This window comes from Cupressus sempervirens, chromosome 6 (assembly GCF_028749045.1).
Source record: "Cupressus sempervirens isolate cs-2001-9-10 chromosome 6, ASM2874904v1, whole genome shotgun sequence".
NCBI classification, from domain to species: Eukaryota; Viridiplantae; Streptophyta; class Pinopsida; order Cupressales; family Cupressaceae; genus Cupressus; species Cupressus sempervirens.
Window position 1 is genome coordinate 43773148 of NC_143123.1, and position 72089 is coordinate 43845236.

Consider the following 72089-nt stretch of genomic DNA (forward strand, 5'->3'; position numbering starts at 1 on the left):
TGTGTGTGAGCAAGCTTTGATGTGATAGGTCAATGATGAGTGTAAGAGGTGTGAGAAGCATGGTCTCTCACACACCTACCTCTCACCAACCCTAACATGACAGACTCGGATCTTCAGGACACACCACCAACTCTTGATATCTGTAAGTCTAATGAGGCAGCAATGGCACTCTTTGGCCTTAAGAATCTTCAAGATTATGAACATGAGATCCAATATAATGAGGAAGCCTACTTTGGTAGCCAAGTTAGCTCTCTTAGTCACAAAAGTGAAAAAGAAAATAAAAATGGAAAAATAAAAGAAACATCCTCTAGTGAAAACTCTTCTACGACACTTTTGGATGAAGAAAAAGATAAAATAAAGGACACATCTTCTGGTGAAAACCTCTTAGAGGTGCTAGAAGAGGGAGATATTGACTGCCATTTAGATCTTTACCACTATAAAAGTCATCTATTTTGAATGAGGACACAATTCCAGTCAACTTGGGTATAGAGGATAATCCACAAATCACCTACATTGCAGCCACCCTAAGTCCTGAAGAGCAAAAGGCAATGACTAAATTCTTGAGAAAGGGTAAGCTCAATTTTGCATGGACCTATATTGATATGCCTAGTTTAGACACAAATTTTGTTGTACATCACTTGATAGTTGTACATCATTTGATAGTAGATCCCACAATTAAACTAGTAAAGAAAAAGTTGTGCAAGATGCATCCTAAGGTAGCACTTTTAGTCAAAGCAGAATTGCAGAAAATGTTAGAAGCAAAGTTCATCTACCCTATTGACTATCTTGAGTGGGTCTCCAACATTGTTCATGTAGGAAAGCATTTGGGGGCATCCATGTTTGTTCAAATTTTTGAGATTTAAATCTTGCATGTCCTAAGGATGATTTTCCTTTTCCTAACATAGACATCATAGTGGATTTGACTGCTGGACATGAGATGTTGTCTTTGATGGATGGTTTCTCTGGTTATAATCAAATCAAAATTGCAGAAGAAGATCAACATAAAATGGAATTTACCACCCCATGGGGAACCTTTTGTTATCAAGTCATGCCTTTTGGCTTCAAAAATGCTAGCGCCACTTATCAATGCGCAATGACTACCATATTTCATGATCTTCTACATGTCATAATGGAGGACTATGTTGATGACATCCTAGGAAAATCAAAGACATGTGAGTCCCACATTAATGTACTCACCACCATTTTTGAGAGATTGGATAAATATAAAGTGTGCCTAAATCCTAAGAAATGTGTTTTTGGGGTCAAATCTGGCAAGTTCTTAGGCTACATTGTGTCAAGAAGAGGTATTCAGGTAGATCATACTAAAGTAAAAGCCATCATGGACATGCCTCCACCTACCACATTGAAACAACTTCATAGTCTTCAAGGAAAGTTATAGTCCATCAGACGATTTGTGGCCCAACTAGCAAATAAGGTTCATCCACTTCAACATTTTCTTCACGAGGACACAAAGTTTCAGTGGGATTGTCTATGTCAAAAAGCATTTGAACAAATTAAGGCATACTTGGCTAATCCTCTAGTTCTAGTTCCTCCAACTGCAAGATGACCATTGATCCTATACATTTCAGCCACTTTAGTTTCCTTAGGTGCTCTTTTGGCACAACTAGATGACAAGGGAACATGAGCAAGCTATATACTATCTCAGTCAAACACTAGTTGGTTATGATTAGAACTATACTACTATTGAGAGAGCTTGTTTGGTAGTAGTCTTTTTCACACAGAAGCTATGCCATTATATGCTTAATCATACTACACATCTCATTGCCAAGATAGACCACCTCAAATATTTTCTATCAAAATCCTCCCTCATAGGTCAAGCTACAAAATGGGTCTTGATTTTGAGTGAGTTTGACATTGTTTATAAAGAACACAAGGCCATTAAGGGACAAGTAATTATAGATCAAATTGCTGAAGCTCCTCTTCCAGGAGACAATCCCATAGTAGCAGATTTTCCAAATGAAGGATCATTATGACTAGTATGACTATTACCCCCACTACACCATGGAAACTATTTTTGATGGATCATTCACACAAAATGGATTGGGAGCAGGAGTTTTGTTTGTGACACTGCAAGGAGATCTCATTCCTATGTCTTATAAGATATCATTCCCTTGCACAAACAATATAGGTGAGTATGAAGGATTAGTCACAGGGTTGCGTCAAGCTATCAGATGGAATATCAAAAGCCTTCTTTTCTTTGGAGACTCACAATTAGTCATTAAACAAGTTACAGATGAATACCATACAAAGGATGAGAAGTTGTTACCATACTACAAGATAGTGGAGGATCTTAAACAACATTTCATAGAACTCATTTTTTAGCAAATCCCATGGGCTAATAAAAAAGCAGTAGATGCCATGGCTACTATTGCCTCCATGATTGCCATGCCAGAATATAGTCCTAAATGTGAGTTTCTTGTTGAAAATCTTTTCACTCCTACTTATGAGCAAACTGATTCAGAGTTGGTGTGTGAGATTGTCGATCTTGAGTCTCCATGGTATGCTAACATCTTTGCCTATTTACATCACAAAACCATTCCCATAACCCTCACCCCAAATCAGACCAAAACCTTCATCCGTCACACAACTCGATATACCATCCTAGGTGACACACTTTTCTGAAAACATTTTGATGGAACCCTCCTCTGATGTCTCAATTTAGATGAAGCCAAAATAGTGTTAGAAGAGGTCCACCAAGGGATTTGTGGTGCCCACTCTAGTGGCCTTACGTTAGCAAAAAAGCTTTTTAGGACATGATATTATTAGCCCACTATGGAAGCAAATGCACATCATTTTGTGAAGAGATGTGTTCCTTGTCAACAGCATGGTGATTTGATACATGCTCCCGCCCAAGACCTCCAACCCACCATCAGTCCATGGCCCTTTTTCTGTTGGGGATTCGATCTTGTTGGTCAAGTATACCCAAATTCCTCAAATGACCACAAGTATATTATTGCCACCATTGAATACTTCACAAAGTGGGTCGAGGCTATTCCATTAACCTACACAACCAGAAAAAATATTTTGAAGTTCATCTTGAACTACATTATTTTTTGTTTCGATATACCTCAAGCTATTATGAATGATAATGGAACCCCTTTCAAAAATCAAGAAGTTGCCACATTGTGTAGGAAATTCAGAATTACCCAACATTTTTCCACCAAATACTACCCCTAAGGCAATGGCCAAGCTAAAGCTACTAATAAAACCATTTTGAAAATCCTAAAGAAAACCATTGACGCAGCTGGCTGTGATTGGCACCTCCATCTTGCTCCCGTCCTTTGGGCCTACCGTACCTTTATTTGTACCCCCATAGGATCCACTCCATTTTCCCTTTTTTATGGTTTTGAGGCTGTCTTACCCATCAAAATTGAGCTCCCTTCCCTCAAAATCTATCTCAAGAATTTGATGTCTGAAGAAGAATATAGAGTTTCTCACTTGCAAGAGATTCAACTTCTTGATAAGAGACACCTCAATGCCCTAAATCACCTTCATGTGTATCAAAATCACCTACAACTTCAATATCATAAGAAAGTCAAGCCACGAGAGTTTGAGGTGGGTGACTTAGTTCTGCAGCATAACATGAGGAATCTCTAGAACTGTGAAAAGAAAGGAAAATTTGAGGCTTATTAGCTAGGTCCATCTATCATTACAGCCAAATATGGTTCTAGGGCATATCAGATTGCTACTGCAGAGGGAGATCCACTCCCTAAGCCTGTAAATATCTAGCATCTCAAGCGGTTCTATGCTTGAGCCTTGTAGTTCCTGTACAGTGTTTATATAGTCTCGCAAAAATCCAAAAAAAATATAAAAAACATAAAAAATCCAAAAAAAATCATAAAATGTTCCTAAAAAAAGCCTAAAAAGAAGAAAAAGTTCCTAAAAAAAGCATTTTGATCCATTATCTATAAGGCTTGTTTCCCTTCAGTCCATTCCACCATTCCATTTCCATTGTGCAAAGTCTTATCTAGCTTTTTTGCTTTTCATGCATCTAATAAAAGACCTCTTGTCTGTGACGCTTCATTTCACCTCCATCTTTTGAAAGACCTCTAGTCTGCGAGGCAATTTTCCATTGAGTGTTTGTTCCAATCCCATCACACTAAGCTTTTTCACAATAGTGACCACACAGGATTTGAACAAAATCACCATTTGCGACTTAACGATTTGAGAAACTTGTTCTCTTCATAGCATTTGCCAAAAAAAATAAACAATTTATGATACTTGATGTCACACAAAACAAACTATCATAGGATGAATCCTTCCTATAGGTGGCATTACGAAATTCACTTCTAGACCTAAGGTTTTTTGCAGGAACTGTGGACTGAATGACTACTTGGTCATGAGGTCTCTTTTTGGTTGATTTCATTTTGTGTGTTAGTGGAAGCCTTTATGGTGTTCTTTGATCTTCCATATTTTGGTACCTAAATAGCTTTCATTGACTACACGTGTTCTTTGTGGTATGATCTATTTTTGAGGCTTTAGTACCTATGTGTCAGTTTCATATTATGTTAATGCATTGCAAAATGGGGGCAACGGGTTAGTACACATTCCACCAAAGATCCCTAAAAAGAATTTGGGTGTACCTAGACCTCTCTAGTGCATGTATGACATTTGGTCCATCATGACTATGTAAACTACACCTATTGTTCTAAAGTCTTTAATCTACACAAAAGAGTCATGTTATTTATGCTTTTATAGCATATAATGCATAATCTCATTTGCAAAATCAAATTAAGGTGTGCTCTCTCATATAAACACAACTGAATGTCTTGATATCATTTAGTATAGGGTTTTATGTAGTCATTCTTGAGACAAGGGTTTTGTTTATTTCCCCTCCCTCCTATGCTACGCTACTTGATTTCTATGAGTGACAAGTTTTGACAAATCATTATTCATTAGGTTCATTCATTTTACATTTTCATTTTAGGTTGCATTCATTAGTTTTTGTTAGGCATTTTGTTTTAGATAGTTTGCATCATTAATTCATTTAATGTTAACACATGCATCTAGAGGCATAAACATCATAAAACATCTCATAATCACCAGCAAACCTGCATCATCTACATGTTAGGCATCATATACATATACATATACATCATAGGAAACATCACATCATAGACATCTTGCATCACAAGCGTCATTATCCACATCATAAATATCATATGCATCACATAATCCATATACACATAGGGCCATCGAATCATCTCATGTATATATCAAAAAAATAATGTATGTATAGTCTGTATACAAAATTATGTAGTATCATGTCATACAAATGCATGATCAAAAACTCGCTACATCTGCACATATCTGTCAAAAAATGATCACTATAAAAAATCAAGCTGCTGGCTATGAGGGCCCAACCCCCCCTGTATCCCCCCTTGGGAGGTCTCTATTGTCCTGCAGATTGCTCTGATTTGGCTTTGTCCCCTAAGATCCATGAGCTGGCACCCCTCTCAAAATTTGGTTGTTGTTGCTTGGCAGGCACGACCTCATGATATAGCAAACTATAATAGGTTGCCTCTCATATGGCCCGTGCCTCTACTTGGCTGGCTGAGATGGCCTCCTACATGACTGTGATGGCTGCCCCAAGCTATAGTATCTATCTCGCTATGTCCCTCTGCCAGCTCCTCAGCATTTGCGTGGACCACCATACCTGCAAACTCCTTGGCATCTACCTGTGCCTGTAGGGCCACTAAGGCCTCCTGTGCACTGTCTCTTCTAGCCCTCTGTACCTACAACTCTACCTGTATGGTTTCCATGGCCTTCTCTAGGTTGTCCACCCGTGCCTACTACACTTGTGCCACCCCTTGTAACCAGGCTACCACTACACGGAGGCTATCCTACTTAGCCCTCACATGTCTAGGTCCTCTGTTGGCCACTGTCTCTATTCACCTACTGGCACCTATACCTATACCTATACCTATGGCTCATGTCCTAGTACCTATACTGGTGCCTCTGCTAGTACCTATGCTGGTACTAGCCCTGGCCCTCTCCTCACTCTGGCTCTATGCCCTTGCAGTCCCTCTTGTGCCCCTTGTGCCAAAGGTGGCATCATAGCCGCCTATCCCCCATCCCCTACACCATCTCCATCCCCCTGTGCCTACTCTGCCGATGAAGGTGCCCCAGGCACTGTGAGCCTAACTTGCTAGTGTGCTGCCCACCACTATGCTTATGCCACTATCATGCCTACATCCCTGCGATCCTGCCTATGTAGCCAGGGCACTAGATGCATTGGTAACCATGAGCTCCGTGCTAATTATAGCATAGTCCCGTGACCACAGAGTTTGATGTACTCCTGTGATATCACAGGGTACAAAAACCTGTTTGGAATAGTATCCTACACTCTCCCAAATTGTTGCCATACCCTTTAAGGCATATAATGCATCACCACGTGAACAGAGCATCTGATGATCCAACATTCAATCTATGTAAAATGTAGATATATCTGATCCTTTGAGTCATCCTCTCCACCTACCACCAAAGCTATCCCCCACTGCTCTACCCCATCATATGGAGTCCAATCAAACATAATGATCTCATCCAAACACTGGCACCAAAATCCCATCAACTCTGTGGAGGTGTACTGGATGGGAGGCCGGTATCTGTAGGAAAATAGCTTGTCAAGATGTTTGGTCTCCTGCCTAGTAATCGACTGCGTGACTCCAGTGTGCTCCCTTGACTAAACTATCAGTAGCGTCAGTCCCGATCCCACGGTTTGCTATGTCTGATATGCACACATGTGTAAATCATGGTATAGCTTTGCTAGGATAGTCTAACCCCAGCAGTAGACCTCCCCATCATCTTGTAGAAGGATGCTCAACACCCACGACTAGCCGATAGGCCAACCATGCCCAGCATGGTCTAGTAGTATCCTCCATATCAGTGAGGCTAGATATACCACTAGCCTCAGTAGTCTCTACTCCAAGGCTCCTCTCCATGATAGCCATGATCTTTGCATAGGAAGCCTCTACCGCTGTCTACCAAAGCACTCCCTCAAGAATGGATCTGATCCCTCTATTACGTACTCTAGATATGTACCCCAGATCATAACTCGTAAGATACCTCACACATCCAATAGTGTGACTGTAGCCTCTCTTGTAAGTAGGTGGAAAATCCCTGTGGGCATGTGCCATCGCTCAATGAGCGTCAATAGCTATTCTGAGTGTGCTCTCAGGTTAGGCCACTTGTGCATGTGCTCTAGTCCACATAGTCACACATGCCCCTAGTCTACGTCCATAAGTCTCTACTATATCGTCATGGTTGGCGGGTAGTACTCCCTACAGCTAAATATCACCATGTCCTTTTGCAGCATAGACATGCAAAGAATTAGTCCTTTTTGCCCATGTCATCCATAGAATGGGGCCTCTTCCCTTGTCTTTTGCTAGTTTGTCCCAATTGGCTAAGTTTTTAATCGATGCAGACGCCAATATGTGAAGACCTAATCGGCGTAGATGCCGATCTGCGAAGACACTTATCAGCGCAGATGTCGATCAATGTAGATGACATGTCCTTTGTCATCTATAGAGATGACAACCCATAGATCGTCATCTCTGCTACCCTTATCCTACCTTTTCCATTTACAAAGATGATAGATTGAACCCTGTCATCTCCACAGAGCCCCTTTCCCTTTTTTGGCGTCTGCGTAGATGACAGGATCGATCCTATTGTCTCCACAGACACTGTAGTCATCACTTTGTCATCTGCATAGACCATAGGGTGAAGACTGTTGTCTCCACCCTGACTGCATTTTCATTTCATTTATTGCAAAATAAATGACCCTAGCCTAGTCTAACCTACCAAATAATGAAGTGGATCAGATAACTTACCGATGGGTCCATCTCAACTAACCATTGGTACTCTCGAACGCACTCACCAAGTTGAAAATGATCGATGGGGTCCATGTTTTCTCTGGATGCTCTACTCTCGAAGTGTGAAAATGACCTTCTTTGAGCCCCCTAGAGGCTTATATAGGCCCCCCGAGGACCCCATTTGAGCCCATGTCTTCCCTAAGCCATGTTCGTCCCATGTTTTCCTGCAAGTCATGCAATGTCTTCATTTATTCCCTTTTTCTTCTATTTTTCCTTCTTCTAAAGACCTTTTTCACAAAAATTGCCCAAAATTTATTTTTTGTGCTATTTTCGCGAGGGGGCACCCTCCTCCTCTGTCGTTGCCATAGGACTCCTACCCTCTCTGGGGCAACCTTTTTTTTTTCTTTGATATGATGACGTCTTGACATCACATGAAAGAGGGGCAAAATGTAGACGCTTAAAATCATCCCAAAAGACTATATTAATTTATTTAATATTTCCTGTGGCATTATAATTAATTATTTATTAATTTATTATATTTGACATATTCTTCTACCTATTTAATTAAATGTATTTAATTAAGTAGGTTCATTTTCCTAAAGTATTTAAATTTAATTTAAATACTTCTAACCTTAATGTGTTAAATTTATTTAACACATGATTCTCCATAATCCCCTTTTTAAATAAATCTTATTTATTTAAACCCCCACATCTCATTAATTCCTCTAAACCTATGATTAAATTAAATCTTATTTAATTTAATCTTAAGCCTGGCCTTAAACCTAGCTTGCACCCATAATTTTCATCCTTCTAAGCCTATTCTTCATTTTAATCCCACTTAAATATCCTGATCATCTTGCTAAACCCTTCTTAAGCCTAAGCGTGTGCTCACACATGTGTGAGACAACTCCCTCTTGCAAGTTTTATCCTCCACTCCTCTCTTCAAGTTTGCTCACACATGTGTGAGCAAATTTTGAATGTTGACCACTTACATGGCTTGCTTATGTGTCTCCTTGTGGCACTATGTGATGCCACCTCACCCAGGGTCTCCCTCAAACCTATAAATAGAGCCCTTGTCTCAAGCATTTTCATCTCCCACAATTGCATTGTTATCATGTCATTTTGAGTTTTGAGTTTTCATGCTAGAGTTTTCATAGTGATTTCTAGGTTGCATACTAACCTTTGGTAGCTGGTTTTAGTTTTCTTTTGCATTATTAGTCTAGTTTGCTTATGCATTTTCATCTCCATTGCACTTGCATGTTAGCTTATTTTGCACATTAGTTTAGTTTCTTTTGTTGCATTTCACATCCCCGTTCTTGAATGCCTTTGAACATGGCTTTCTCCATAGCCATTGTTTTAGGTATTCTCCATTTCATATAGCTTAGGTTTCATAGTTTCAATATCACTCACATTTGCACTTCCACATTCAAGAGATTCAAACTTTAGTTGTGTTTGGGAGAGCACACCAAAAATTCCTCCAATCTTAACACACCAACAAGGCCTCTTATGGGTGCCTTTATTGAGTTGTTTGAGGTTGCTTGAGGATTTGGTTTGTTGGCTGCTATGAGTTGTAAAACTCAAGCAAGCATTAGTTAAGTTTTTTTTGTTTTGATGAGTATTTGTTACATGTTTGATTTAAAACTAATGTTTTCTTGTTGATTCATGCTCCCTATAGATAATTTCTATTAGCATATAGGTACTATCCAAAAAGAACCTCACAAATGAAAAATAATGTTATAGTAGAATTAATGAGCTATAACCAAAGGAAGATGCAACTTCCTAAAGCATGCTTTTATGGAAATAACTAAATGAAGTTCACTACTTCCTATAAGATGTAACATTTGTATAAATGAGGTTGCAATCTCACAACAAGAGATATTGGTTGACAAACACTGCAACTCTTTTACATTAATATGTCCATTATTTTTGCTTACTACCTCTAGCACTCTTTCTTGCACCTATGAATTTTTCTCCCTTTGGAAAACTACCTCTAGAACTATTATTTTTTGTACTTTTATACATCATTTTTTTTGCAATAAGTTTGATTTTGTGTGTGTGTGTGTGTGTGTGTGTGTGTGTAAGAAGAAGAGGACATTACAAATATTATTCTTGATATCACTTTTCCTTTATTTGATGCTCCTAGTAGAGATTAATCCTCAAAGGAGGCCCATATTCCCAATTCTAAGTATATCTTAGAAAATGAGGATAGTATTGATCTCCATATTTCTCTCCTTTGTAGTGGTGACCCAATGAAAAATCAATAGGCCACTCAAGTTAATGTTGTCCATTTTCATTATCAACCTTTGGTGGCTAGCAAGATTAGGATAAGTGTCAAAGGTTACCTTCAAATATTATTCCTCTCAAATTTCTAATAAATATCTTGTCACCATTAAGGGTTGTCTTCTAATAAGTATCAAAGGGAAACCTAGTGATCCTTTATATTATCATGCAATGCCTCACACCTATCATACAAGAAATAATCCTCATTCTATTACTTCTCTCCCACATTCTCAACTCATTCTTCCTTCTCCAGCTCATCTTCCCCAAAATCTTGGAAATGACTATGATGTGGTGGAGTACTTGCCTAATACCCCTACAAATATTTCTCTCTGGGAGTTTCTTCAAAAAATTCCTACATATCATGAAGCCTTGAAAAGAGCTTTAATCACTCTTCTAACTACAACTCCTAATAAAGATAATATCTAATGGCTAAATTTTTAATGGATGAATGTTACCCCTAATCAACCTCAAATTGTGTTTATCCAAGAGTCTTAACTCTGAAATAAAGTCAAGATTGCTATAATTCTCTTATGGTAGTTGCCCTTGTCAATGGTAATCTCATTTGTTGGAACTTTATAGATAATGAGTTTGGGTTTAATGTTTATAGTATGGACTCAAAGTGATAAGGTCAATATTTCAACTATTTGACCTAATAATGTTCATATACATGGATTTGATAAAATTTCTAAGAAAACCTTAGGAATCATAACTTTACCTAATAAAGTAGGTCCATTTATTTTGGATACACCTATTCATGTGATGCACAAACCTCTTAATTACATTCTTCTTCTGGGTAGACCTTGGCTATATAATATGGATGTTATTCCTTCCACTCTTCACAAAAATATTAAGTTTATCCATAAGAATTATATATACACTCTTCAAGCAAATGATAACCCAAATAGTTGTTTGAAAGTTGAATCAAACAATACTCTTGTGTATATTGAGGAAAAAAAAGCTCAAGAATCTAATGATGATCCTCCTTCTTCTAGTTCTCTCTGATATGATGATCGTGGATCCTTAGATTTAATGCCAACTTTTATTGGAGATTATAAGGCTTTTGACCTTGAATTTATGCAATCTAAATCTAAAAAAAATAAAATCAAAACAACTCCTATTTCTAAACAACTTAGTAACAATGTTTTTGTTGCTTCTACTCCTAATGATTTTTTCAAGCCTAATTGTGATGTTATAGTGACCAAGGAAGTTTCACTATCTCCTTCTTATTTGACTTTTTGTTATGGTCTTGGTTAACATTTATTAGAAAAATATGGATTCATTGGGAATGGATGAGGTAAACAAGATCAAGGAATTCAAGTTCCCTTGGGAAATGGGGGGAATGCACATTATTATGGACTAGGATTCAATCCTTATAAGAAACCACAAACAATTAATAACATTTTCAATGATAATCTGAAGGATGTGTGCAATAATTTTTTTAATCTCATTATTTCTACACATCCTCTCCTTCATCATCTAACATATCATCTTCTATTAACCAAGAAATGTTTTTTTATTAAACTTATTCATGCTAAGGTGATTACTCTAGAGACCTAAAAAAGAAACATGATAAAAAACTTATTTATCTTCCTTTTTTTCCTATACCATCACTATCATGACCAATATACTAGTAATTTTCAAGATTTTCATCTCAAAATTAAAGAACTAACTAACAATGCATTTATTCGCATATATTCTTGCAATGAGTTCTATTGCAATCCCGATTTCTGAAAATAACATCCAAGTCCCTATTATGTTGCTCGACACCATATAACATTGTTAGCATATCCCTTGGGACCTCCTTGCAATGCATGGTCCACTTTTTGAGTAGCCTAATATTTCCTTTTTTTATTTGTTCCTATAATTGGGGGGCAAGGGCATCACATTCATCTTTCTCATGCTCTTTTGGATCCTCTTTTTCCTTGGTTAAGTGTTATTTTCTTATCATCTAACATCCATTCTTGCTTCAACATGATATTTTACATCAAGGATGTACACATACTTGATTATAACCATACATTCATTATTTCTAATTGTGTTTCTATGGTAGATAAACCATTTCCTTGTATCATAAAACAATATGTTATCCTTCACAGGGATCATTTTTACTTCTTGCATGTTTGCAACACTATTCCTAGCTGTAACCTGTATCTTGTTTTATTTTATCTCAAAGAAGATCACTGTTATCATTTTTTTATATCTTTAGCTTCCATAAGATCATATGTTGCTAAAAAAAAATTCTTCACCTCTCTTTTGTGATATCAAATTATTTTAATTCCTTTGCAAATACTTGCCTTTGCTAAAACATATGTTGTCTTCTTCTTAGGTTTCACTTCTTGATTGTTCAAATATTCTCTAAGATGTTATCCTATTCTTCATTGAACAAATCATCAAATAAAATACCTCTTAAATTCCAACATATTTCTCTTTTCTACAACATCCTTGATCTTGTTCTCAACCTCTTCCTTCATGCTAAATTATAGCTTATTGTTGCAATCTTTCCTCTTTCCTTTACAACTACACATAACTTCATTTTAAAATGCATCTTTTTTTAGAAAATAATAGGAATCCACCATGCCCATATTTTCCTCTTCTCTTCTCTTTTCCATTGTTAATTTGGTGTCCCTCAAATCACTCATTATATCCCTCTTTTCATTCATGTACATCATTTCTCTCTTCACAAGGACTAAAATTCCTAAGTTTTTACCCTCAAGTAACCCCAATCTCACACTATTTTTTATTCTAACATACAATTCCAACATGCACGAAAAATCACATTCTATCCTCTACATAGTAAAGGTTTCTAAAAGTCACACATTTTACTTCCTCTACCCTCTATCTCTTGGTGGTTGAACAATATGTTCTTGCTACCCAACGTCAATCCCATTGGAGGTCAAAAATATTCTCTGATATACATTTCATCCAATCCAAGGTCTTGGTGTAGATTTACTTGAATATTTAACGATTTATAGACATTCAAGAATACTATCTTTGATAATTTTTGATGCAAGGGACTCCCCTATCACACTCAAAATACATATGCTCTTTTACACCAAATGAGGGTTACTCCACCCAAGATTCACACTTAGTATAAAATACAAATTGGAAGAATATAAATAATTAATTTTCTATTATTTTAATATAGAGAAACACATATATTAAAAATTTGCAATGCACAACCTCATGTTATTTACCAATATTGCAAGAAAAAATACAACTCAATACTCAAATGAAGGAGAATTTATCTCAACTTCAAATTATCACTCCATTTTAAATCATCCACACCACTCTAGATGATCCACTCAACCTTGGGTAAACTCTTAATGATCCACTCAAGTTTAGATCAATTCTTAATGATCCACTCAAGAAATACTATCATTGAATTTAGCATTATAAATGTGTGTGTGAGAGAGAGAGAGAGGTCTCTTCTTGGAAAAAATAATTCCCATTAAACATAGGGCATTAATATTTAAATTTTCAACCTCCTATGTTGTCTTGGGTATATTCCTAGTCACATGGAGACACATATATTCTTGCATTCATTTTTAATGACCCAACCATAGTAGAAAAATGGAAATGTAACAATCTTCTCAATAGACACAAGCTTTTCCTACACCCATAGATAATTTTGCATCAAGTATCTTTTAACTCATTCATGTGATCTCATTTAAATGACATTATTTAAATTATTAAGTGATAATATTGTATTAAATCAATCTAAGAGTTTAAGTTAGACTACATCTTGATTGAACTATGTCTTATTATTTTTCTTATTAGAGGATATTAGACTAGGAAAATACCAAAATCAAAGAGTAGATTTGAGAGAATTTTCTTCATTAGTCATGCAAACCAAATCCTCATTCATAAACTTCTCATTACAAATATCCTTAATCATGTCATGTCAAAATGAGACTTGTTCTAAAATCAAGATAAAAATATCCAAATTAGAGGACAAACTATTTTAAAATTTCACCCAAGGAGTACCTCATTATTAGCATAAGGTAAATGGGAATATTTATAATCTATTTTTCTAGTACTTATTTGTACCTTTCTTGTTATCCAATACCTAACTGTAGTATTAATAGGTTTCTAGCAATTGTGCTATACTAGTAAGAAATCCTCATAAATAATCTATCATACCCATCCATTCAATTTAAAGAATAAGGTAACTAAAGAGAATATCATCTTATCAATGTTAATGTTTATATAAAATCTACCGAATAATATATATTTTCTAGATTTAGTGATCAACTCATCAACAACAATGAGTTATTCAAGATCACTACCAATACTAGAATAAAACTCATGTCAGCTTACTATTAATGGTCATCTCAATAACTCTGCTAGATTTAGAACTCTAAATAAATTTAAACATTCATTCTTCAAGTCTGGATTCAATTTTCACCTTTTGAAAATATATACCAAAATTATATAAAAAATATGAATAGCAAATAGAATCTAAACACAGTCTTCATGAAAAAAACTTACGCAAGATCTTGAAACTTACATTATCAATTCCTGAACTCTTTTATAAGACCAAATCATCATTGTACAAACTAGTCAAATTGAAGACTAAAGTAAAATCATTTTAAAACATTCATTCTCCAAACCAAATCCCAATTTTCAATTCTTAAAGAATAGATTGAACACCTAGAACTTATAAATACCCAATCTAGAATCTAACTAAAATCTTTATGAAAAAGAAAAACTAAAAACCAATTTTGAACATTATTTTCTCAAACTCCCTAGCTACTCATTAAGCTACTGATGAAGGCCAATTAGTTTGTGTAAAACAATCAAATTTACAATATTAAGACAAACCAACTCTCATGAACTCCTTACCTCCTCATTTTAAGCAAACCAGTTAAACTGGAGATCAAATAACCCAACAACATGAAACCAAAAGAAATCCCATCCAAACTCATGAAAACTGACTCATATTTACCATCTTAGAAACTTCATATCTCTAGAAACAGCAAGGTTGTCACAAAATGATCACAACCACACTCACATTTCTCCTCGTTTTAATAAGTATTGGATTGACCAAGCAATCGACATCACATGCATCACCCTTCCATCATTTTAACCTATCTAATAAAATTCTAGTGAAAATGCAAGATGACACACACATAAGGACGACATGCAAGCTCCTTCAGAGTTCACATGCTCACTGAATTACTTGTAAAATTCTCCCAAATTCTCTCAGCTTAGACAATCTATTTGTCTTTAGGCTTGACCTCATGCAACTTTTAAGATATATATAAATTATCCTCTTAAACAACAGAACAATATACAATATTGGGAGTGTTTTTATTAAACATTTTGCAGGGCATTAGTCATCAACATATCTTATCAATGGCCCCTCACTTGGGCAATCATGGCGTATGTTTTTCTTTGACTGACTTATCACATTCCTACAAATAATCTTTGTAGCTTACCTAAGATTTGGTTTATTAGTGTGCTTGCTGTTTTCCTCAAGCAAGAATATTCCTTCACAATTACAGTCCATTCACATATAGTCGAATGCTACATATCAAAAGATGAGAATTATGACGAACAACACTCCAAACCTCAGGGTGGTTTGGAATATTAGCTTCTAATAAAATTTGCATTCAAATCAAGCATGCCTTCAGTTGATAATGAGATGAGGATGATGTTTTAATTGTTTATTGCCTTTTGAAAACATGGAGTGAAGATTTTTTTGGTTCAATCCAAGTATAAAAGTACATGTATTGATGTTGATTTGAGTGTAGAAAATAATTAAAATATAAAATCAATTTTAAATTATGATTAAATATTATGTGTTGTTGTTATGGTGAGTATAGAATAAAATTGTATATGTAATAAGTACAATTTTTTCAAAGTTGGTAATAATATAAGTTTTGACGTTTACATACTATAATATATATGTTGTGAAAGTCTATTTCATCTTTTTTTTCTTTTTTAAGATGGTAACATTACACTGGCAAATTCAAAAACTATTCCTAACATTCTTAATTAGTTGATACATTAATTTAATTATAATCTTGACTCAACTAAATCTTTTATAAAGAAGAATACTTGTTACTTTCTTAGTGTTCAATTCAAGTATAGAAATATGTGTATTGTCAAGTGGACAACAAATTATCTAGAAAAGTTTTAAAATAATCAAAAAATATAAATTTAAGTTTAAACATTAATTTAATAGTTATTATTTTTATATATGTGGAAGTGTGTATGTATAGTATACTTTTTCAAAGCAAGTAATAATATTTTTTTGAGTGTTCATATTATATCATACATATAGTGTGGATGTCTTTTTCACCTTTCTTTCTTTTTGAGATTGTTTACATTATATACTCGCAAATTCAACAAATGTTCCTAACATTCTCTATTAGTTGATACAATAATTTAATTATAATCTCAACTCAACTAAATCTTTTATAGAAATGGATGATTGTTACTTATGTGTGTTCAATCCAAGTATAAAAATGCATGTATTGGCAAGTGGACTTATTTAGGTTGACTATATGATTATAAAATATGATTTAATAGTTATATTTTGTTAATAGGATGATAACAAACTTTGTGTGTGAGTAAACCCTATTTTTCAAAGTTAGTAATAGCATAATATTCTATGTGAACATAAGATTGTACATATGTTGCAAACACCCTTTCCACATCTCTTTTATTTCTTAGGATGGTTACAAATTACACACTCACAAAAAATATTCCTACCACTCTTTGCTAATTAATACATTAATTTAAGTCTAATCTCTATTCAATTAAACCTTCTATAGAAAGAATTCTTTTTATTTTTCTGTAAACAATCAAACTTGAAAGTCATACTAATGAAGGGTACTCACCAAGTATTAACAAAAATACATACAATAGAATAAAGAAATAACAACAAATTGCAAAAATAGGAAAGTGGCTTCTTATTATCTCTACAAAAATGAAATTACAATATTTAGAAATATTGCATGTAAAGTCACATGGGCATTTTGCTTTACAATATTCTTCAAGCCAAAGACACTGTACACTCATAGAATTGAGCTAAAAAACCCTCTAGGCCTTCATTATATATAGATGGTTTTGCACCACCTAAGAAAGTTCTAGAGATTTTAACCCTCAACTTTGAGGCTGACCAAACCTAATAATTATTATTTATATTAATTTTATTAATATTACATTAGAGTAGGCCCAATACAACTTCAAAACTGAAAATATATCTTGAAGGAATTTCATTTTCTTTGATTTCAAGTAGTGTGACTTTTAGAGACCAAAACTCATCGTAAGTTGCTCGCATCGACTATTATGACCCTATTTCATAAATGCTACAAAATTCTCTATAGTGCCTAACTTTTGCAAACTCCAATTAGACAAACTTGGTTTTTTGATATGAAACTATAATCTTTGGTGGACCACATAGCCTCACCATTTCTCTTAAAAATAAGTTTACCACAAAAAAAAAAATCATTAGCCTTCATGTGCCCAATTGGTTTGTTGACGATAAATAAACAATTGAAAACTTACAATCACTCCCTCATTGAAAAAATCTTTGCAACTTGGCTCTAACCTCCACTCACGGTGAATACTATATTGGATGAACCATCCCCTCTAGATCTAAAACACTATTGTCTAGATATTTTTCTTATCACTTCTTCTAAGGGGGACTCCCTTTCTCTAGTGACACCCCTGACTCCAACACTCATTTGACTTCTGACGGTTTTCCAAATGCCCAAACCTAAAATGGAAAGGTGTGTTAGTGAGGTAGTTGGAAACTCATGTACCACCTACAAAATTTCCAAAGGTTTAATATGGGAATAATGGACTAGAGATCCTTCTTCTAGACTATGTGGTTGATAATATCTCTTAGGGTTTCTCTTTGAGCCTAGTGGGAAAGTTCATGTCTTTTAGGCTGACTAATGAGATGGTTATGAAATAAAAACTCAAAGTCTCGGTAGAGTTGGATTTTAAGGAAGATACCCTATTTTTGTTTAAATTTATGGTTTAAGAATACCAAAGGCATGTTTTCATGGGAACACGGAGTTATAGAAAGCACTATTTGCCCTGGACAAGAAAGCTATGTTTTTCACCCTAATATTGATCTCAATATGATGGCCCAATCTAGGTTAGACTTCTTGGGCTTCCCTTCAAATACTAGGATGAGAAGATCTTTAGATGGATAGGGGATTCATTTGGACATTTCATTAAGATGGATGCAATTACCCTCCACAAATCTTGGGTTGGTTTTGCTAGATTTAGTGTCAATGTGGCTATTAATAACCCCATCCCTAACAATATTATCTATGAGAATGTAGACTTATATAGTTAGAAGTGCAAGAAGTATGGTAATGTCATAACATACTATAAACCCATTTCTTGTGAGGAAGAAAATATGAAAGAGAATATTTCCTCACCTGGGGCAATTGTTTCAGGAGAGAATGTCCTAGGTTGTTCCTCTAGAGAGGCTCTAGTTTTGCCCACAATCTTTAAGACTATGAATGAGGCTAGAGATCATACTAATGTTCTAAATGGATATCCTTTTATGGATAATATTGAGAATTTAGTTTCTCCCCCATAGATGTCTGAGAGAGTAGAAGAAAGAAAAGGAAGGATGGAAGAGGGGCAGACCCCTTTAGATATTAGGGTAGGAGTTTCAGCCTCTAAGACCCCTATGGATGAATTCAAGGCTTCAAAAGTGGGAGTCTTGGACTCTAATACCCAATGGTTGTTTCTAAGGTTTAGATGATACTATTTCCTTCTGCACTTTGCATATTGGTTTGGCAAATATGGGGAGTCTACCATTGATGCAACCCATTGGATCAAGTGTATGGTATATTAATGGTCTCTTTACCTTGTTGTGACCAAACTAACATGTCTATTTCTACTCCTTGACTTTTTTTGTGGATGATGAGGGATGGAAGGCTCTCAAAAAGGAAACTCAAGGACCACCAAAGGCCGATGTGGGATCAAAGACTAGGATTGACAAATCACTGTCAAGAGTGGCAAGAATGAAGGTGACTTCTTTTGAGATAACTAGAAAGAATCAATGAGCCTTGTAGGGTATCCAAAAAGTTAAAAAATTAATTTTATCACATGGAATATGAGGGGCCTCAATAGTTCTCATAAATAGTTTTCTTTGAAGCAGATAATTTTTTATCAAAAGGTTGATATTATCCTTATACAAGAGGTTAAGATGACTAAGAATTTTTTTATAGAATGGCAGGATATATATGGCATGGTGCTAAGTACGCATAAAGCAAAGCAGAGGGTGCCTTAAGAGGGATTGAAATTATGTGGAATCCTAAGAAGCTTAATGGGGAGGAGATTCATATCCACCCTCACTTTTGGTAGTAGTTTTTGCTGACAAGGTATGTGATTGGGTTTTGTTCAACTTGTACGCTCCTAATACTTGTGGGGGGATTATAGACTTGGGAGGAGGCTTATTTATGTATTTCTAACTATAATGGAGCCAAAATAATATGTGTGAGGGATTTTAATATGCTTATGTATCCCTTAGAGAAATGAGGAGGCTCAAAAGACTACTTAGAGAGTATGCATGATCTAGATGGGATCTTGAGGAGGAATGACTTGATTGACATGGACATGTAGGGAGTCCCTTTAACTTGGTCTAATAATTATCTCGATCACAACCTCATATAGGTCAAGTTGGATAGAATGCTTCTCTCAACTAATTTGGATATCCTCCCTTTAACCTCCTTAAAGGAATTCTCGAGGACTATGTCAAATCACTCTAAGTTCTTGTTCAACAGGACTAGCTAGAAGCTAATTAGGATGAAATTCTTTGCATATTAGATCATGTCACACTCACACCCATAATTTAGAGAATGTATTAACTAGTGGTGGAGCACTAGGGTTGAAGGTACTACTATGTTTTGCATAGCCACGAAGCTAGAGAATATTAGAAGAGAGGTCGTGGGATGAAAAAATTCATCCTTTTGAGATGTTTTTAAGAAGAAGAATGAAATTAGAAGAGTTTTAGGAGGGAATGGCTAAGGGGATCTCTCTATCGCCACCCATGAGGAGGAACACAAATGACAGGGGAGATGGAAGTTGATAATAGGGAGAGAAGAAGTATTTTGGAAGCAAAGATCTCATGTTCAATGGCAAACTGAAGCTGATAGGAAAATGACATTTATCCATAGGTCGGCCTCCAAACATAAGATGAGGAGCACCATTAGGAAAAATTTTGACAACAATAATGTAGAGCTCACTAATGAGGAGGAGATTAGGATTTGTGCTACCAAATAATTTTAGGAGATATGTAAGCCCCCTCCTTCACAGGTGGACCCTTATATAGAAGAAGCCCCACTAGGTGTTATCAACCCAGTGATATATGATAGCATGAATCAACACGTGAATAGAAAAGATGTGAAAGAGAAAGTCAGAAGTTGTTTTTTTAATGGGGACATATAAAGCCCCAAGGTCTGATGGCTTCCCCCTAGCCTTCTCCTAGGAATTCTGGGACATTATCAAGTATGACCTCATATGCGGCCCATGATTTTATTAGGAGTGGTATAATTCTCAAAAAACTTAATCAGACTTATATATTGTTCTAGTTCCTAGGATGGGTGAACCATATAGGTTGGAGGAGCTTAGGCCTATTAGCCTATGCAATACAATCTACAAGATGTTAGAAATAGGGATTACTGAGTAGTGGGGTGAATCAATAATCTATAAACTTTAGTCGCCAATTGAATATTATTACTTACTTTAAACCATGCATAAAAAATCAATAAAGTAATGGTAATAGTAACAATGCACAAAGATAACTCATACCACCATATTTTGTTAACTAGAGAAACCCTACCCAAGGGAAAACCCCGGTTGGGATGATACATGCAAGAAAATTCCACTGCCCAAAGATGCAATTTCAACTACAAGAAGAGCTCACTACTCAAACAAGTAATTTACTATTATCTTTCTTCCTTAACTAATCTATGATCTTCAGCTTCATCTTAGATCACCAAATAGCTCATATAAAACTTCACATATATCTCTTTCACAATAAGTTCACACATCACAATATTCGCACAACTTGTATCACAAATACAAGATAGCTCACTTCTTATCACAAGATGTCCTTTGCATAAATACCATGCCTTCACACAAAATTCTGTTGGGTCAGCTAAGACCACAATCCACTTTTCCAACTTAGGGTAAACATGTAGGATGTCGGCCCTAATTGGACAAGTAATTATTTTGTAAATAAAACAATTCTTTCCTTTAATTCTACTATCCTATTTCGCTTCAAACATGGTCATCTATGTTCTGTATAGTCTGTACTGACTTTTAAAGTTATACATGTCATCATCAACATGTATACTATCTCCATGTAACTTTTCTAGTCAAAATATGATGTTAGTAACAAGTTATAAACAAAATAATATACTGTTATAAACCAAATTCTATACTTAGACAATTTTCTAACTACCAAACACTAAGTATCTTTATTTCCAAGGTTTCTTGTGAACATGTACATCATGTATTGCCATAAATGACAATAATTACACATCACTATTGGCCAATTTTCAACAATCTCCCCCTTTGGTATTGATGACAACAAAATAGGAAAAATTGGCTAAGTGACAAAAACTTAACACCACAAAAATAAATAACACTTTACATAACATCTATTACAAATTGTTCAACTTTACATATGCTCCCACTTACAATATACTTTACACTTTCATCTTCTCTTAACTTGATTTACAATTTTCACATTGTATCTCTCCCACTTTGACATCAATGACAAAGGTCAAAATGTCAAGATTCTATTCAAAAAGCTATTGTTCTCCCTTATGCTGATATGATCTTCATACAATCATCAAAATTAGCCTTCAGACTGTCCATACCCTTAGTCCATGTTTCCTTAGTAGACTTAGCTGAGGTGAAAATGTCACATAAAACATATGATGCAATCTCAACTACATTAAGATTAGAATACAAAACTTATAAATATGTGTCATTGGCCTTGACACATTCTTCTAACTTTTTCTTAGAGCAATAGATTCTCTGAAATTAGATGTCCTCTTCAAAATCTATTACTTCTGAAGATCTAATTTCTTGTTGTCACTATGGATATTGGCCACTTATCCTTCAAAATCATCTACTTTGGAAGATGGATGCTAGATCTGGCTAGATAAAGCCTCTAGCTCACTCATCTTTAACTCTATCTAACTATCAATGTCTTTAGTTAGTTTGTATGATAGAGCACACGTAATATACAATGTTTTCCCATCCTATTGGCATTTGTAAAGTTCTTTTATACAAGTATCAAGATTAACTAAGTCATTCTTGATATTCTGATAGATGGTGCTAAACAAGTTAGCATCATGGAAAATTTGTGCCTTTGCCTCTACAACATTGAACAAATTGGTAAACTCTTCATCAAATTATTTCAGCATTGGTTGTGCCCTCTATTTAGGATCTGATTTTGTGTGTTGTACTACTAATGTACTATGCAGTCTATTAGTAACATTCATTAAAGTCCTTTGTAAACTCTTCACTTTCCTGTTCTTCTCAATCAACTTAGTCAAGAATAAGATTAGATCTATTTCATCATCATCATCAGTAGATAAAATGGCAAGAGAGAGTGAAGTAGATGAACTAGATGGTTTAGTATCATTCTCCCTTTGTTTCTTCGCTACTTCTTTTGTTTTTCTTTCTTCTTATTCTTTCTTTTCCTTTTCCTCTCTTCCTCTCTTCTCTTCCAATCTCTTCTTCTCATCTTCCTTAGTTTTCTTTATCATTTCATCTTCTACAATTCTTCTCTTTTCTTACTCTTCCTTTCTTTTATTTTCTTCCTCAAGAAAATTCTTCTTGGCTTCCTCTATTTTCTTCTTTTCTTCTTCAAGTAGCCTCTTCTCTTCCTCAATTTGTCTCAACTTGTCCTCAATGTCCTTGGTGTCTAGTTCATTAGGTTTGGAACCATGAAATGGATTGGTATCATCAATGTTAATGGTAACATTGGTTTGATCAATCTGCATAGTGTCACCACTTATTGAAACTTCTGAGGTTCTAGGAGCTAGAGGAGATGCTTCCTATGACTCTGTCAACATTTGATTGATTGTTGTTGCAATCTCATTTCTTAGCTTAGCATTTTCACCAATCATAAATAGAAATGGTCTCAATTTATTTCTCAAATATGGCACAAGGTTATTCAAAAATCTTTTGATTTCATCTTCATCATTAGTCTTGCAAATAGTTCTAAGCATAAACTTTCAAATTTCTATGTCTTCTTCCCTTGTAGGAGACTTCTTCTGAATGAGTCTCTCATAGACTTTCTAGTTAATAATGCTCTCAAGATCCTTCAGTTTTAGATTGTTTGCCACAATATGTCTCAAAGTAGATATACCAATCTAGTCCTCAAAATTGTTGTACAAATCATAGAACTTTTTCATCTGAAAAAAATCACCTTCATTAGCAATTGTTGTGTTGATCTTCTCTATCTTCAGCTTTCAAGGTTGTCAAGCTTTGCTTGCTACTTGCTTAGGTAGGGTCACTTTTTCTACTTGCTTGTTTTCTTCTTCCTCATCTTCTTCATCACTAGAATCATTGTCAACAGTGTTTTCTATCTTTTTCTAGGTTTGGTAGCCTATTGTTTGACTCTCTTTGTCTTATTAGACACTGCTTCCATGAATCTTTCATACTCTCTTTTAAGTTCACTAGGCTGAACATTGGACACTGCATACAAAATGCCCTATCCTAAAGATGTCTCAGTAATTGATACTGACAAAGGTTGAATGTTCAGTATAACTTGCTTCATCATTTGTCTTATAGCCTCAGATTCACTATTTGTCATGCTGACCTCTAATAGTACCTTCTTCATTATAGATTCTACTTTCTTGTGTGATTCCTTCTCTAAGGTTTCTTGATGAGCTTGTTGTATGATCTCATCATATGTACCAAATCTAGACTTTACTTTATCTCTGTTTAAATTCAACAACAAATCAATAAAACCAACTACTACATCACCATTCAATTCATAGCTCAAGGGATGAAGAAATGTTTCCCAAGGTTCCATTGCTTGAATATAGGTATGATCTGTATCAACCAAAATACAAATGTCTTCCTTAAATCTATTCACAATTGTAGATGCAATTCTAAATCTTTGTTTCATTTCATTTTGAAATCTCCTTATTATTAGGTTGCCACTGTCCAATATCTTGTCTACAAGATGCCTTCTGCATACCTCTATAATCTTCTCTATTGTGCATCTGTCACTACTCATTATATCTGTGATTGATAAGTAAGAAAATCATTTAAATACATGAAATAATATGTGATTGATCAATGAATGGAATCTAAACACACCATTCTTTGTCCTCTTTATTTTTTCTACATTCTCTAAGAGTTTTATTCTCATTATTTCACTAAGATTCACTTGTTCTTTCTCTATACATATCTTATATGTTGCATAGATGAATCCTAATGAAAGTTTATCAATCTTCGAACTTGCACAAATAGAATAGGCAATAATTCTACTCAAAAATCTCACATCATCTTGCTTGATGGTGCTAATCACATAGGCTTTCCATTGTACACTACTTTAGTACAACTTTCAACTTTCTTTTTGACCATCTTCTCACCTATATATACACTACCTTGTTTACTAAGACTAGTTACCTCATGAATAAGGTTAGTAGAAATATCAACTACATTGTCTTGCATTCATAATTTACCATCATGTATCCTACTCAATATGATTTGTGTTCATTCATCTGTGTCTAACTCTAGGTAGAAGTGATACTTAAACAAGTCTAATTCCTTTAGATGTTCAAATCCAGGCTTCATAATCATGTTGTGGTTGAAAACCAATTCCATATCTTTGTTCATGAATGGACTACCAATTGACTCAAACTTGCTATTCAAATAACTTCCTATGTCTTCAAGATAAACTATGTTGTTTGGAGTGATAGATAGTGCTGAGTTAAGGTTTTCTTCAGTAGGTTTTACAGAAACAATCTTTAACTTAGGTTTATCCTCATTCTAAACACTATGCACTACTAACATATCCATGATTCTATCAATTATGAACTTTTTCCAAACAAATTAGTAGAAAAATGATAAAATACCTCTTTCCAAAAAGAGGGTTTTCTTTGAAATTTCTCTGACAAGTTGCTTTTGAATGCTCTTCACTTCTTATGTGTTTGCAATGAACTGAAAATCAATTTTATACTCCATTTATTCCATCAAATTGAACATGCATTAATCGTGTACTTTGCAAACATGAAAATGCTGTCAATTACATTCTATAATCAAATAACTACTCAGGATGATCTATCTGATCTTCAGATGTCACCCAAGGTTTACTATAGCCTCCTTTCATCATGACAAACCTCCTTAATACTTTGCATCACAAAATTCTCTACAAAAACTTACTTTTCATCTTCTTCTACATAATCAACCTTTACTGTAATGCCAATAACTCTGAATTCCTTCACAACTTGTTTAGATGAGCTCCAAATTACAAGCGAGCTCAGGTACCATTTAAACATAACTAGATACATCTTTACCCAACTTTTCTACCTCTAATTTGGTCTCTAAATAATATTCTCAAATTTTGATGTTGTGAACAAGCTTAATTAAACTTAATTGAATAAAACTCAACAACTGACTTCGATCTTCCTATATTATCATTATCTAACTTTTCTTTTGAGATATCTACTCCTTTCACAAATGCTTCATTAAGTTCTTCTTGAAGTTCACCAACAATGTTTCTGTGTTCCTCATTGTCTTTGTTAGTTTAAGAGTTTCTTTCCTGGTTCCTTCTATCATTTTTGAGGTTCTTTCCATCATTCCTTCTATTCCTGAAGTTTCTTCCATTGTTCCTTCTTTCTTAAAAGTTTCTATTCATTCTACAATACTTTTCTATGTGTCTAAAGTTGTTGCATAATTGACAAATAGGTGCTCTACTTCTAGGATTCTGTTGATCATCAGGTGCATGACAATTTCAAGAAATGTGTCCTAAGTTGTTACACTTATCGTATACAACCTGTCTTCTATCTTCATAAGATCTTCCTTCTCTTGATGTCCTTTCATTAGATCTTCTTCTATCTGCAGGGTTAGTATTTCTAGACATTCTACTATTTCTTCTATCATTATCATACTTAGGTTTCCTGCAATCAATTACATTATGACCCATACCATGACAATTATCATGATAAAAATCTTTAACATGATTAAATGAATTATTTGTACAATCTCTTTTCATATGACCTATTTCATTACATAAGAAACACTTACCTTTAAATTCGTACCTAGTTTCCTTAGGAGTCAACACTTGCTTTGATTCATCCAAGATTTCAACTTCCTTCTCTTGTCTAACTTCTTTAGGTTCCTCAAAAGATTTATTGGATTCAATCTTATCATTAGATTTGTCCTTTTTCTTTTGGATCTAATCTAATCTTAGGTTTCTTTGCAGACATGTTAATTATGTAACCAAGAACAATCTTGTTATAAGTAGGTCTTTGTATTGACATTGAATCATCAAGATTTTCTCTACTGGAATAAATCTTCTCAAGTTGTTGCTTGCACTGTGTTAATTCACCTTTCACAACAGTATTGTATTTATGGAGTTCTTCATGATCTTCTTTCAATGTTTCAAAATTAGATGTTTTCTTTAGTAGACTTGCTTTTAGATCTGCATTTTTAGTCTTTAAATTAGATTCAACTTTGCTAGGATCATTTATCAAAGTCAACTTTAGATCTTTAATCTTCAATTCATGCTTCAAGATCTTGTACTCTATCTTCAACTTTGAATAATCATCATCACTAGATCCAGATTAAGTAGATTCAGGCTTGGATTTGAGATGTTTAATCTTTTCCTTCAATTGACCCATGTATACTTTGGAGTCTTCATATTTGTCCTTTAGCTTATCTCTTTCTTTAGTAAGGAGATCAATTTGTTCAAGAGCTTTTGCAAGGTTCTTCATCAACTGTTCCATATCCATAGGGATCTTATTTAAGCTATTAAGCCTCTTCAAAGTAACTGAGCTCTAATACCAATTGTTAGTAATAGGGATTACTAGGGGGGGGGGGGGAGGGCATGAATCAATAATCTACAAAATTTAGTCACCAACTAGATATTATTACTTACTTTAGACCATGCATAAAAAAGTTATAAAGTAATGCTAAATAGTAATAGTAACAATGTAAAAAAATAACTCATAACACCATATTTTGTTACCTAAGGAAACCTTGGCCAAGAGAAAACCCCAGTGGGAATGATACCCACTAGATAATATACTAATATATAAGTTCCTTGTCAGAGGGTGGACCCTATTAGGAGTCAATGAAAAAATTCAGTATGAGGAGTACCAGTTAGGAGACTTTGAATCCTTATTAGGAGTTGTGGTATAATGTATGCAAGAAGAGCCCATTGTCCAAACATGCAATTTCAACTACAAGAAGAGCTCACTGTTCAAACAAGTAATTTACTGTTATCTTTCTTCCTTGACTAATCTTTGATCTTCAACTTGATCTTAGATCACCAAATATCTCATATAAAACTTTGCATATATCACTTTCACAGTAAGTTCTCATATCACAATATTTGCACAACTTGTATCACAAATACAAGATAGCTCACTTCTTATCAAAAGATGTCCTTTGCATAAATACTATGCCTTTACAAAAATTGATGTTAGTTTAGCTAAGACCACAATCCACTTTTCCAAACTAGGGTAAACATGTAGGATGTTGTCCCTAATTGGACAAGTAATTATTTTGTAAACAAAACAATTATTTCCTTCAATTTTTCTATCTTGTTTGGCTTCAAACATGATTATCTCTATTCCATATAGTTCATACTAACTTCTAAAGTTATACATGTAATCACCAACATGTATACTATCTCAATGTATCTTCTCTATTCATAATATGACGTTAGTAACAAGTTATAAACAAAACAATATACTGTTGTAAACCAAATTCTATACTTAGACAATTTTATGATTACCAAACACTATGTATCTTTATTTCCAAGGTTTCTTGTGAATGTGTACACCATGTGTTGTCATAAATGACAAAAATTACATATCACTATTAGCCAATTTTTAACACAAGATTCTACCCAAAATGATGGTGAACTGCATAAAACCTATTCTGGATAAATTTATTAGTCTCACTCAGAATGCCTTTGTACTTGGGTGAGAGATTTTGGATGCGGTTATAACCTCCCATGAGGTTTTACATTCTATGGAGAAGAGTGAGAATCTAGATATGGTGATGAAGCTTGACATCTCAAAATCCTATGATAAAGTTAGGAGGGACTTTTTGTTGAAAATTTTGGCTAAGTTTGGGTTTGGGGAGCATATCATTACTTTAATTAGGTAAATCATCAAGTCGGTTCAATTCTTTGTCTTAGTTAATGGCACCTTAGGTGATTTCTTTAAATCCATGAGGGGTTTATGACAAGGGGACCCCTATTGTCATGCTTATTTATTTTGTTAACCAAGATCTTGGGTCAAAATCTCCTTATGGTTGACAAAGGAAAGATTAGGGGAATTAAACCTACTAACTCACTACAATCGAGGTTGTTACAATAATTTTTTTGATGAGACTTTTTTATATGGTCTATCATCTATCAGAAAAAGTTAATGCTTGGAAGAAGCATTTGTATTAGTATGTTGAGGTCTCTAGACAATATATTAATTATTAAAAGTGCAAGCTTTATCTCTTTAATATTGAGGTTGATTTCTAGTATCAACTTACTATGGAGCTTAATTATCAAGTATCTTCCCTCCCTAATAGTTATATTAGTCTCGCCTTTATTGTGAATGAATTCTCCTTTTAGTTCTAGAATGTAGTGGTTGAAAAATTGCAGATGAAGCTAGTGGGATGGAAGGGAAAGGTGCCTAACAATGCTAGGAAACTTCAATTATCAATGCTTCTCTCCAAGGAATTCTCATTTATTTTCTATCCTTGTTCAATATCTCAAAATTGTTCAAGGATATCTCAAGAAGAAAATTCAAAGGAGTGTATTATGGCTAGGCACTAAGGAAGAGATGAAAATGTGTCTTGTTAGTTAGCAGAGAGTTTACAAGCCAAAATCCTAGGGAGGGATGAATTTGAGGAGATTAGGGGATATTATTAGGGATATTATTACTAAGATTGGATGGAGATTATCTCAGAACTTAGCTGGTTGGCGTAGGATAATGAGGGCAAAATATTTTCATTGAATGCCCTTCAATCAGTTATTTTATAGTGTTGACCTCCTTCTAGGATCAAGGATCTACTCTAACATTGTTAAATGACAAAATTTATTAAGGGAATGGGCAGGATGGAGCATTGAGGATGTGAATAATGTCATATTTTGGAAAGATAGGTGGATTGGGGATGTTCCTCTAAGTTTCACCAAGTTGTCCTCTTTGAAGGATCATAGTGTGGCTAACTACGGTCTCAAGGTTTCTAATTATATTTAGAATGACAGATGGAAATTACTAAATTTTGATAATCTGAATGTAGTTGATGGTTCTATAAAGGAGGATTTGTGGGAACTTATAAAATAAATTTGTATTCCTTGCTTCCTTGATAAGGAGAGGATGATTTGGGACCAAAACCCTTGGGGTGATTTTAGTGTGAGGTCAGCCTATTATAATATTATTGGCTTGGGGAATTCCTCTAAAATTTGGGAATATGTTTGAAACTCTTGCACTTCCTTCCTAAGATTAGTTTCTTCTGGTAGTCAGTTATACACAATAGTATCCTTACAATCGATAACCTCCAAAGGCATGGCTTCAGCTTGTCAACTATTGTGTTTTATGTAAATGTGAGGAGGAAAGTATCCCTCACCTTTTAATTTATTTCTCTTATACTTCTACTATGAGTTTGAGCTTATTCAACTGGATGTGGATTTCTTGGGTCTTTGATATTGACATCCAACAGTTCATTTTAAACTAGAATTTCCCATTCCAACATCCCTTCATTAAAATCCTATGGAAAACTACCCCCATATCTATTGGAACATAAGGAAAGAACATAACAATCACATCTTTAGAGAGGATTTACCCACAAAACTATGACCCTTCTAAGCTATCACATGCCCCCCCCCCCCCCCCCCCCCCCCCCCCCCCCCTTCCCCGCCCCCTTCTCCCTCCCTCCTTCACAATTGGTTAAGAACTATGCAGATTTTTGGAATATAACTCTAAAGCACTTCTAAGGAAGGTTACAACTGGAAGTCACCCCCTCCCAAAATTGGTGGAAATTGAATTTTGATGTGTTTGGGAAGAATCATACCAAGAAAGTGGGGGGTGTTGTCCATGATGATTAGGGTAATTGTGTAAGGGTAAATATGGATAACTATGGTAAGATCTCAAGCAATGAGGTGGAGACTATGAGTTTTCTTTGGGGTTTGGAGATAGCTACTAGTTTGGCCATTTCCAAATTGGTGATTGAGGGTGATTCTCTTCTTTTTATTGAGGCTAATTAAGAGGTAAGAAGGATGAGTTGGTATGCCACATTCATAATTAGAAATGCCCAGGTATTACTTAATAGAATTGTTGTCACCACTATCCAACATGTATACCTTGAATGTAATAATATTATTGATAGCCTGGTAGCATACAAACATTGCTTCATTAATCGACAAGTTTAGGAAAGGGAATACAATCTTTTGATAGTGGTCTTATTGCATGTGCAAAATAATAAACACTAATTATTAAGATGGGGATTTTGAATTTATGTTATGTGAGTAGCAGGGTTGAGTTGGCACCTACCCTAGTAGATGGTTATATATTTGTGATTTTGAAATGGGTTGTCATTTGAATAAGTACTTCAATTACTCTTCATTATGGCAAGGACAAGTTCAAAGCTGAAGGCATGATATGGAACAATCTTTTATAATCCCAAAGGATGAGACTTTCCAAATTTTGAAGGCCTATTATTCCTCATTTATTAAATGCCTACAAATGGGGAATGAAGTGGGAGAAGGGGAATATAATTTATTTCCTTTTTAACCCATGATATAACCAAGTGTTACCACAATATTAAGGCCCTAAATACCATAGAAATTTGTTGTCATTTTTAGAAAAAGGTTTTTTTTCTCTGTTTTCTTACTATTGCCTCTAGTTTCTCTAGTCTCTTAGTCACGGCTATATTAGAAATCTTTGAAGATTTTGTAGTGGAGCTTGGTGAAAATATAACCATGGAGAGTAAACTGCACATATTGAGCTACTAAGGATTGAGAAATCCATTTAGAAGGACAAATCCACTTGGACTTACCTATGGGAAGGGTGTTTGATTCTATTTATGCAGTTCATTGAGGGCCATGATGAAATGATCTCCATTCAATTTTTTGACTCTTGGAAGGACTGATGGGTAACTATCCATGGTGTCAAAGTTAGTAAGAAGTTCATTATGAATGCCATTGGGCTATCCTTGGAAATGAAAATTCTGAGTAAACTTGCTAGGGTTAAGGATGAAGCGAGTCTGAGAAAGTTCTTTCAATCAAGTGAGAAACCAAAATATTTCTAAGGTGGGTTTTCTCTTTAAAAACTTATTGAGCCTTGGAACATGGTCTTCTATGGTATTATGAGGTACATTACTCTTGAAAATAGGTTTAAGGTGTGGTATTAATATCACTTTTCCATCCTCAATTACTTTAGGAATAGGGAAATTAAAACTTTCCCTTACCTATTGTTACACTCTATTGAAGATAGTATCTGGAATGTGCGTAAGAATAGAGATAAGGGTAAAAGATATACCATTTACCATCAAGCTCTAATGTTTCATCTATATAGATTTCATAAGGGCCTTAATGCTCAGATTCAAAATCTAGTCCCCTTTCCTTCTAAAAATTATGTTACTCCCCAAGATTCTTCCCATTCTGGCCATACCCAAGAAGATAAGTGACCCTACCCAACCCCTAAGGAGATTAAGATTGAGGTCTTGGATATGGATAATTCTATGGTTATGGGTAAAATAAAAATCCATAAGACTAGTAGGAGATTGCGAGGAAATAATCCCTCTAATCTATGGGTCAAGAAAGACCTATTAGCATAGATTTTACTAAAAATAAGGGCTACCATAGACCTAAAAGGAAGGCGACTGAGAAAAATAATGGAGAATTAGAGGATGAGGATATGTCAAGTGAAGATAAGGTTTGGGATATCCTTGCTAGTGTCCAGGATAACCACATGCCTTCACATGTATCAAACACTTTGAAAAATGAAGCCAACACCCCTCAATCTAAGGTGTGGTTTGAGATTGGTGATCAGGGGACTATAACCTCCCCTATTAGAAACTTGAAAATTAATACTTAGAATTCAAACATTATTAAGAATGAGGGGAATCAACCCAATGAACTTATGGGAGGAGATAATCAGAAGGTTGATAGTTCCTTGTTTCAAAAAACTTTTGAAGGTCATCCATTGATGCATGACACTTTATCCAAGATAGAGAAATTATCACTACTCTAATCACAAAGAATGAAGACATAGAGGACAAGTTTGATAAGGTTATAGATTTCTCTATTCGAGTTATGGATTCAAAGGTCACTACCCTTTGTCTTCCACAAGATTGTAAGGAGGAGATCAACAATTCCAAAGACATGGATACTATTTGTTCTCTCTCTGGCTTCCTCATGGATGACTAGTTGCAACTTCTACTAGAGATATTGAATAAAGATAAGAAGGAGACTTAGCTCCTAGTTCCTTGTTTTTTCTTTTTTCTTTTGTTTTTATGCTAATTAATTACTATGTTGCCCATGGGGCTCCTTATTTTAATACTTGTTGGACTTGGTATATATATATATATATAGAAATGATTTAGTTTTGAGGTTTTTGAAATTAAGGAAGGGGGTAGATTAATCTATTGGTGATGACATATAGTTGATGTTTAATTGTGTTTTTTTGTCTTTGGGCCAACCCCTATTTTGGTTGCTTTTAATAACAAAAAAAATAATTAGCCTTCTTACAGAAAATGAAATGTGTCATCTTTGAAAATTGTCAACCACCACAAGGATTGAATCGTTCCCTCTTTGAGTCCTTCTAATTGGTAAGCTAAGAACAAAATCCATACTAACATCCTCTCATGGCTTCTCTAGTACAACTAATAGATGATATAACCTTATATTTTTCTTTTCCCCTTTTGCTATCTAACACACTCTTCAAAACTGTACAAACTTATTAACATTTTTCTACAACTATGGCCAATAATAATTCTCATTAACTAGATAAATATCAACCAAAATCTCTAGCTAGCACTCTACTATGCTTCTCCTTGATGAGATTCTCCCTCATAAAACTCCTTGGATTGCACAATTGACAACCTCTTAATAACATACCATCCTGGATGATAAAATTCATCTACTTGACTATTTCTAGAGTAACAAGCTCTATAAAAGCTTTCAAAACTTTATCAAAATCAAGCTTGGGATACAAAATCTTGAGTTTCTTGAATCCAACAACCTCAATCAACATCTATGTAAGAAAAATATATCTTGTGCTAACAACATATGCAATCCAGATAGACTTTCCACTCCAGTCTATCAAAATAAATGTAATTCTACAAAAATTATCCCATTTTAAATGCCTCTAATTCATTTTTCCTTGACTATTCAAATATTGCAAATCTTGATTGATTAATATATGAAACAAACTCCTTAGGAAAAAGATAATGTCTCCACTTCTTCCATTCCTAGACTGTAGAATAAAACTTCTAATTATACACATAATATTTTATTTTGACATCATTTAACTTCTCACTAATATAAGCAATGTGTCTCTGTCCTAGGCCAGGAAAACCTATACTTGATAGTGGTCTCGTTTGATAGCTCAAGAATATATACAAATCCTCCATTCTCCTTCTATCATTGGTGCTAAAATATTCTTGGACAACACATAGACTTAGACTCTCTCAATTCAACCCCTACTACAATAGCTCTTATACTTGTATGTTCAACTCTTCAATTTTTATTGGTGTCATTCTATGTGCCATCTTATTTGACAAACTAGCTATGAGAATTAGGTTTATCTAATGACTGATCTTTCTCATGGGTGGTAATCTATTAGGTAAATTATTGGATACAATAACATGTAACTTATCCAACAAATCTACAACTTTTGAATGTACATCTTCTACTTCTTTTTTACCAAGTTTTGGAATTAAAGAAAAATACATATACTCATACCTTATACCTTCTAGGAACTTTTTTCCATCAACAAAATATATTCTGATATTACTAAATACATTTTCTTATGTTTCCTTCAATGGGTTCATCTTAGATCACACTTCATGCTATTAAGATTAGAGAGATAAAAAAATAATAGTTGAATGCAAATATAACCAATATCCCAAAGGAATAAATCACACATAAATGAAAAGAAGACACAAAGATTTAATGTGTTTTACCTAATACCTGGGATACATCCACCAAACAATAAGTCCTATATTATTATCCAGGGATTTAATCTGATTATAATATAAAATCCCTTGCAACTTAATATTGTTGCAAGAAGCTACTAAATCATCGTACATAATAGCATTTGTAACCCCAAGCCATTTTATATGAGACAAGTTTGTAGGTTACAAAATTAGGGCTATAATATGTCATCCAATAGAAAAATAACTCCCAACACCTTCTCTTGTTAGAAAGTAAAGTCCACCAAGATAATTGGGAGGGGGTTGTAAATCCATTATACAATTACAATAACTGTCAATATCTTCTTTAATTATGAAAGATGTAAACAATATATGCAAAAACCATAGAAAGATAATCATACACAATAACACTAGATTTGTTAACTAGGGAAACCCTTGATCAGAGGGAAAACCCTGATGGGGATGGTATATGCAAAATGATGTACTAATATAAAAGTTCCTTGTGAAAGGATGGACCCTATTAGGATTCAATGAAATACAATCAATACATATGAGTCCTTGTTAGGAGACTTTGAATATGTGTTAGGAGATTCCAACCATGTTAGGACTTGTGCCAACGTTGTTAAGAGTTGAACAGAAGACATAAGGACCTAATTTCCAAATAGCTTCAGTACTATCCTTACTAGATACTAAAAGTGTACATCAACAACTATCCAACAACAACATATCATTTCAAATACACTTCCTTGTAAGCTCCTTGCCTCAATTGCACCAATCTTTGCTTTGATCCAAAAGACATTCACATTAAGGCTTGCATGTCACAATATGATCTCACTAATCTAGAATACACATGCTACCAAAAGTAAAAAAATCCTTCCTTTATACCAAGTCCCAATGAAAATTATTGAGCCAACATTGAGGCTTTCCTAATTTACAATAGTAATATATGGCCAACTCAATATATTAAATTACATGTTACATTTTAATATTGTATCTTTTCATAATTACAAATAATATGTCAACTTATAGTATTTATGACTTCATACTCCCTTATCACTTGATTATGTGTGTTTTACTAAAGCATCTTCAACATGTCTTCAAACTTTGTGTCAACTTGCTCAAGCAGATTTCATCTCTTTTAGGAGATAACATCCAATCATCAATACCCACTTTCCAAAAACATTTTTTGAAAGATGCCTTCACCAAATTCTTTATAACTCTATCCATTCTTCATATTTCCATATGCACTCTTAACCGTAGCGCACGCACGCACACACACACACACACACAGAGTAGAACATAATCCCAATTGTCCATAAGCTAACCTTCAATCCTCAAACTGTGTGAAGCCAATCTCTTTTTGTTGCTCTACCAGTCTTCATAGAATAACCATTATGTTGACACTAATGAAAAACTATATCATGAATGCAACATATAATAATCAAATCATGTCTCCAACATAACTAGGATACTCCCCTATAGAAGTATACTCAAAAATCATGCTAAACTTGCTTGAGGATCTACTGCATGATTCCATAAGGTGTGCTTTCTGTTGACATCATCATAGGGGCACTGCCACTTGTATACACTAATCTAATATGACAAAAACACTAATTTTAATGAAAACAAAAGCATTTACACATTAAAATACTATAAGAGAGACTAAGACAAGCCCTCAATTGAGAATGTGAACCATTAAGAGGTTCTCTCAATGAAGTCTTTCTTGTTTTGGGGATGAGTCTATTTGGATATGGATTTAGGATGTATGCTCAAGGTCCTCAAACTATGCTTCAATGGAGATGGAAAATGGCAAATTGGTAGCTTTGTGAGCTCTCAATTTGGCATCATAAGGGTATAGTTAAGGGCTTTGGCTTCTTAAACTAGCATTATAACTTTAACTCAAAGATTGTGATGAAATGGCTTGGGAGGGGATTCAATTTATAGGCAAGAGGCTTGAGGGATGGAGGGCTAAGATGGAAGGAAAGGAAAAAGCTTATGGAGGGCTTAGATTGTGTGAGAGGAGAGCACATGGATTGTGCTTCCTTACAGCCAATCAGGGAGTGACACATTTCACAGGGTGAGAGGATGGAGGAAAGGGCAAGGATGAGTCAAAAAAGGAGGCTCAAGGGATAATATCTTCATAAAGACCCTTCTTAATGGCTTGTAAGAGAAATGAATGGGCTTGTAAGAGTCTTTATGGCCTTTGTAAGAACATTCATGGTTGGGTGGTTGGGATATTTTGGAGGGAGTTGAGATTGTTGACTTTGCTTGGCTTAGGAAAGTCTTAAGCTTGCTTAGGGAATATGACAAGGTTTGGGGGGGATTAGAGGTGATTTAGGATTAGACTAAGCTTGTTAGAGATATGCAAGTGGATTGCATTTAATGAGGGTGGGTGAGTTAGTGGCTAAGCTTGGTTAGTATGGGTGGATGGGGTGGATTAGGCTAAAAAGGGGGCTTAGAGATAGGCTAGGGGTTATTAGATTTGAGGGTTTTATTTATCAAATAGATTTATTTAATAAATGGGGATTTTGGAATTAGATAGAAGAATAGTATTTAATTGATAAATGATAGGTTATTTGATTTATCAATTAGGGCTATAGATGATTAATTAAATTAATCAACTAAGGGATGACAAAGGATTTAATTAAATAGGAATTTAATTAATGATGCCTTTAAAGATAGCTAAATAGGATTACTAAAGCTGTGTAATCAAATTTAGATGTCTACATTTTGCCCCTCTTTGACATAGTGTTGAGACAACATTATTTCAAAGAAGTTCAGATATAACCGACACGAGGAAGATGTTTTAGAAACAAGGTTTCCCTAGTCTCAGATAAGAAGAGGAGAGACTAGACTTAGAGATGCCCCCTCAAGAAGGTGGCAGAGAGAGAAATGAGTCTTGATGGCTTCTTGAAAAGCACCAGAATCTGGGATAAGCAAGGAGACTCAGATTGGCAAAGAGAAGGGGCTGAATTAGCTCAAACTCTCACTATGGGAGAATGATAAAGGGAGAATCAGAGGCACAAGAGGAAGCAAGCTTAAGACTTTAGGGTAGGTGGAGGATGAAGGAGCGGAACACTATAAAAAGGAATCCAGGATAGGGAGATGGATGATGGGATGATAAAGCTGATGCAACATGATTTTAAAGAGTTAGATTTGTGGAAGATGGTTTTCAGAGATCCCTAGGACTAGGATTGTGGATCTCGAAATGTGAGGCTTGGTGGATTGATTGGATTGGTGGATCCCCAAGACTAGGATTGTGGATCCCTAAAGCTAAAAGTGATGATTGATTCAAAGAGATACTGATACATAAGCTGGGGTAGGAGAGACAGATGCTAGATATGGCTGGGGGATAATGGAGATGAAGGGATACCATTGAAGCTTTTTGAGCAGGGGGATACTTCAAAGAGAAGTACTACCATGTAGGTGAGCACTAGATTTGCTATAGGACTGTTGGTTGATTGCCAAGGTTACAAAGAACATCAAGGCCTTTTCACCAACTATCCAGAGGACTGATGGACTGACTCAAAACAAACACGCAAGGATTGCCCTAGCATCACACATGAATCTTGAAAGAATCAAAGTGGAACCGACACACAAGAAAAAAAGAAAAACAAACAAAAGACCTTATCTAGACCTTACACTCAGATTGCCCCATTCGCAGTATACCATGATATGGAAGATCGTGGGAACCTTGAGGAGGGAACAAAAAGACTGCTTGGAAAAGATATTTCAAGACCCAAAAGGGAAGATTCCAAATCAAAAGAAAGTGAAAATCCAAAAGAGAACCGTTTGCCAACGAGATGGGTAGGACAAGGTACTAACGGACCAATATCAGACATGAGGAAAGCTATATCCTATGAGGATCTATCGGAGAGCACCTAAGCTGATGGATCTGGATGAATGATGTGTCTAGCAAGCTAAACTAAGATGGATAACACTTTGGTGATAGGAGATCTAGCTAAAGGATGCATTGGAATAGATGTGTGCAAGATGCTGATCAATGAGGAACTAACACGAAAGCCAGATAGATACAATGGTACTAAGCTAAAGAGGATGTACAAGCTTACGGACCAAGATATGGTACAAATGTACAAGGTTGTTCATGTTTAGATTTTGTGATATGGAAATGTTTTAGAGGGTGGGATGTCTATAATAGTTGATAGGCGGATAGGTAGATGATTTGCAAAAAGCGTAAGTGAAAATGGGGTTCTTTGTGTGCATGTGATAGGATACAAACTAGGATACAAGCTTATTTACAAGCTGAAATATGGTACAAGCTTTGGACAAGATTTGGATATACAAGCTATGATACAAGATTTACAAGCTGGGGGACAAGATTTACAAGCTGTACAGGAGGTATTTACAAGCTTCATCAGATTTTGGATATTTGGTTGGAACACCAAGGGAACAAGCAGGTGTTTTATGGGATGGTGGGTGAATGGATGGATGAGGGATAGGATAGTGATAGATAATGGATTAGTCTTAGTCTACAAGGTGCCTGAATTACCAGGTTTTCACCAAGGTACCTACCCAAGGTGCTTGAATTGCCAAGTTTTCACCATTGGATGCTTATTTCTCTTTACTATTTTTTTTTTGTATTTTTCAAAAGCTGGGTATACCAAGGATCTTCAAGCATAGAACCTCTTGATATGAATGATGTTAGTAGGATCATTCAAGAGTTCTCCTTTTGATGTAGATAGCTGATAGGCTCTAGAGCCAAAGGATGCAGTGACAACATAAGGACCAAGCCATGTAGGTTCAAACTTGTCTTTCTTTTCTCGATCGGCTTAGACTTTCATATTCCCTTTGAGGACCATATCGCCTGGCTGAAAGTGTCATGGGAGCACCTTCTTGTTGAAATTCCTTTTGAGATGAGTTTGATAGAATGTGAGATGATCATAGGCTCATTGTCGCTTCTCGTCTAAGAGATCTAGTTGGGTGAGTCTGGCTACTCTATATTCTTCATCTGATATTTTCCCTTGCAAAGATATGCACAAGGAGGGAAGTTCAACCTCTATGGGTAGTACCGCTTTGGCACCATAGACTAGGGAGTATGGAGTTGTTCCTATGGATGTATGAAAGGAGGTTTGATAGGCCCATAGGGCTGGATTTATTTGTAGGTTCCAATCACAGCTAGAATCATTGACCACTTTCTTTAGGATTTTGAGGAGGGTTTTGTTAGTTGCCTCTACCTGGCCATTACCTTGCGGGAAATATGGGCTAGAAAAGCGGTGATGGATGCGAAGGGAAGTGCATAATTCTTCCATGTTGAGATTTTCAAAGTTACCTCTGTGGTCAATGAAGATGGTGGATGGGATGCCGAAGCGGCAAACAATGTGCTACATGATGAACTTGGAGACCTGAACTCCTGTAGCTGAGAGTAGGGGGACTACTTCCACCCAATTAGTGAAATATTTTGTAGCTGTTATTATCCATTTATGTCCATTAGATGAGACAAGTGTGATAGTTCTAACTAGATCAAAGCCCCAACAAGCAAAAGGCCAAGGTGGTGCAATAGGCTGTAGATCCTGTGCTAGAGTGTGCACAAGATTTGTGTGTTGCTGATATGGGAGACACTTTCTAACAAAGTCACAGGAGTCCTCTTCAATGGTAGGCCAATAGTAGCTTTCTCTAAGGATTTTTCGTGCTAGGACAATACTACTTGTGTGGACACTACAAAGTTCAGAGTGTACTTCTTTTAACATCATCGCGGCCTCGTTTTCATCTAAACATCGAGAGAGAGAGTATCGTGATAACCTCGACGATATAGGGTATTGGATATGATAACATAGCGGGATGATTTTTGGATGAGGTTCTGGCATTGGGTACATGTGAGGTTGGGGGATATGATACCATCGTTAAGGTAAGCATGAATCTCATGGTACCAAGGGGATTGGGGACCAACCAAGATACAAACACGATTTGATTCATCATTTGCATAGCCAGGTGTGAGGAGCTGCTCGACTAAAAACTCATACTACATAGCTGCTTGGGGAATTTCCAAGAGCAAGCCAATAGTAGCCATAGCATCTGCTGCTTTGTTCTGTATTCGAGGCACTTGTGTAAACTGAAGCTTTGTAAAATGTTGGGTTAGCTGATCAACTAGCTCCTTGTAGGGTAATAGCTTTTCATCTTTGGTTTGATAATCATTTAGGGCTTGCTTGATGATGAGCTGAGAATCGCCAAAGATTTGTAACTCAGTGATGTTCCATTCTGCAGCTATCTTTAATCTTGCTATGAGGGCCTCATATTCAGCTATATTGTTGGTGCTAGGGAATTGTAGCTTGAAGGCTTTTGGAATGTAATCTCCTTGAGGTGTGACCAACAATATTCCTACCCCTGATCCATGAGATGTGTATGAGCCATCAAAATAAAGTTTCCATGAGGGATGTTCTTCAATTAGACAGATATGCTCATCTAGAAATTTTGTGATCAAAGGATATGCATCTATTAGAGGCGCATCAGCTAGGTGATCTACTATAGCTTGCCCTTTGATTGCCTTTCTATCCACATACTGGATGTCAAATGCGCTAAGGAGCATAACCCATTTGGCCAAACGACTTGTAAGTGTTGTTCTAGAGAGCATATACTTGAGAGGGTCAATCTTGGAGACTAGTTGGATGGTATGACTTAGCATGTAATGGAGAAGCTTTTGAGTTGAGAAAACAACTACCAAACAAGTTTTTTCCATAAGAGTATAATTGAGTTCATAACAAACTAGGGTTCTACTAATGTAGTAGATGGCTCTTTCTCTACTGTAGTCATCAAGCTGTGCTAGAAGTGCCCCTAGAGCAGTAGGCATTGCTGATATGTACAAAATCAGGGGACGACCAAGAACTGGTGGAACCAAGATAGGGGGATTGGTGAGATACTGCTTGAGTTGATCGAAGCTGCACTGACATAAAGGATCCCACTTGAAGTTTTCATCCTTCTTCAGTAAATGTGCAAATGGCGTACACTTATCTGCAAGCTGGGAGATGAAGCGTCGAACAGATTGAAGCTTTCCTTCAAGAGAGCAAAGCTGTCATAGTGTCTAGGGAGGAAGCATGTCTAAGATAGCCTTGACCTTCTTGGGGTTGATCTCTATACCTCGTTTAGAAACTATAAAGCCTAGAAGCTTGCCAGATGTGACCCCAAAGACACACTTCTTGGGATTTAGCATGAGATGATATTTGGCTAACCTCTCAAAGACTTTCTCCAAGTCAGCAAGATAATCCATGAAGGTATGAGATTTGACCAAGATATCATCCACATAATCCTCCAAAATGCTATGGATGAGATCATGAAAAATGGTTGTCATAGCTCTTTGATAGGTAGCCCCATCATTCTTTAGGCCAAAAGGCATCATGTTGTAACAAAAGGTTCCCCAAGGGGTAGTTAATGTTGTCTTACACTGATCCTCTTCTGTAATCTTGATTTGATTATACCCAAAAAATCCATCCATGAGGGACATAATTTCATGTCCAGCTGTAAGATCTACAATCATATCTATGTTGGGTAAGGGAAAATCATCTTTTGGACAAGCTTTGTTAAGATCTCTGAAATCAGTGCAGATTCTGATGTCACCAGAAGGCTTAGTTATGGGGACCATGTTGGAGATCCACTCTGAGTAGTCGATAGGTCAGATAACCTTAGCAGCTAACATTCTTTCTAATTTAGCTTTGACTAGTAATGCCACCTTGGGGTGCATTTTTCTAATCTTTTGTCTAACGGGCTTGATCTTTGGATCAACTGCAAGATGATGAACTAAAAGCTTTGGATCAAGTCCTGGCATGTCCTGATATGACCATGCAAATCGACCAATGTTCTCTCTTAAGACCTTAAAGAGGAGGTTAGCTTGGTCTTGTGATAGGGATGTAGCAATGTGAACAAGTCTAGGGATCTCTAAAGAACCAATGTTGACTTCTCTAGTATCCTCAATTAGAATAGAAGATATCTCTAATCGATTATCTTGAGGAGGCAATGCTAAATCCTCATGTTCTGCTTGTGATTCTGGATTTTCTTGCTGAGGGGTTCTCTTTGCTGCCTTAACTAGTCTCAATTTCACCTTAGTTCCAGTTTTGGGTGTATCAGAACTAGGTTGGGGATTTTCTCCAAAATACCCCTTGGGATCTAGCTCATTGATATTGGCAAAATCTGGCTTTATTTTCTTATGAGGAGTTTCGGCTCCCATGAATCTTAGAAGTGCTTCCTCTGATGTGAACTCATCAATGCGTATGATGCTTGGTTGGTCCCAATCTATGAGTTGTGGATGGGCGAGTGGTAGGTTAATGAAATGGATGGATAGTTCTTGGAGAACAGAGTCTCCTAGGGAGATTTGGTCAAGGATATCATCGTAGGCTCTCTTTTCAACTTCCTCGGGAATGTCTTTGATTTCGACAAGGTCACGGTGAATGTTCGAAAAAGCATGACCATCCGTATTGGTGTCCCTAGTTGTGGGTATGCCAAAGCCAAGAACTAACTTTGTTTCCCACTTGTGTGCTTCAATGGGGCACTTCATGCCTCTTTCTTGTGGTCCTAGACCACCACCTTGATAGTTCCATTTGTCAGTGATGAGCTTATGTTCTTGGGGATACTTCTGGTTGAAGTGATCAAGGCGTACTTGATTTCTTGGAGGTGCATCCTTATGTAACCAATTGTTGATATCTGGAGTCAGCTCCTCATGAAGAGGGATTTTCTAGGATACAAAGGTTGTTGGGCCAAACTATTTGTATTGAGGAGGTGGAATCTCCTTAGCTTTGTGATATGTCGATCGTCCATGGGTGTGTGGATCTCTATAGTAGATAGGGTGGAGGCGAGGATGGTTTCTGGGTCATTACAAGTGTGGGATGAGCTAGTGATGGCTATGCCAATATCAATTCCAGGGCAATGGTTTGTATATGAAGCTTCAACCGCATTGCAGTAAGCAAAGGGTTCTGGATCAGCATGGATGGTTACCTTAGTGCCCTGATGCAAAAATTTGATGCACTGATGGTAAGTGGATGGAACGAATTTCATGGCATGAATCCATGGGCGACCGAGGAGGATGTTAAATGGTAGGTTTAGATCAATAACATGGCAAAGTGTTTCTTGGATGACTGGCCCAACCTTGATTGGCAGCAAAATAGTTCCTTCTGTGGTTCTTTCCAAGTTGTCATAAGCTTTGATGGTGATAACCTCACTAATGATATCTGCCTCAGTATACCCAGCTTGTTTTATGAATTTTAGGGTGTAAATATTCAAGGCTGATCCATTATGTATCATTACTCTTTTTACGACAAAATTGGATATTGTGATGGCTATGCGAAGTGGAAGGGTGTGATCTGGCTCGACCATGGGTATGTCAGTGGGTTTGAATGATAGGGCACATGAGGAGGATAGGTGTCCAACAAGATTACGAAAATCAGTAGCGTTGATATCTGAAGGGACATGGGATTCTATGAGAGCACTGTCAAGGATGTTTTTGTACACAGGACTAGTGCGAAGAAGGTCTAAAATGGAGATTTGGGCTGGCATGTTCCCAAGGTGTTCCAAGATATTATACTGGCTTTTTGATGGAGTTGACGGTGCTGGTGAAATGGGTGGGCCTGCGATGTTAAATCACACTCTTCGAGTTGTGACTGCACACTCATTGTTTGGTCCTTGGATATTGATAACATTTACAGAAGACTCTTTCTCAAATATACAACCTATGAGGCTACCATAGTCTATATAGGATGAAGTGTGGTCATCATTCTTCCCATGCTGTTGGTTTGGTTGGCGGTTGTTGGTGTTGTTGTTGTTGGCTTGGATAGGTGCTTTTCTAGGATTTTGGTTGTTGTGAGGAGGAAAAGCATTTTGATAGATCTGTAAGCCTGCATTGGGAGAGGTTTGGGCACCAACGGTGATTTCTTTCTGATCAATGAGGTCCTGCACATAATCTTTCAATTTCATGCATCTGAGGATGGTGTGACCTTTTACCCTATGAAATTTGCAGTACTCATTATCTTTGTACCATGCAGCTTTGGATTGGCTTGGATCAATTTGCTAGGTAGGAGGAAATTTGATGAGGTTTTCCTTGACTAATTTCTCAAAAATGACATCCAATGGCTCACCAAGGGGTGTATAGTTTCTAGGTGCAGGTTGGAATCTGGGCTTTTGTCCTGCAGCTACAATGATGGCATTAGCTTGATTGCTAGACCCTTGGAAGTTGGGTCTTGGATTGTGGTTTTGATAGCTTTGGTTATTCTACTGTTGGTGGTTGATAGCTTGCTAATTGTTTGGTTGATATGGTGGGTTGGACTGGTTTTGAGAAGGACCAACAATATTCACATGTCTGGTGTCAGTGACGCCATCTGTTGCAACGTGCTTGTTTTTGTTCTAATACCTAGACTTGTCATTGAAATGTGATTGATTTTGGTCGGCTTCCTTGTAAATATTGACCACACCATCTTTAATGAGTCCTTGCTCAAGGATCATTCCTTTCTCTTTGATATCTTTGTAGGTCTGCAAACAGTTCATGGTCATGTGGTGAGCCAAGCTGGGATGGGCATTATCAATAAACATTTTCACCAAATGGCGCCATGGTAAGGTGCAAGATATGCGGGTGGTAAGGGTTTGCCATCTTTGCAGATGTTTAGGAAGGCTTTCTCCACCTTTTTTCTTAGTGTGGAAAAGATCAACTACTGATAGCTCTGTTTCAACAAGATGGACATATTGGGCTACAAATGCCTCAGATAATTCAGCAAAGTTTTTAATTGTGCCATATGGGATTCTATAAAACTATTCAAGAGCTGGTCCGGCCAAGCTTTTGGGAAAGAGATGCAAGAGGAAGACATCATCATATGCCACTTCTTGGCAGTGCATGTAAAATTCTTTGATATGTGTGACAGGGTCTCCTTTTCCTCTAAATTTGTCAAATTTGGGTGTCTCAAAATGCTTGGGAAATGGTGTGATGGTAATGACTCTGTCAAATGGGTAAGGACACACATTCTCAAACTTGAAGGTTTTTGGATCATTTCCCTCTTGGATGTTCTTCAAAGCTATTTTCATGGCTTCCCATTCTGAATTAATGGGTGATGGCTGGGGTGCCCCCAATGTAGGAGTGCCCTGAGGTAAGTATGTGCTAGATGGGGCAATGGAATATGGATGTCTTTGAGGTATGGGCTGGTAGGGATTATACATGGCTTGGGCAACTGAATGGTGGATGATGGGTTGCTGAGGTGGAGGTGGCACATATTGCTGCATGTGTTGCGAGGCTTACTGTTGATATTGGATTTGAGGTTGGGATTTAGGAACATAAGCTAGCTGTGGGATAAATGGATTGCTTTGTGGAGTTAAGGTATAAGATGGTTGTGAAGCTTGGGGAAAGGATTGGGGAGCTTGTGGAACTTGACTTTGGATTTGAGTAGTTTGACCAATATATGTGGGTTGTTCCCCCATCTGGGAAGGTATCTGCATGGTAAAAGAGGCCAAGTAATTGGTGGTTGGTGGTGGTGGATTTCCTCCTAGAAGTGGCATAGAAAAATAGTTGGTAATAGGAGGTAATGGATTAGTTGGTGGTGGGAATTGAAAGCTTGGAAATGGAATTGATGGGGTTTGATAGCTTGGTGGCTGGATTTGAAAGCTTGGTAGAGGGGTGGTAGGAACTTGGGTCACTTGAGAGCTTGGCAGAACATTGGTAGTAGCTTGTGGGGTTTGATAGCTTTGTGGAGTGACGGTAGTAGCTTGTGGATTTGTGGCTGATGGCACTGAGCTCCAAGGACCTAGTGGAAATGATGGAATTGTGTTCTAAGATGAGGTAAACAAGCTAGGGGGTGATGAAGGGTTGATTACTTGACCCCATGGGTAGCATCTCTATTGTATATTGCTGAGGTTGGCCAAAGATGCTAGCACTGATTTGGGAGATGGGTGGATTTGGAAGAATGAGTTGGAGAGTAGCAACAACAATAGTGAAGGGAGTGAATGGTGAGGTGTTTTGGGAAAAGCGGGTTTGGGATGGAGTGGTATGGACCAATGGTGGAGTGGTGGTGGCTGGATTGGCTTGTGGAAGGGAGATTTCAACTTGAGTGGAGGCTAGTATGTTTGGGTCTGTTGTATCATATGGGGTGGGTTGAGGCTCTTCTTTTGGCACATATTGAGGATAATCCAAATCATAAGAGCCTATGGGTGGTGGGAGTTGTCCAAACAATGGGTGAGATGGCTCTTATAGGGGAGGAGGTCTTCCAAAGTCGAAGGCTCCAATGTTGTCCCTTCAAAAGTTAGCCATGATTGTTTCCTTGTTTTTGTCTATAATGGCATTCACCAATACTGCATTTCCTAGTTGGTTCATGAAAGTTTCAATGTCAGTAGGTGATGGTATGGTGTTCTCTGGGCTAAAGGGTGGTTGACTGTTCAAGGGGAGCGATGCTGTTTGATCCAAATGATAGGGCTCCATTGGCTCCATTATTTCCTTCTTCTTGGCTAAGCGAGTGACAGGTAGCATGAAAATGCTCCTAGGGATGAGATGCAATAATGCTGATGGATGCAAAAGGGGAAGGCTTTTCTATGCAAATGATTTCCTAGGTTGAGGCAAAGCTATATGAAAAAACCTAAGGAGGATTGGGTTGGGGATTCTAACTTCAAAGATATGTTGCCAAATTATGAAAGGTTTTCTTTCCTATGTGCAAGCTTGGTGGTGATTGTGTCAACTTAAGGATAGACTGATGATCCTTTAGGAAGAAGATGAGATTGACCACTTGTGGATCCCAACCTTTAGCTCAAGGTGATGAGGGATAACAAGTGACAAAGCTAGATTACCCTAGACAAAGCTCTATCAAAGGGATAACCTAGGTGAGATTGGTGGATTTGGAAGATGTTAGGAATGGCAAACTTTTGGCAAGGTGACAACAATTTTGAAGGCTTGGATGCAAAGTTTTTTGGATTGCTGGCTAGATGGTTTGGTTCTAAATGAGATGGATGAGCTAAAATGCGTAAGGGGAGGACTAAAGATGGTTGGCTTACCTACAAGGATGACTCTAAAGTGAAGCTTATGCAAGAAGATGTGGAGAAACAAGGGGGTCTAATCATAGAAATCATGTCTAGTTGGTAATGCATAAGTAGAGTTAACTCCTGGATGTTGGTTAAGTTGGATAGTGCGATCTAACTAGGCATCTTGAAGGGATTTTTCGGCAGCTTTGTCCTTTGCTTTGTGGAGTTTGGCAATTCGAGGGCTCAGTGTTATTTTCTTTCTCTTGGCTGAAAGTTCTTGGTATGTCTGAGATGGCTTGAGTTTGACTTTATGAAACTTCTGTTTGGGTTTGGGTTGCTTTGACATCAATTCTTGAATTTTCTTAGCTTTGAGAGATCTCGGTTGTTTTTCTTCAACTCATTCAACTCATGAAACCAGTGACTATGGTAAGTATTCCCTAAGCTAGGATTGACCAAGTTTGGCAAACATTCATTCAACAAGTAAAAAAAATCAAGCAATAGATAGGAACAACTAGATAGAAGTTTTTTATTCTCAAAATGTGATACTTGCGCCAAGGAGTGTGTATGTTTTACAAATGTTTCAATCAGTCACTTCAAACACATTAACATCCTAGATGGTTGTCTACAAGGCTGACAGTTGGTTTAGCTAGGGATTCTTTGATATACCCAAGGTACGTGAGGCCCAAATCTGTAGATGAAACCAAAAAGATGTCACATAGCCAAGAGGAGCGGTAACCCACTTCTCCTCTTTCATTTCTCAAGGGTATAAAGTTCCTTAAGGCTTAGCCTGAGTGACAAAATCTTGATTTCAAGAGAGGTGTCTTTGGATTCACCTCCCAATTTTTATACTCCGTCAGAATGCTGGAGTTGAGGTCGTCCAAGGGGTGATGAAATCCCCAAGCAGGCCTCCTAAAACTTAAACAAGATTTTGGATCGTAATCTTATGCACCCAAGATGGCCTCGAAAGACGACAAGGGGAGAGAAGACTTGGATGATCTTGGGCTAAAAAACACGTTTGTTCTTTTACCAACTGACTCTTATGTGTGCTAATCTAGACTTTGCAAGCACTCATGTTTAAGATGCAAATGTTCAATTTCAACTTTGAAATGCGCCAACAAAGAAAAATTGATAGAAGAATGCGAACAAGAAGAAGAGTTAGGGTCAACAAGAAAGTAAACCCGCGCGCCCGGAGGCCCTCCACATCAAGTATCAATTAATTTTCTTTAAGGCATTCAAGAGTTGGTGTGATTTTGTTTTAAGCCCAAAAAGAAAGATATGTAAAACCTGGTTTCAAGCACGCGCCCAGAGGCCCTCCACGTCAAGATTTGTTCAAATTTTAATGCCTAAATGAAGTGTTAACGAGCCTAATGTGCATTCAACAAATTTTTTAAGTTAAAAAAACTAATAAAAACACAAGTGAAATTCGATCTTTGTGGAGCACTTAACACCCTCTTAGGTGGACCCATCCCCATAGATGGTGCTGAGATTGCAACCAATGGTTAAATTGATGGGTGATTAAAGAGGGTGAGTCCAACTACAAACTCACTTAGAGCATCTTTATTTGATTTTTATAATTTAGGAAGTTTCTAGAATGTAGATTCTTTTTATGCCCCAAAAGATGATTATTTGATCTATGGCATTCAAGATTGGAGTTTTTGTTTTAATCATGCATTCAAGAAAAAATGATTTTAATCCATTGCATTCAAGATTGTGTTTGAGCAACATTCATTCAAAGAAAAATGTGTTTAAGCATGCAAGTTCATTTTAGCAACATGCATTCAAAGACAAGTGTTTAAACATTCAAGTTCATTTTTTAAGAGCATTAAACCATGTAAGGAGAACCTGCAAAAAACATGGTTAGTGGTTTCATAGATGCTCCAACCTACAAGGCTACAAAAGCCAATTTGATTAGTAACTCAAAAAAAATCTCAAAATTTGAAGCTTAACTATGGGAAAAATAAAATCAACTTTTTTTGTTATTTTTCCTATGCGTAAAAATGCTTAGAAAAGCTCTACTCTGTGGAACCACCAAAAGTTAAAATTCGATTTATAACATTTAAAAAAAAAAAAATCTACAAAGTGCAGAAACAAACATGTTAAAACAGAAATGCAACAATAACAGGTGGAGATGACAGTTCATCAAGCAGAGACGCTGAACTGCGGAGATGCTAATCTACGGAGATGACAGAGAAAGAGGTAGAGACGACAGTTTGGTTTGGCAGCGCAAAAAAAAAAAAAGAAACTGGGCGGAGACACTAAACTGCGAAGACGCTGACCTACGAAGATGACAGTTTAGGTTGGCCGCGGTGGAGACAATAGTTTAGGTTGCGGAGATGACTATTTAGGTTGGCGGCAGTGGAGACAATAGAATATTAGAGGTGGCAGTGGAGACGACAGAGTATCTGGCAGAGATGATAGTTTGCAGGCGCAGACGCCAATCTGCAGAGACAACAGTTGAGGTTTTGGAGACGACAGTTCACCAAGCGCAGACGACAGTTCACCAGGGGCAGACGCCAATTTGCGAAGATGCTGATCTATGGAGACGACACTGCGTGAATAGAACTGAAATGCACGAATTTTTTCAATTTTTTTTGTTTGATTATTTTTAGATTTTAGAGGGTATATCTTCTTCCCAAGTGCGTTCTTCAACCTGCAAAAACAAGTGAAACACCCTGCAACTCACTCAAACAACAAGAAACATTAGATTATTAGAAAAAATAACATATAGATAGAAATGGATAATTAAATGACCCATAGTGGGGTCCCACCGGGCATGCCAAAATGTATACACTAATCTAATATGCTAAAAACACTAATTTTAATGAAAACAAAAGCATTTACACATTAAACTACTATAACATATAAGAGAGACTAAGACAAGCCCTCAATTGAGAATGTGAACCATTAAGAGGTTCTCTCAATGAAGTCTTTCTTGTTTTGGGGATGAGTCTATTTGGATATGGATTTAGGATGTATGCTCAAGGTCCTCAAACTATGCTTCAATGGAGATGGAAAATAGAAAATTGGTAGCTTTTTGAGCTTTCAATTTTGCATCATAAGAGTATGGTTAAGGGCTTTGGCTTCTCAAACTAGCATTATAACTTTAACTCAAAGATTGTGATGAAATGGCTTGGGAGGGGATTCAATTTATAGGCAAGAGGCTTGAGGGATGGAGGGCTAAGATGGAAGGAAAGGAAAAAAATTTATGGAGGGCTTAGATTGCATGAGAGGAGAGCACAAGGATTGTGCTTCCTTACAGCTAATTAGAGAGTGACACATGTCACAGGGTGAGAGGATGGAGGAAAGGGAAAGGATGAGTCAACAAAGGAGGCTCAAGGGATAATATCTTCATAAAGACCCTTCTTAATGGCTTGTAAGAGCAATGAATGGGCTTGTAAGAGTCTTTATAGCCTTTGTAAGAGCATTCATGGTTCGGTGGTTGGGATATTTTGGAGGGAGTTGAGATTGTTGACTTTGCTTGGCTTAGGAAAGTCTTAAGCTTGCTTAGGGAATGTGACAAGGTTTGGGGGGGGGGGGGGGATTAGAGGTGATTTAGGATTAGACTAAGCTTGTTAGAGATATGCAAGTGGATGGCATTAAATGAGGGTGGGTGAGTTAGTGGCTAAGCTTGGTTAGTATGGGTGGATGGGGTGGATTAGGCTAAAAAGGGGGTTTACAGATAGGCTAGGGGTTATTAGATTTGAGAGTTTTATTTATCAAATAGATTTATTTAATAAATGGGGATTTTGGAATTAGATAGAAGAATAGTATTTAATTGATAAATGATAGGTTATTTGATTTATCAATTAGAGCTATAGATTATTAATTAAATTAATCAGCTAGGGGATGGCAAAGGATTTAATTAAATAAGAATTTAATTAATGATGCCTTTAAAGATAGCTAAATAAGATTACTAAAGTGGTGTAAACAAATTTAGGTGTCTATACCACCAAACCCCCATTGAAATATTTGGGGGAAACTGCACTAAAGAAAGTGGAAATTTTATAACTTCTGAGTTTGATTAGGCTTCACCTAACAACAATCTCCCACTTGATGACTAATCAAACTCCACAACAATAATAGATCCTGTATCAAAGAAAAGGTATTTGTGTACCCATCGTGTACTACATGATGATCAAATTTATAGGGCTTCCCTAAAAACAAATGATAAATATCCATAGGCATAATATCACATAGTACCTCATCATAATAGTTCCCAATCTTGGACTTTACCAAACATTGTTCATCAACCAAGGCCTTATGATCCTTTTGCAACCAAGTAATTGAGTAGGGATTTGGATGCTTCTTCCTCTCTAACTTCAATTTATTAAACATTTTGTGAGAAACAAGATTATGTGTGCCACCACTATTAATAATGACATTGCAAACTTTACCATTTCACTTATACCTTATTCAAAATAAACTCATCATTTTTCTTAGCTTCAATCTCATCACTCAACATGGATCTTCTCGTAACAAAAACTTCTCCTCTATTAGCATTTTGATTCTTTGATGAGTAGGAATCTTCATCCACATACACAACTCATGTATTACCTTCTCCACTTTTATTGATTCTCCCTTGATGTCGAGGAAACTCATAAGCTCTATGACCACCTTCTCCACAATGGAAACATGTCCCATGGAAACCTCTTCTTCCTATTCATTTCCCTCTTCCTCTTCCTCTTTGGTGCACATTATTTTGATCATGAAAATAATTAAAATAATTTCTCTTCTAATTCTGACAACTAATGGACTCCTTATTCTTTTTTTGATATTTGTTTTGGCCTACATAATAGTGTGTATTAGATCTTCCACCACAACCTTTTCTACCTTGCTTTCTTTCAAAATTCTTGTTCATCTTTTCATCCACCCTTAAGGAAACCTTATATGCCTCTTCATCATTGGTCATTCAGACTAGACTCAACTCTTCCTAAATACTTGGCCTTAAGCCATTAAGATAATGGGAATATTTCTCCTTTTTATTTTTTGCATGACCTATTTTAATGAGCACTCAATATAACTCTTTTGTATGTATCTCTTGAACATATTTTCCTTCCTGTTTCAACTCAACCCTTTAATTTAGAAGATCAAACTCATAATCAATAGGAATTAATTGTCTCTTCAATTTATCCACCATCTAATCCCATCTTGTAATTTTATCCTTTCCTCTTCTATTTTGCTCCAACTAAATCTCCTATCACCAAATGTTTTGCATGACAGTTCAACTTGGTATTCACAAATTTTACCCACCCAAGATATTTGATATCTTCATACTCAAATATTAGTATAATTCATTAATCCAATATTTTTTACCCTAGGTTAAGATTTCTAAAAAATGTGGGCACTTCAATCTTGGGTCTGTTTCCAATCTTAGAAATGGCCTTGAAAAATGTATCCTCCTTAGGATCGCTATCCACTTCTTCTCTTTCATGATCAACATGGTCTTCTTTTTCAAAAATGTCCTCACTATCATCTCTTTCCATAGTATTTAACCCTCTATAAAACTCCTCTTGCAATTATTTCACTTGTCCTTAGTGGGCTCTAAAACCATCTCATGTCATACCTTCAACTGGTTTTCATGATTTCTTCACAGAGGCATTTTCATGCTTATCACTCAACCCCACAACCATAGTCATGGTATGTAAACTACCTCACATTCAGTGATCTATCTACACACTTAGGAACTTCTACTTTGATACCACTTGATGAAGGGTACTCTCCTTATTAGCACAAACACATAAAATAGAATAGAGAAACATTATCAATTTGCAAGAACATGAAATTGGCTTCTTATTATCTCAATAAAAATAGACTTATAAAATTAGAAATATGACATGCAAATCCATGTGGGTATTTTCCTCTACAAAATTCTACAAGCTAGAGTTATCATATATATTCCTAGAACTATGCTAGACAACCCTACATGCCTTCATTATATAGGCAATTTTCCAATGTCTAAGAAGGTTTTAAAAATTATGACCCTAAAATGTCAGGTTGGCCAAATCGAAGTTGCCTTCAACCATAAGGTCTCTCTACACAATCTACATAGCTTGAATGTACACAATCTACAAATCCATGACAAATAATGAATTTGATAATAGCATTATTATCTCAAAAAAATTATTATTATCATTTAAAATGACATATAACACTTCCATATAGGGTCACATAGAGCTATTCAACTAAATATGACCATCACTTAAAAGAAAGAAATGTGATAACTCTATAATAAGAAACTTTCTAACACTTAGGTTCTTGACACTACTTAAAAATCAGTTTGATCAATAATTAAACAATTAATACACCTTAATTTTAAAAATAACCTTAAAACTATTGAATTCAATGATGGTAAAGAATAACCCATTTGTAATCAGTGCTTAAACAAATATTTGGAGAGAACAAATAGACAGCTTTCATATTCAGTAAGAATCTTACAGCAAAGAAGATGGGTATTTCTTGGCATTTATAAGAAGAAAGTGTTGTTCCCAAGCATTGTTGGTGGCGCAGCAGCTGCCCTTATCAGCGCTGACGCTCTCATTTGCTCATATTATTTCTCACCCTTAAAATCAGTAAAACTAATATTTCTCACACACATATGAGATGTCATTCACATTAACATTCACAGAGCACATGCTCACAGAATAAATCCTAAATTCTTCCAAATTCCTTTGGTCTCCAACGTCTATTTGTCATTGTTCTTCGCCACATGCAATGTTGAGAGTGATATATTCCACTGCATTTGAAGCAAACTACCGAAAAAACCAAATACTCATAAAGAAGCTTATTAATATTTGGAAATGGTGGACATTTAGTATTTCTTTCCTGAGATTTGTTCATCAGTGTAGGGGAGGAGTAATGGTGGTGGTTATAGTTAATTTTGTGTATTCTAATGTTTGAAACATTACATTAGATTTTTGCCTTGTTTAACTATTTCTAGTATTGTAGTTTTTGGGTTATGAACATAAATATTGTAAGATCTATTATGTATACAAAGATAATTTAAAATGGTCATTTTAAAGTGTCTCTTGAAATATATTTTTTAATCATTCAATTCTTATTCACATCCACAACCATAAAATTTGAACAATTGATTAAATATTTATGCATGCATTTTTCAATAATCATATAATTTGTATCAATAATATTTTGCAATCGATTTAATTACTAACATTTTTAAATTGAGAAAAGGGGTGATTTTTTAGTGAGCTTTTAATTAGTGAAACTGAATGAACAACAATTGAACCGTAGGTGGTAATTGATGCTCTTACCGTACTTGAAATAATTTTGTTTTGACATTCATTAGAAAATGGAAATAATTTGGCTATAAAGATGTCAACTTCTAAATTATTTTTGAACTTTGTATGTTAGTATCTTTATTTATTTTTAGTGGATTGTAAAATGATGGGTATGTGTGCATCTCAATGAATCAAAATTGTTATGTCATTAATTTGTCATGAGTAGAAAGAATTAGAAGTTAATCTTTGGTTAATCTATTATGAATAGATGAACAAGTTTACTGAGAAAATTCATCGACCAAATATTAATACTTGGACTTCTAAAATATTTGAACTTTAATCAATGGTAGAATTAAACGACAAACAATCACATGTACATTGTAATGACCCTTATTGATAGGATCACTAAAACACTGATTCTTTGTACAATTGAATTTTGTCAAACACTTAGCATGTAATCTGAACTATACTGTTGGGTTAAAAGACTGAATATGTACTGAGAAATTCTATCAAACACTTGGCAAGCAATCAACTATACTGCTAGTAGTAAATAACTGATCATAGATATTGTTGAGCCACAAATCCAGCCAACACAATAATGCAAAAATAGTGCCAATATGAGTATATTCCAATATAGACTTCCTTACACACAATTGCACTTTCAAAATTTACAAATAGTCTAGTACTCAGAAAACTACTACAGATTATGCAATGCAAGTATGTCCTTATTGATTGGACTGATCATAAATGTCTTCTCACATGCAATTAACTTCAACTTAGGATGCAATGTTTCATACAGTTGTATACAACAGTGACTGAACTGCAATTTATGCATTGACTGTTAATGCATCTATTCAAACCCTTAGTACAATCATGACACAATAATTAACTAACTATTACAACTGAATAGGGAAAGAACCTGTTATAATGAAGATGATATTGACTGATCGCTGTTGGTGTAATAATCAAACTATAACCACAATCTGTCTTATCACCGACAACTGTACAATCTGCAGCCATACCTGTACGGACTGTATGACACCTAGCATAAATTGTTGTTGGGTAGTAACTGGCTAAAAATGGAAAGAATGGAGGTGCCTAGGGTAGAGGAATATCCTCCCCAAAACAAAAAATCAGACTCCCAACTAGTTGTTAGATATGAGAAAATATGTGTGTCTCAATTGTATAATAGGTCCTATCAAAAACTCCTCAAAAAATGCACTAACTTGCCTCCAAGGCTCAGCCAAAATGACTCCACTTGATGAGTAGATGAAAAACAAGTCTCCTTGCAACAAAAACCTCAAACCCTCAATCAAGTCTCTATCCAAAACTGAATACACCAATGAAGCTCAACATGAAATGGCTGATTACCACTTCCAATGTGCAACCCTTTAGAAGGTCTTTCACTTCCTCAGTTATGCAATCTCTTGAGAGGTATCATTCTCAAGGATTATGCAGAATATTTGTAGACCTAGATGGTGCCACAAATGCTCAAGAGAAAATGTAGTAGAATTATCAAATCCGGTATGTCCAAATGAGAGGCCAAGCCCTCTATTTATTCACTTTTCTAAGAAGTTACTAAGAACTTCTAGAAACGTCCATTATAAAATCCCATTATAATGCACCTTTTATAATAAATAACTTTATAAAAAAGTGCAACTCAACTTAGAATTATAACATGTAGGCCCCATATAAAAATGATGATAAAATATAAATAAAATAATATCTCCAAGAGCATAATGTGCCATCCAATCACCAAATAAATGCCAAAATGAATCTCTCATAACAACCACCCGTCTATGAGAGTCCGCGATAGACTGATCTGGCACGCAAAATGATGTCAGCCAAAACGGAGACATTATATACATACTAATTTTTAAAATATTTTTGTGTTAAATACTTTTACTTTAACATCTCAAAAAAAAACATTTAAAGGGCTCTACTATAGCTATTTTCCCTCCAAATGTGACTTCTTCAAAAAATAACTTAAACGGTAGTTTAATTGTGACCCAATCATAATATATATCATCTAGAATAATTTTCCCTCACTCCCAAGAAAAATAAATGAAAAATGTGTAGACATGTTTATCTTATTTTTTTCTTAAAAAATTATAGATTAATTTATTGAGTGTTATTCATGTGAATGAAACTATACGCTCTTATAAGACAATCCACTCAAATTTAAAATACCTAGAAATATAATATATAGAGGATGAGACTAAAATCATGCCTTTTGATAAATACAACAAAATGAATACTTCTTGATTCTTGACAATTATTCATACAATTTAGATTCATACTTTCAAACCAACATAATTGTTAAAACAACCATAATCTTTTTAATTAAAATTTTCAAAAACTAAAAAATAAAAATTTGTAAAGTCTGACAATGCATGTGATTTGAAAAAGTTATATTTCCTTTTTAATTAAAAATTAATAGCTCATGTACTACATCTAAATTTACCTTAATGGTGCTAAGTAACTATGGTTTATTACCATGTCAAAGGTCAATATAATTTTTTTTTACTAATAGATCATGGTAATATCTATGCTTGTTGTCATTCTAGACTACTATTATGGTGAGCTCAATAGTCACCACTACTAATTATTGGTTATAATTATGTGCCCAAATAATTAACCGTAGGATCTTGTATTTAAAGACATTTTCTAAGTCATTAAACAAAATGAAATATATCAAGTATTCTCATGAGATGTTGGCATTGATAATTCCTAGAGAGAATTTATTGAATATAGTTTTTATAACATATATTAGTATTAGTTGCATATGATTCAATAGCTACACAAATTATGTTAGCATTTACATATTTTCGTAGTGTACTTTATAGCATTGTACAAGTTTTAAGGCTTTTGAATAAGGTCAAGGAACAATTCCCTTCCAAAGTGATTTGTGGCAATCATAGGAGATAAATGGCATGAGAAAAAATACTATAGAATTATGAAGTCTCCCTAAATTTAGGAACTTCATTATGGAACTAAAAACATATGAATTATTCCAAAAAATCATATATCCCTAATATTTGATCAATCAAGTGCAGATGTTGTAGGATGCATAAGAGATGTGTTAGTGGTGAGTTGCTCTAGAAATCTCACCTTCCAACACTAATGGCTTTCATCTACAATCAAATTTTATGACTATTGACTACCAGTGAAAACCACACTAGGTCAAGAGACTAATTGTACCTTTAGAATGCACCTATTCTATTTTATATAAGTGTAACCATTTAATTTGAAACCTTCCCTTATGATCTTTATATCAGGTGAGAATGTAGGGGCCAACCATCCTTCTATAACTATCTAGTATTTATTAGCCTATAATGTCATTTTATCCTCTAATTATGAATCAACTTAGTAGGTGAATCATTTCTAAATTCATCCAAGTCATTTATCTATTTGAACCATTCTTGTTGTTCTCATGAAATATCCATTACATGTATAATCCTCAACATTTTGTACTCAAGATTTATTTAGAGATTTATCTTTTTCTCATACACCAATTCATGTCATTTTATCCTCTAATTATGAATCAACTTAGTAGGTGAATCATTTCTAAATTCATCCAAGTCATTTACCTATTTGAACCATTCTTCTTGTTCTCATGAAATATCCATTTCATGTATAATGTTGCCCTCAACATTTTGTGCTCAAGATTTATTTAGAGATTTATTTCATGTATTTATTTAGAGATTTATTTAGTAGTAGTTTTCTAAGTTGTTCTACAAGCTCAAAAAGTCTTTGGAAGTCTAAATGTTCAATCCTTGTTATGAAGATAATATCTATTGTTTGAGTTGCCTCTAGTCCTCTATTAGTCATATATATTGGTCCACTAGACCGTAGATGATAAGGTTTATATTTTATAAGTCTTGAGTTGTATGTATTCATCATTTATTCAATCGTAGTGAAAATCAAATATGGTGTTTCATCTTCACAATTTCTCTCAAGAGACATCATACCTAGTAAATATCTCATCATCTAGATAAATTCTACAACCTTCATGCCCCTTCCATGTTTTAATAGATTTACATTGTACCCACTTTGTCAAATAATCAATACATACCAAAATGTATTCCTTTTTGTTTAAACGTGGTTTAGTGGGACCTGTAAAATCTAATCCACATTTGTCAAATGTGTTTACAAATAAGTAAGGTTGTAGATGCATCTCACTAATTCTTATTCTTCTATCTATTGTTTGGCACATGTTCTTGTGTCTAGTGGTTTGACTAAGTCTTGATACAATATTGTTGGATAGTAGTAACCTATGTTGAGAACCTTCAGAGAAGTCCTCTTGCAAGAATTTAGTGACCCCCAATTGATTCATCATGGAAAGCATTAAATATGTCATGGATTTCATCTTCACAAATATATCTTCTTATCAAATTATTAGGTCCTATATAAAATAAGCATTTGGATATGCAACAATAAGGGAATCTTTTTTCACTAGTTGATCTATTTCTTTAGTAGAGAACTATGAAAGTTTCCTTCAAAGACAAGAAAAAATTCTATATCAACATTTCATGCAATCTATACTTCCATTGATATTACGATTTAGAATCTAAATTTCTAAACATAGAAAGAATGTCTACAATAACTTTGGCTTTACTAGTAATATCAATCCATATAGATGAGTAACTAACTCAATATTTGTTTGAAAAATAAGTTGGATATATTTCTAAGAATCAAATAGAGAACTGATGCAAAATAATAAGACAAATCACTAAGAATCATATACTTATAGAAAAGAAAATAATAAATTAAAAATTAAAAATTACACCTTTTATTCTTTGGTGAATGGGCAACCTTCAATCCTTGATTTTTAGCCAAAAGAAATATGGACATAAACAAATGTTTCCTTATTGAATAGCAAAACAAACCTATGCATGGTATACAATCTTTCATTAGCAAAAATCAATACAAAATTTGTGCTTAGAGAAAAGTAATTTATATTTAAAAACAATCAATCTAGCTAGAAAATTCATCCACCAAGGTTCAAACCTTTGGAGGCACATTTGGACTTGATTTCATCTTTGTTACAAGTTTAGTTGTTGTTGCATCAAAATATTAACCTATCATGCATGATACAACTTCTCAACTTACAAAATTCAAAGGAGATAGATAAACTATGTCACAAATCCTATGAGGGATGTTGGAACACTACCAAGAATCCCCTCCCACTAGTACTCACTAAAGTCTTGCATCACACAGGAAGAAGATTCAAACTTGTGACCAAGCTTTGATACCAATTTTTTCAAGTTTGGTTATTGTTACACCAAAAGATTGACCTATCAATGCCTGATACAACCACTAGACTTATAGAATCCATAGGAAACAATCAAATCATGTCACAAATTGTGTGAAGGATGTGGATGAACTACCAACAATACCTAGATGACTTTGACAAATTGGACCCTCAATATAGATTTTCTTAAACAAAAGAAACTTGTGTATGGTATAAGAGCCCCCATTCAAAATAATGAATTTTTGAATGGATGTTGAGTTATCAACTACTAGTAACAAGGGTTGTCAATTTTTGACTCAAATGGTGATTGGCTCAGCTCTTCTAAATGGCTCCTGTGGTTAGTGTTGGCAATCTCATCTGATGAGAGAAGATAAAGAAAAAGAGGAATTTGAGCTACTAATTTATGGGAGAAGAGTCAAGACAAATGATCATGATCCTCCTTCACCACCTAACAATGTTGTTCTTGCTACTTAAACAATTATGTAGTATTTTTTAGCTATCTATCTTCTATATGTGTTTTTCATTCTAGAATCTACTTCTATAATTTTAAAAAATGATCGTAATCCTACTTATATATATATATATATAAGATATATTATTTTATATTAATATAAATTTTAAAGTTACATATTCACAAAAAAGGGTTGGGGATACAAGATCACCTTGCGAAAGTTCACATGGCCTAAGGAAAAATATAAAATCAACTATTCATAAAAAAGACATACAAACTGCCCTTAGGTTGCCAAAGAAGTGCAACCAAGGGAGGAGAATCATGTTGATCTTCAGAACCCCATACATCAGTAGGGCTAGTGGGTGGCTTAGGAGGAGCCCACCCATCATTAGCACCAATAATTTTTTCTTTATCTTCTCCCTCCACTCTGGGAGGTGAAATTAGTAGGTCTAGGTGGGGGAACTACCACTTCAAGTCTCTACTAGAGGAAGACCAAATAGAATTAGTAGGAGCAACCAAGGACCAACTAGAGCTCCACCACAAAGAAATTGAGTATTGATGCCAGTAAAAAACCCCACCACTAGGTGAGCAGCGAGGATCTTTAGAATGAAGTGTCTATGAGGGGCAAATGAAATAGTTGCGACCCCTCTAACAGCCACAAGGTAGAATATTTTTTGTTGATGTTGAATCTGATGGCACTTTAGAAATCATACATGGTGTGTTACCCCAATGATTAAGCAATCCCTAAGAGTGGACCACCTCCAATGCAACCTTATTAGTTTGTTCTTAAATCTATAACTTGACATTATTACACATACAAGCCTTAGTATACATAGAGACATTGATTTCCACAAAACTATGAGTGAACAAAACAACATTTCTATATTTCCATAGAGTAAACAAGATATATAGTCTGAAAGCATGCTAGATTTGAGAAAGCTTGAAGGGCATTCTAGGAGAATCTCCTAACAAGAGACTGGTTCTGGCTGAAAGGGTTTGAAAAAATCATGAATCCAGCACTAGTATTTTTGGGCCCTTCTGCAAAACCATAAAATGTAAAGAAAAGTTGTAGGCTTCCCACAGAATGGGCACCTAGGGTCTAGAACTCCCAAATGCTTGACCTAAGGACCCAAACACAAACCCTAGAAAATAACATACAAGGCAAAGTGCATAATCTTCGGCTCAGTGATAGCATTCCAAACAATGTGAAATCTAAGGCTTCATTTCTTGTGAGAAGACTGCAAATGCAACTATTGATTGAGCACATCAACCATAGGCAGGTGAGGAACCAACCACTGATAACTCAACTTGGGTTTGTAGCTAGTCATAGGAGTGGTAGGGTACCACTTCCAATCCTTCCACCGTGGTTTGACAATTTGAATCCCTGGTTTGTGAACTATATGAGGAGAGACCGCAAAAACTAGAAGATCAAATGTTTGCCAATTTCGATGGTCAAACCAAAACTAGACTTGCATGTCCTCCCATGAGTGAATACTTATGGCAGCTTTGGAAAAAAGATCTCAAGGAGTCTAGATGCCACGTTTGAAAAAACGCAAAGCACTAGCCCCTTGAACTTTAACTAGCAGGATTCATTCAACAGTAAACAAGGGGGACTGCCAAATATTGTGTTTTTTCATAGAAACACCATTTTTGAAGCCATCTCCTACCCAGTGAAGCCAAGGCTTAAAGACTTCCCAAACTTTCAAAATAGTTTTCACCACAAAAGTACCCATAATTTGCAGAAGTTGTCAAAAATAATTAACTGCAAACTTATATTTTATAAGTGTAATAACTCATAACTCCTAAACTTTATGTGAACCAAACAATAAACTAATTTTTTTCTCTTTGATTTTCTTCTTTCATGCTCCTCCATTAATAAAAATGCCTTGAGTAAGGCTTCACATGGAAATGTGATACAATAAATCGATAGTAAGCCAAAAAAAATTACTAATAAACTAGAATACCTTAATGAAAATGTCTTCAGTACCACTAGGAATACCTCCAAATGGAAATATGATACAATAAATTGATAGCTGACAACTATCATGTTCCTCTAACCCCATATGAATCAACCAACCTTGATAGCTGCACCATATTGACTTCCATTTACCATAGAGGAGGAGCAGGTATTTCTTGGCATTCACATAGAGATAGGCATATATTATAACTAAAAAAACTAATGAATCCTCCCAATTAGATAGGTCTAAATAAACTATTGGGTATAATTTGCTTGCTCCCAAGCATTGTCTCATGGCGCAGCAGCCGCCATTATAAGCGCTGACGCACACATTCAACTCTTACCTCAAAACAAGTAAAATTATTATCATTTCACATTAACATTCACAATGCACATGCTCACAGAATGAGTCGTAAATTCTTCCAAATTCCTTCGCCCTCCAACGTCTATTTGTCTTTATGCTCGGCTGCATCCAAAGATAGGATTAAAAAATATTCACTTTTAACAACTCAAGAAGACTTAGAATATTTGGGAGAGTGTGGACATTTACTACTTAGTTTTCACCCTTGTCCATTGCTTCACATATCATTTTTTTTTCTATTTGAGTTGTTTTCCATATTGGCATTCCTTATTTCAGCAACTTCCTCAATGGATCCTATGCATACATGTCATATATCATAGATTTCTTTGTCTCTTTGTTTTTATATTGGTTGGATGTTGAGCCTCAATTTGATGGCTCTTTGGATATATTTAAGTTATATAAAGTTTAAGAGTGGTTTTTAATATGAAATGATAAATTGTTTGTTTGTATGGAGCATTGTATACCAGCCATTATTTAAACTATCTTATACTAGAACATGAGTGTATAGAGATATATTCTTGATTAAGCATTGAGGATATAGGAGTAGTCATTTGACAAAAGTCTAGTATACACAATTCTAATCTCGTTGCCTATATCATATCTTTATGAATTATACAAATTTGTAGTGATATCTCTTTTACTAACAGTCAAGGTTTAAGGGGGTATCCATTCCAAACTCTTATATCACACCTCCACAGGTTTGAACCGATACCTCTTTGGTTAAGAGTCAAGAATTGGGGTACATTATATCATGCCTCCATGAGTTTATGTTGATATACGTTTGGTTAAGAGTCAAGAATTGAGTGGTATTATATCGTGTCTCCATTAATTTGTGTTGATATCTCTTTAGTGAAGAGTCAATAATTGAGATACATTATATCTTATCTCCATTAGTTTGTGTTGATATCTCTTTGGTGAAGAGTCTAGAATAGAGCGGTAGTATATCATATCTCTGCAAGTTTGTGTTGATATCTCTTTGGTTAAGAGTCAAGAATTTGTGATATTATAAAATATTTCTAGATATTTGTGTTGATATATTTTTGGTTAAGAATCAAGACTTGAGGGATATTATATCCTACCTCCTTGAGTTTGTATTGTAAAATTTCTTTGGTTAGAGTCAATAATCGAGAGATATCATATCTAACTTCTACAAGTTTGCATTGATATTTCTTTGGTTTTAAGAGTCAATATTTGAGGGGGTATCCATTTGAGGTCATCCATTCCATCAAATTGATCTGCAAGTGATCCTAACCTCATTTCTCTAGGAGTTTGAACCTTTTGGGGATGGTGTAATTAAGAAACATACCATTGTCATTTAAACCAATTGAACTACAATAATTTGACAAAGGAGATGTTTTGATAAACCATTAAAACTTATATAAGTTTATGTTAATATGTGTTTAATTTCTATATTACTTTAATTATAGTGATCCATGCATTAGTATTTGAAGGAAAATTTCAAATGCACTACCATCATTAAAATATAAAATTGTTTGACAATAGAATCAACAACCAAATTTAGGCTTTGGTCAAAAGATATATTATTGAAATGAAATTGTAAATGAAAGTAATCTTTTTAATATGATCTATAGATAGACTAATTTAATAAGATGTATATCTATAATAGAAGATTAAATTTATTTAGTTAATAAATAATTGATTGAGGGTTATTATGTTTTGACTATTGTAGTAGTCAAGTACATTTCTTCATCATACACAAAAGTGTATACTATTGGTGGAGAGGGATCTCATCGTTAATATAGGAGCTATGCCAACATTAACCCCCTCCCCCTCCCTGTGATAGAGTTGGATACAACCACATACCATGTGGTATTCACACACTACATACCACATTGATAAGTTGATCTTATTCAAACAAGGGCTTGAGGAACTTGAATAGATGACCTGCACTATGATGCCATGTATTTTTCTATCATACCAAAAGCATGTACAAGTGGTGGAAGGGGATCTCATCATGGATATAACTTCACCATGCCAACAATCATTAAAAATGAGAAAATAAACAAAAAACTAGTGTATTCATACATAGAAATTTAATATATCTTAAGCTTTGAAATGATGCATGTTTTTCTATTTCTTATCTTGTAAGAAAGATATTTTGTTTTCATTATGTTAGGTTTTTTATGATCACATAAATGTCCTAAACTTGTGGAGTTAATCTAGTAATTTGTGCAACTCAGTTTTACATTTTACTTGATTTACCTTTTTTTTCTTGTGCCTTTCCTAATATCTAGGTTTGACAATGTACAAGTTCATATTTTTGAAGGATTATCATTAGTGTTATAAGGGGAAGTCCATCCTCCACAATCAATTAATGAAAATCTCGAGAATACGATCAAAGAACACACTCTTCAAATATGTATAGACATTCCTAGAATTCTCACATGTAGATCTAAGTTCCTTTTGGAAAATGAATTGAAGAATTGTAATCATAAGTGAATAATCTCAAATGATGAGAGGATGTGAGATGAGTGCAACTAACTGCCCTTCTATTTTTATAGCACTAAATTTTGTAAAACATGTACTTGGTCATATCAAGGTTGTAAATAGAAACATTCGACTAACCAAATTTTGAATTTGAATTTCTATTTGCCAAGGGTCAAGTCCATTGTCACTAGGTTAAGTCAAAATTAGTGGATGAAGTAAATAACAATAAATATGATTTATATTGTAAATAATTTATCATATTTTTTAAGGTTGGATTTGGAGAATAGATCCAAGCACTTATTTTGATTGTATTTTTTTCCTTATAGGTTTCCACGTAAATTTTGTAGTCATGTGTGTAGTTGTGTGATCTTTAATTATTTGGTTCACTATGAAGGAAATAATAACATTAATGTAATTAACTATGATTTAGATTTGAGATTGATTGTGACACTTGAAGAAGTGTTTAATGATAATTAAATGAAGGAAATAAATAAAAAATAAGTGCATTTAAACATATAAATTCAATATATCTTAAGATTTGGAATGATGCAAATTTTTCTATTTCTTATCATGCAATCAAAGTATTTTGTTTTCTTTATGTAAGGTTGTTCATGATCACATTTAAATGTCCTAAACTTGTCTAGAATTGATCTAGTATTTTGTACAACTCAAGTTTTCATTTTACTTGATTTACCTTGTCTTCTCTTTCCTTTTCTAATATCTAGGAATATTAACAATGCCTAAGAATATTTTTGAAGGATTAGCATTAGTGTTATTAGGGGAAGTGCACTCTCCTAGATCAATCCATGAAAAACTTGAGAAACTTGGTCAAATAATGCACTCTTTAAACACACATATGTACCTAGAGCGCTCACATGTAGAGCTGAGTTCATTTTGGTGTATGTTCTAATTATAATTGAATAAGCTTGAAGGACGAGGGGATGTGAGATGGATGCAACTAAATGCTCTTTCATTCTCATAGCACCAAATTTTGTAAAACATGTACTTAGTCACCTCAAGGTTGGAAATAGAAACATTTGATTGACCAAATTTTGAATTTGAATTTCTAAATGCTCAGAATCAAGTCCATAGATATGAGGTAAAGTCTAACAATTAGTGGGTGGACTAAATAATAATAATCTAGTATATAAGTCTAGATACATTCTATCTAAGTGTGTCATCTCTAATTGAATTGTAACTTTACACACAATCAAATCAATATTTTTTTATTACTTTGATCAAATATTCAATGGAAAAACATTTGCATATCAAATAATCAGGGTTATAAGCTCACACACATCATCTTTTTAAAACTAGTTACTAATAATTTGGTTTCACAAATAGCCATTATACAAAAACTAATTCTATACATAATCTCATTTTTATAAAATTCATTGAAATACCACAAGTTTTGACAAAGGGCCTAATAGAGGAAGCCACAATGTCTAGATGATAGATCTCAATTCAAGAAGAGCTCTATTATGAGAATGAGTATTTCATGGATTTTACATTAATAACAAGGGGGGTAATTGTTGATCAAAGGTTGTCAATGATATCAAACACTACAATAAATTCTATCATTGGTTCTAAGGTATCAAGAAGAGTGAAATTACTTTGATGTGTATGTTTGAGCAATGTGTTTCCAAAAGGATTATGGAAAGATATGGTTGATAAACTTTTTAATGGTATCATTTGTTCCTAACTATAGTTATTATATTATTCCATAAGTGTCAATGGTATGGTTCTAAGGTTTATTGTTCAAGCTTAGTATTTGTTGTCCATTGCACTATCATGTTGATTGTTTGTCCATCTTGCCATGATCAAAAGTTATGCCTTGAGGCTTTGAATTTAACTAAGCATACATATGAAGTGTCATTCATAATTTTTCAAGGGTTGACCTTCAATAGACAAAAAGTTGGGAGTGATAGAGAGTTTAATTATGTACTAGTTACCCAACTATGTTGATGTGTTAAAGGATTGTGATTTGTACCAACTGGAGCTAGTGTATTCATTTCATTTGGGTCCAGTGTAGTGTATGCTAGGTAATGCATAACATGTGCCTTCTCCTAGAGTATAATGTAGGCTTTTGGAGTTGGCTTATTATAAGTTTGGTTTAAGGTTTACTATTGTGGCTGAATTTATTACATATACATGCATGCATGATGGATGTGTGTGTGTGTGTGTGTGTGTGTGTGTGTGTGCACATATGTATGTATCTATGTATATTAAGTTTCCCTTGAATCGTTGGTTGATGATACTCTTATGAGAAGCCTCTTTATAAACACATTTTACTCTTTTGATTTTCAATAATATATTGGATGGTTTTTGGAGTGTTGACTGTTTCTTCTAAAAGGGTCTTTCCAATGTAAATTACTATGTTGCAGTATGCATGATATTTACATTTATTTATATTTTATTTTTCTAATTGATATATATATAATATTTGAAAGATCTTGTATAAACCTTCTCTGAAGATTAGTATAAGAAGTTGGCTCACAACTTTAAGTTCCTTACAAAACCTAGTCTCTAAAGCATCCATGTTTAGTGTATTATTAAACAATGAAACACTACTACACCATTAAATATCATACATAAATGAACACCTCTTAAATATCAAGCCTCTCTAATGCATCCCCCATTTGTAAGCACGGATAAACACATTTCCTATTCAATACTTCACATGTGCACTCCTTAAAAGAAGACATGATACAATCATAGACACACAACATCCCTAATATGCCAACATAAAAGCACTAGATATTTTCTTGATTGAATATAGAAATAAGCTCATACAAATACAACCAAGTAGCAATGTAAAACCATATGCCTCAAAAACTTGAGTCTTAAAAACAATTGGCCCCATATTTTCTTTCAATGATACATATATTAAATACTATTTCCGTGTCCAACCCACATAAAGTATCTAAACCAATGTTGTATATGATTTTGCACATGAACCCAAATAATTATTTAATGTGGCTAAGTACATCTCTTAAATGCATCACGAATAAACATTTAGTTAAGTACATAATTAAAGTAATACAATATTATACAAGGCGTGCAACACCTAATTCTATCATAGTTGGCATAGCCCCCATAAACTAAGATATCAAGCCAATCTGAAATGACGTACATTAAATTTAGGTGCACCACCTTCACTCATTACTTCTTCCCCTAGGAAAACTTTGATAGACCCTAACGCAATGAGATTTTGACATGATAAAATTGTTTCCAACACTATAAAAAACATGCCCTTCTACAAAGTATCTTGGGAAGTTGGAGTAGTTATAGGATGGGTGATCTTATGGGAGACTCAATGCTTTGCCTCTTTAAGCGTTGCCTTGACACAATGAGTACTAAGTGTACTATTCATTCTCACAAAAGATAGGTTCTTGTGAACCACACTATTTATAAAACATGAATCAATAAATCTGATATATATATGAGTAAATTCGAATAACAATTTTATAATGATTTTTCTTATTGCCTTTTCTTATGAAATATAAGACTTTCACCTAAATCTTGTTAAAGATTCTTTCATAAGAGATTGATTTTAATTTAGAATCCAATGCTTGAACTTTTCTTAAACTTTAAGCAACTTGAATTCAGAAATGTGCATGGTCATAGTTGTTGATTTTTATGCTGTAGTCTATTTTGAAGCAAATTAGGCTTTGTCGTTTTATCTGTTTTTCCCAAGTGAAGGTGGATATATAGGAATTCACATTCCACACGCTAATTCATACAAGAAAATGATATATAAGAATATTTGGGAAGTTGAGAAACTTATTATAAATCTAACGTCCTTTTTCACGTTGGCCCACACTATATATTCTTTTTGACATATATCTGCTTCAACATGGAAGCTGCTTTCTTTGCATTTAAGCAGCCAATTTTTAAAAGTGCTTAGAATTTAGAATGTTTTACTCCAATCAAGTACGCCCCAACACGGGAATGATACGTTCATTTGGTATGGATATTATGTCATGTTTTCACTTCATTATTATTTATTTACTTGTTATTAAAATGTTTTTAATTGGAGTTAAAATGAATTTGAAAGAATTAATGAAAATAAAGATGTGAATATGAGTTTTGTGTGAGTTCTAAAATAATAAGATTTATAAATTATATTGTGGTGGTTCGGTAAAATGATTTTTTATTTTACTTTTTATGTTAATTGAGTAATTATTCTTTTGGCAATTTGCGAGTTGTCTTATGATCAATTTGTTTTTATAATTTTTGTAATGCGAGACTAATTTCTATAAAGATGACAACAAATTTATATAAATCATCGACTAGATTAACCCTTTTAAGGATGGTAAGAACCACTTGCAAGTCATTATTATTAGGTAAGTTTGGGCAACTCCTTAAGGGTAAGACTGATCTCATTGAGGAAAATTGCCTACAAGCCATCATTGTTGGGGTTGGGGTGACTAATATACTGGCTCCTTAGGTGAGACTATGATATAATGCAAAGCAGGAGAATCCCCAAGGAGATGTCCTAGCCCCCAGCAAATAACCACATAGTAGAATATAAACAATAACATAGAGATTTATATCCAAAAAAATGTCAATTCTCATAATAGATCATAAGATTTACATCAACCAACATGCCTAATTCTAAGGCCTTCTGGGTTATGGCCAAATACATTAGCAATTACAATAATAGTTATGCAAGATCCAAACACTAGCAAGTCTAGACCCACAATCTGGTAGAAAACTCTGAGAAGAATATAAACTTGTGCTCGCAAGCCACCAAACAACCTTCTTTCATCCCAAGCCCACGCTTAGCTACTACCTCTGCTCAACTTCACTCTTCTCAATTACTCCATGCTAAATTGAATATTCTGACTCTGGACATCATAAGATCCTCCACTTAGACTAAACCAAGCCACAAGTTGGCCTACCAAGTTACATTAAATAAAGCCTCAAGACACAAGTCATCATGACAACATGCATTAAATACATGAAATAACTTACTACTTAGGACAAGCCCCCAGTTTACAATACATAACTAACTCATATGACAACATAAGAGTATGTACCTTTAGGCATAGGTCCACATGTCATCCAACTATCCAAAGGCTTTCGAGTTATGGCCAAATACGTCAACAATTATAATAATAGTTTTACAAGACCTCACAAGATCCAAACAACAGCTAGTCTAGACCCACAATCTGGTAGAAAACTCCAAGAAGAATCTAAACTTGTGCTTGCAAGTCACCAAGCAACCTTCTTGCTTCCCAAGCCCACACTTAGCTACTAGTTCTGTTCAACTTCCCTCCTCTCAGCTACTCCATGCTTAACTAAATAATTTGACTCTAGACATCACAAAACCCTCTAGTTAGACTAAACCAAGCCACAAGTCGGCTTAGCAAGTTACATTAAATAAACACTCACATTAAATAAACCCTCAAGCCACAAGTCATCCTGACAACAAAAATTGACAATATGAAATAACTAAATACTTAGGACAAGCCCCAAGTTTACAATACATAACTAACTCATATGAAAACATAAGAGTGTAACCCCTTAGGCATAGGTCCACGTGCCATCCAACTATCCAAATCCAAGAGTGTGTAAGACAACTCGCTTGAATCAAAGCTTACAGAAATAATCTCCAAAGTTTATCCATGAAATCAGGAACATGCTACCAACAACCACCAAAATGACTCTAACTTTGAGATAATTACTCGAATCATTAGGTGCACTTAGGACAAGGTACCCCAATGTGCCTCAAACACATCCCCAATTGCACAAACCATAAGTCCACAAATCTAAGCTCGATTCTCCTACATACATGATTGTTGACTACCCCAAGATGCTCCTGCATCAGACTAATCTCCATTAGGATAAAAACCACCACCTGCATGCCATTGTTGAGACCAATCCTCTTAGAGATGACGACAACCACCCATAGTCCTTTTCCATCCCCATTGAGTTAGTCTAGGTAGAGATAATTGACAACAAGACCCATATGAAAAGAACCAAACATCCTTAGCCAACTATCCCAGTTGTTAATAAATAGTTTTTAACTAAGTTACATTGTAAGTTTTATTCAAATAAAATTTTCAATATATTCAGTATAGTTGATAAAAATAAGATAAGTTGTATTCTTTCTATATTAGTTTTTACTCAAAAATTGGTCATAAATATATTAAATATATAAATGATTGCAAAGAAACTATTTTCTAAAATTTAATCTTATATACTTAAATATTTCAAGAAGTTTCATTTTCAACAAATATTTTTATGATTTATTTCTTCTTGTATATTTTAAATGTAATTATCATTTAAATTGTAGTATTATTTGTATTAAAAGTTAAAGATAGAATCTATTTTTATTAGTAACATTTTTTTACAAGAGTTTGAACCTTTAGGGTTTCACTATAGGGGACTCCAAACTTGAACTCAAACTTGGGGCTGCAATGTGACCTTGATGATGCATTGGTGCCTCCTAGATTTGAAAATACTTATTTTAAACTATCTTTCAATACTCTTTATATATTTGAATACCCTTATCACTCCAATCAGTGATCAAACCTTATTATCTCTCCAAGTTTGGGTGCCCCTTATCCCTCTACAGACATTTTATCCTTCCACTACTCAGACCAACCTTATCTTTCCATTCAAGTGTTGCCATGCCAAAACCTCCTTATCTCTTTGTTGGGCATGAGGAACTCTATTGATCTTCCATATTATCCACTTATTGCATGTCTTCTACTCCTTTTCGCTCCATGTACATGCATATGCAACAGCTAGTACCACTTGATCAATGCAAGCATTGAGAAGTCTTTAGATGAAGCATCATAGGGTTTGTGTTTGTTCCCCCCACCAATTTGCACATTGTCTAATGGATGTTCAAACCAAACTCAACATCTCTTCTTTTTCTTACCACACATGGTATGAACATGGTTGCAGACTACCCAAATATTTTGAGCAGTCTTAGTGTGTAGAAATTTTTTTGGAACAATTTGTAAGGATTTGATAAGACCTATGTATCCACATAGATTG